The following is a 71873-nucleotide window of genomic DNA, read 5'->3' on the forward strand; positions in this document are numbered from 1 at the left end:
AAATGCAGAGAAAGATATAATTGATCAGAGACAGTTCAAATGACTTGAAATGCAAGAAAAGAATAATGGAGCTAGTATTTTTAGGTCAAAAATTAGGGTATAACAGTTAACTGTCGAGAAAAACATTAATGCAGACAGCAGGTTCTGCATAAATGCTAAGCATTTCCAAGCCATTTAAAGGCCAGTTTTTACCTGTAATTAAACCAGAGCATTTCCAAAGGCAATTCAAATCATACAACATTGAAACTCGGTTATAAACAAGAAAAATATAATATCTTTTACAATTGTCCATAATTAAGTCAAACCGACATTTGGTTCAAACTACACAAAAGTTTGAAATTCATCAAAACGGAACATAGTGTCCATAATCAAACAACACATTACAACTCATTACACATCATTAAATTAAATCCCTACTTACATTCATCACAATTGCATATGGAACGAACATACATATATAATACATTATTTTCCACCATATTCCGAAACATAAATCCGACGTCGCTATCGTCTTTAACAAGCCAAGGCATATAGCTTGCCGTTTTCCATGCGTATTCATCTCTATCTTCTCCTAGGTCTATGCATGGCATTTGACCGAACAAGTGACGTGTATATTGATTTTCACCAAGATGCTCAAAGTAAGTGTTAAGTTGTGCCTTCAAATCATCAAGAGAGTCCGTCGGCGTTATCATAACCTTAACCGTCTTTTTAAACGCGGAGTACCTAACACGCCCTTCAATTTTTGCAACCACAGACATGTTTCACTTGACAAAAGCTTTAAGAAAAAAAATCATAGATTAAAACAAAATTAAATGGAATGTAATAACGAATAAATCAAATGCGTAAACATTAATAAGCTATAAATAAGTATTGCACTAGTTTCAAGTAAATAAAAGTCATATTATCATATATATCAATATAAATTACATAATGTTACTTATATATTGGCCACAAAAAATTGGCGTTACAATTTCGACCCCAAAATATACGTCGGTGTAATTTCTACCAAAAAAAACAGGACTAACACCGACAAAAAAATCACTCGTTAAAGGGCAAGTGATTGGAGAAGATCAAGTGACATAGAATCTTCCTCATCTTCCGCAATAACTTCAAATTGATGCTTTGGTTTTTCGGGAGTGTCCAACAAAATAGGCGCCACTTTGTTTGACTCCTTTTGTGGTTTCGGCGGTTTGTTTCCACTTTCAATAGTCATGAGCTTTCGGAACAACTCATGTTGATCCAAATACTCATCTTCCCAAGTCACCGCATCTTGTTTCTTGTGATTGTGCCACTCCGTAGATGATGGAGGTAGTGGACAACCATTCTTCAAGTAAATAAGCACAAAATGATTGGGAATTACCCCAAGGCACATGATGGGAGTTTTTTGCTTACCCGACGGTGGTGGCCCTCTTAGTGGGAAAAAAGATTCCGAGTTACCAACTTCAAGATTTGTCAACACGACCACACACCTTTTCTAAACATTAGCAACAATGTGTCCCATATCCGGAAAAGTCAACCACTTATCAACAAGATGTGCACAACTTTTTGTATTTGTGGGAGGATGTAAGCCATTTAAAATGTAGTTATAACGATCCTCACCCGCAAATACTTCAACATAATCATCTCTATGATCTTTCAATTCTTGAATAAGATGTGTACGAATCATGAGATGATTTTGTTCGGTAAAGCCCATGAACTCGGCTATAGCCCGGAATCCGCAATGTCCATCGCCAATAACATCGACCACTTTTTCAATAAATGGAAGCATGAACCGTGGCATATAATCAATAGGCCTCATAACCGGGATAGCCTTAGGCTTTGGATACCGAGAAGGTGGTGGAAGTGGGGAAATTGGTGCTTTACCAAGACGAGCACCTTTTTTCCTTTTATATGATGATGTTGTTGGTGATGGCGACGGTTGACTTTCCGGATTTTGGGAATCAACAACCTCCCAAGAAGAAGGGATCCGACTACAACCACAACCACAAATTTCCTTGTCCATGCACAACAGTTTCGCATGCACATGGTAGGTCGTAAGATGTCCTTTAAACACAACCACAAATTTCCTTGTCCATGCACAACGTTTCCCTACAACGTGACTCTTCCATAGCAATGTTGTCCAAAGCATATCTAGACACATGATCACCTAAGCCGGAGCACAAAGTGACATCTTTGAATCTATGTTCCAACACGGTAACGCTCTGACCAAAGGTTGTTTGTATCGCAGTGAATTGAAGCAACAACATGTCATGTATTTTCTCCCAACAAGTACCCAAATCACCCACATTATTGTCCAAATATTTCTTCACCAAAGCATGAGCTGATTCTACCCTATTGGTGGATCTACAACCAAGATGCAACACACGGTCTGTCCATGCCCTCACTATTTTCTCCTTCACTTCATTCAAGGTGGTCATGGCATAGGCTAGGAAAGGTGGGAAATCACTACAAGCATCTTGGAACTCCACTAATGCATTTGCATATAACTCTTGAGTGGGCGATTCAATCTCCTTGACAACATCGCGATTACTCACCTCTTTCCCATCGTTTTTTCCCAAAGGATATTTACAATCTAAGACGCAACTTTGTTTAACATTTGCTTGCACATGAAAGTAACAATTTATTGCATAACTTTTCGGGAAAACAATTCCAACCGTTTTCATCAAAGACCCATCCATGTCAGTAACAATCACCTTAGGCATATTCATCTTTGACGTAAGAAGTTTACGCAACATTTTTAAAACCCAAACAAAGTTTTCCTCTTTCTCATGCATCAAGAATCCAAACACAACCGAATATGTTAAATCGGTCGAAGTTACCCCAACTACCTCAAACATTGGCATCTTATACATGTTGGTTTTGTAGGTGGAGTAAATAACCAAAACCGTTGGAAAATTGTTAAACAACTTAACGGATGTTGGATGAGCCCAAAAGATATCTTCGATTGTAGTACTTTCACTTTGTGTTCTTGAGTAATAAGTATAGTTGTGCTCCTCCAACTTCGAGATTAGATATTGCAACGGCTTCTTGTCACCTCTATCTGCCTTCCATATTTTTTGACGTTCATTGTACACTTGCTTCACATTTGTCATGCAATGTGTTCTTTTGTTCTTCAAGTGTATCAAAATATTTCTTAGAAGCATCTTGCTCTTGGTCAAGTCACGTACAATCTTCTTGTCGTCCTCCTTTAATCTACCGGCAAGAATGTGTCCTTCTAAAGCCGGCTCCATCGCATGGTTGTGAACTCCGTTAAGAATGTTCAATCCTCATTTATTTGTTTGCGGACTTTGATATCCACTAATCATGAACAAGCACCCGCATTTTCTTGAGCCCGTTGTCGCATGCTTCGGTTTTTTTTTAGGCACTTTATGAGCTTCACTCCTTTCACACACTAGGCGCAACATTGGATGGATCAAGCTTGATCTTTGTGTAACAATTGTAAATCCCGCCTTATTTGCTTGACAACGTACCCACCCAAGCAATTCTTCTCTATCTTTCCACTTAACGTCGTCCGAAAAAAACCTAGCCGTGTCAACTTCGTGGGCTTGAAGTGGGAGGACACCGGGGCTAACATATTTAGAAGCTTCAACATGGACGGAAGCTACATCAATGTTTGGTTTGGCTTCAACCTTAGGTGGTTTGACATCTCCGGAAATTTGGACTAAATTTCGTTTCGTCTCTCCCGGAACATCTTCCGCGTTCTCGACCATTACTATAATTAAACAACACAAAAATATGAATTAACAACTAACTAATGCATAAACATCAATGCCATAATGAACTAAAACAAAAAAAAAACAAAGAAAAAAATTTGAAAAAATGGCAGTAGCTGCCATTTTTTCGTTGTGGAAATTTTTCCCAAGTATTCCTCGGTAGTTAACTACCGAGGTATTCCTCGGTAGTAAGCTACCGAGGTTTTCCTCGGCAGTAAACTACCGAGAATCCCCATGACAGGGTTCTACGTAACTGACGTAGAAACCCATTACATAACCAAAAAATCAACCGAAAAAAATGCACAATACCTGTTTTTTTACGTCAAAAGTGTGTTGATACATCCTATGCTTGATGCTTGAATCATTTTGGAGCAAGATTTGATAAAAAAAAAAAATTAGGATTTAGGGGGGATTGGATGAAGTTTATGGAAGTTGATGAGAAAATAGTGTGTAGGGAGAGCAGGTGACTGTTTCATCTGATGAAACATATTTTCTCGGCAGTTAACTACCGAGGAAATCCTCGGCAGTTAACTGCAGCCGGATTTTGAATTCCTCGACAGTTAACTATCAAGTGGGCAAAACCGTTTTTTACATGTGTGCCACAACCTTAAACAATGTGTCAACGGCAATTTTCAAAAAGAAGAGAGTATCAATCAGTGCCCGTTTGGTTCAGCTTTGAATATAATTGATTCTGAGAGAATTGATTCTGATAGAATTGATTCTGACAGAATTGATTCTGAGAGAATTGATTTATGTTTGGATACAATTATGTAGAATTGATTAAACAAAATGATTTATGTTTGGATGCAATTATGTAGAATTGCTTTTGAATGTATAATTACTAAAATAGACATAGCTAAAGGAGAATTGATAAAGAATGAGAATTGATAAAGGGCAATAAAGTAAAATAACGTGTTGTAATAATAAAATATACAAACCTATACACGTTGTTCAAGGAGAATTGATTCTAGAAAAGCTAGAAGCTAGGATTTGTAGCTTCATGGAGAATTGCTTTTGGAGGACAAAAGCAATTCTGAAAAGCTGAACCAAACACGTTGTTTTTGGCTAGAATTGCTTTTGGCACTGTAGAGAATTGATTTTGGGCTAGAATTGCTTCTCAGAAGCCAAACCAAATAGGCCCTCAATCATTGTCTAGATAAATAAAGATGCACGTGCAAATTTTGGACTCAAGTAAAATCTGCCTTCAAAGTTACAATATCACTTTTTTGATGAGTGGTTGTTTTTCATCCAAATGCAAGGAATGGATTTGAATTTCAGATTTGTAGCCCCCATGAAATCCACTTTGAATCATCTTCAAGAAATTGAAGAAGAAAAAAAAAATTTAAGGAAATGAAAATAAAATATATTAAAGTATGAAACTAATTATTTCAAACTTGCCTGTGCATGAATATATTATTGCATGGATAAAATCCTTTATTTTTTTTTTCTTTTGAAAATTTTGATTTGAAATCACTCTGCTGGTTGAACTACCTCCTGCCACCTATTTCCTTTGTCTACTTCTTTAGAACTGCAAGTTCTATGAACTTACCAGAAAATCTTTGTTGCAAAAAAGTTTAATAAAAGCATGAGTTGTCATCTTTTGACCTAAAAACCAGATTAGGCAAATTAATAATACTTAACTTTAATTTTTGAAAAAGAATAATCATAAACAGATATGGATTTGATATCAATCCATTGTGCATGTATTTTATTATTTTATTTGTGGTGTAAGCTTCCTTTTCTTTTCAATAATGGATAAGACAAGGCTATTTACTATCTTTTATTGTCGGTTAGGATGTCTCATATTTCTCAATTGTTCTGTACATGAGATCGAGTATAGTAGACAAATTATCATGCACTAATTTATAATGTTCCTTTCTATACCTTTTTCTAATTGAACTTAATCCAAAACAGTCATTTTTAATCTTATATATGGACATCCCAACAGTCACAATTTCTTTCTTAAAAAAGGATATTGTCAAACCAGCTAGCAAAAAAGTCCAATGAGTTTGTCGTTTAGTTGATTGTGCATACTGCATAGCATACCAAAACCCAGACCCATTTATTTTGCAAACACATTTTCAGTATTTGAGTGTGTGTTTGATTCACAACGCTGTAAATAAAAAGGGTATTTTGGCATGGATAAAAAGTTGTGTTGTTTTTCGATTTAGAAACGTATCTTTTAAAAGAGAATTTACTACGAAAGGATTATCAGGTTGAGTCACGAAAGAATTATCTTTTAAAAGAGAATTTTCCACGAAAGTTACTCTCTTTACATTTCATGACATTATCTAAAACAATGCAAGCTAGACTATCAACCATGTCGTTTCTACGATAAAACAACCCAATTCAAACTGTGCAATTACCTACTAAAAAAGAACCATTTTTTTAAATAATGCTTGAACATGTGGCGACAAGTGCTTGGAGAATGTCAAGTGTCTTTGGTGTCTAAACGGTACTGAAGTGGGATCCTTTTTGAAAACAATGTATTAACATTTTAAAAAAATATTAAAAACACTAGATTTGTTTTTTTTTTTTAAAATTGTAGAAAGAAAATAGTGGAAAAAATATTAGATTAGTTTTCTCTCATGTTTATTGATTGAAATGAATATTGACAACGTGAAAAGTAAACAAATCCTAAATTTTTTGCAAATAATATTATTCAATTTTAACAAATCATATTTCTTAGGATAGATATAAATTTTGAACTAAATTACACTTTTGATCCCATAAATATTATTTTTAGGTTTCTCTTTTGATCCCTTAACATTTTTTTTTCATTTTTTTTGACCCCTTAAGTTATAAGTGTCCGACACTTTGGTCTCTTATATATATATATATATATATATATATATATATATATATATATATATATATATATATATATATATATATATTGTTTCATTTTTCTCTCTTTTTTTACGCACATTAGACACTTTAAATATTTTGGTCCCTTTAGTTACCAACATTAGACGATAAAAGAGATGACTAAAGTGTCTAGCATTCGTAATTTAAGAGAGTGAAATATCTTATGTTTATAATTTACGAGGCCAATATATGCAACATACAAAATTTAACGGATTCAAATGGAATGTAAAAAACTTAAGTGATCTAAGTGTTTGACATTTATAAATTAATAGACCAAAATGGAACGAAAAAAAAAAAAAAACCAAAGTGAAACTTCAAAATAACTTAAACGACTGAAAGAATCATTTAGCCCTAATTTTAATGTGACTAAACATCTTTGATAAAACCCCTAAAAAAACATCTTGATAAAAATAATGTTAGAATTAGATTGTTAATTAAAATAAGTTGCAAATTTATTACAGTGTGTGTATCTGTAAGATACTAGTATGAAAACCCTAAACTCATTGAGAGTGAATTTATTGTGAATGCAAAAACTTTAATTAAAGTGGGTTAAAGAAAAACTAGACAAGTAAAGTTTAAGTCATTGTCAACATCCTTCTGTCAAATATTAATCTAAAACCAATCAGCTTAACTGTGTCGTGATTCATTTAATCAACCTTTTTTTTCTCCCACTTAATGTATGGTCACATAATCTCACATAGAATGTCTGTGATTGATTCCAATAAAAACAAAAGATAAAGCAAACTCCCCTTAGAAAGAAAAAAAGATAAAGCAAAAGCAGTAAAATAAAATGTATTTCAAAAATATAAATTTTACTCATAACCCTCCAAATGCATGAACTACCCAAAATACTATTTATTTTAACAATTCGGGAAAAAATCTTTCAAAAAACACATACCCCATATGACCCAAGATCCTATTATCAAGAGGAAGTGTTTTTCAGATAAACTATGGAGTGTGCAGAGATAACATTATGAGAACCGACATCACAACTATGCTGACATTTTAGATTCTCAACAATCAGTGGCGGAGGCAGGATTGTTATAAAGTCTGGGCAAAAAAAATTTGCAACACATTTATAGGGGTTTACATAAGAAATTGCAAGCAAATAATTAAAAATCTATAGAAATTGCCAATTTATGAGGGTTTATATAAGAAATTTAGGGAGATTTACATAAGAAATTGAAAAAAAAATTTGGGTCGGAGCCCGGACAAGTGTCTGGGCTCGCTGGACCTTAGAACCGCCACTGTCAACAATCATTTACAATACACTCTTAAATCTTATTAAGAATAGAAAAGAAAAAGAAATACACTCTAATGTTTTGAATTTTAAAACATCGGCTCAAAATCTTAAAGAGTAGTTAATTATCGTTCACTGTCGAGTGAACTACAATTAACTACAATAAGCCAATTACAAGGTGTGGTAGTGGAAAAATTACAAAAAATGCTATGAACGCATGGTACTTAAGTGCCTTTGAAAGAGCGGTTAATTGTCATTCACTATCGACGACAATTAACTACCCTTGAGGATATTTAGGAAATCTCGGGGGTGGCTGAGAGAAAATTTGGAAGCCCATATGCCATGAAAGTCCATGATGAACAGAAAATATCCGTTTGTCGAAGGGTATTTCCGTCAATCTCTCGAAAATTCAAATTCCGCTAAGAAAAAGAGTATAGTATAGAGTAGAAGTCTAGCAGATCCCGCTCCAAAGTTTGAACAACAGAAAAGCAAATGGAAAAAATCTGCGTTGCCGTTAGAGTTCGTCCTCTCGTTTCTTCAGATTCCGTCAATGGAAGCTTCTGGAAGGTCCACGATAACCGCATTTCTCTTCACAAGATCCATGGAACTCCTCTCTCTAACTCTTCCTATGCTTTCGGTATTCAATTTTCACTATCATTATCAATTTCGTCTTCTTCCTAAATTCTATCTTATATTTTACACCTTCGATTTTGTTTTCTTTTTCTTTTTCTTTTTCAGATCATGTATTCGATGAATCTAGCTCGAATTCAAGTGTTTATGAGATTCTCACTAAGGATATCATTCTCGCTGCTCTCAATGGCTTCAATGGTATCCAAATTCAATTCAAATTGTTTTTAATTAATTTCATTTCGGTTTGATTTCTTTATTACGCATATGTTCTATTTTTTTATTTTAATTTTTAATTATCGATTGAATGTTTAATCTAGCTTAGCTTAAGTTGTAGTTAGCTCAATAGTGCTAAATGTAAATTCACTAGCTCATGAAAAATTGAATTCAGTAAAGATAGTTTTGGTGATAAATGATGAACTTGGATTCTCTCTCGTTTGTGCAGTCGGTTCTTAATTGAGGTCGGTGATTCCACAGTTTTTCAAATACTGACCTCAATTTTGGATCGACAGCATAAATGAGAGGATTTGAGGTGGTCAATGATGTATGGAATTGGATTTCTGCAGTAATTGTGTCACACAATTACCAACATCTATCTAAGTCAATGACGGAGATTGAGCAAACCATTAAATTCATCTCTGACTTTGGAGAGCACTCTCAAATAGGTCTGTAACATTATGAACATTTCAAAAGATCCTTGACTCTATAAAAATTTAGTCATGTTAGTCCTTCTGACAATATGTTAGGGATTAAATTGATAGTAAGTGGTTAAATATAGAGACAAAATTAATAGTAAGTTGTTAAAATATATGGACCTTATTGAAGTTAGTGGTTAAATATAGGGACCAACTTGACAGTTTAATAGATTCAAGGATCACTTTGAAATATTCATAATCTCAGTGACCTATTTGGGAGGCTCTACAAAGTCAGCGACTAAGTTGGTGGTTTACTTGATTGGGATTTTAAAAAATTAATTAAGTGAATATGTAATCTAAACAGTATGATCTCAAATTAACTAATGTTAGAGACTTTTACTTTAGAAATCGTAAATGTGTAACTGCATTCATATATGTGTGTGTTTTAAATTAGGGTTGTGTTAACTGGTGCTCGCGGGGCACTAGTTAAGGTATCTAAAAAAGGAAAAATTAAATAAAAAAAGATACTTTTTTGACTTTTGAAGCCTTGATTACACAATTTTCAATACAAAAGCTTTTACATTTGCTTCCTTAACTAGTGCCCCGGGGCACCTGTTAACATTTTCCTTTAAATTAAACTAAAAAACCGTTATATTAATTGTGTTAGGGATGTAATAACCGTTACTTTGAGTTAGACTTGGATATAAAAGTGAATTGATTAAGATTATGACAATAATTATATGATATGGTCAGGGACTGCATTTGCTTATGGGCAGACAAGCAGTGGGAAGACGTTCACGATGAATGGTTGTGAGACTGACCCGGGAGTGATTCCTCGGGCAGTCAAAGATATATTTTCAAAAATTGAGACGGTATGGGCAGTTCTTTTTAACTTTGATGAAGATTCATGTTACTGTTATTACAATTACAATGCTTATACCTTGCTTGTTTGTTTCTCAGATGACTGAACGAGAGTTTTTAATTCGAGTTTCATACATGGAGATTTATAACGAAGAGATTAATGACCTTCTTGTTGTTGAAAATCAGAAATTGCAAATTCATGAGAGTCTGGAGGTTGGTTACTTGTCACTTAACTTTGCTTTTTCTTTTGTGGTTAATGTTGGTGTATGTGAGTGAAATATATGTAACAATATGCTTGATAAAAAAACAAATATCCTGTAAAATTGTGCTGATTTTATTATTTGTTTTCCAGCGGGGAGTATTTGTTGCAGGGATCCGAGAAGAAATTGTCAATAATGCTGAACAAGTTCTAGATCTCCTTAAAGTAGGGGAAGGTTTGTAGTTATAGTACTGCATTCTTATTTTTATTTTTAAATTTGAAGTTAAAATAAACATACTGCTATATCAAAGTTGAAAATTGTTATTATTTTACAGTGAATAGGCACTTTGGTGAGACAAATATGAATGTAAGGAGTAGCAGATCACATACAATATTTAGAATGGTATTCCTCATTTCTTTTCAAAATTGGTGATACATATTCTTTTTACATCATAATATTGGTTTGTGCATAAAGATGGTCCTAATCTAATGCTTTTTAATCAAATATGAAGGTGATTGAAAGCAAAGGGAAGGATTCTGATTCTTCCGATGATAGTTCAATAAGTGACATTGTTCGAGTTTCAGTCTTGGTGTGTACTATTTCTTATCCTTCCATTTTTCTTTAAATATATAAATTTCTTACTAGAAAATTGCATACATATAATATAGTTGAATTTGTGGAATTAGAATTTAGTAGATCTTGCTGGCTCTGAAAGGATTGCAAAGACTGGAGCTGATGGAGTACGTTTGAAAGAAGGAAAATACATTAACAAAAGCTTGATGATTCTAGGAAATGTTATTAATAAATTAAGTGAGGGCTCAAAAAATAGGTATATTTTTTTGTTGGCTCTGCTTTGTGTACATTATTTTAATTTTAGTTTTATAACTTTAGAAAATAATAATGTTGGACATGTTTCATTTTATGGTAGAGGACATATCCCATATCGTGATAGTAAATTAACACGTATACTCCAACCTGCTCTTGGTGGAAATGCCAAAACATCCATTATTTGCACCGTAGCACCAGAAGAGGTAGAGGCTGTGGTTTCAGTTTTGTGTCTCTTTAACTTGTTTGGTGATTAATACATGATTTCACAACTCCAACAATTTTCAAATCATTTAGGTTCACATTGAAGAAACAAAGGGAACTCTTCAGTTTGCTAGTAGAGCCAAACGCATCACCAATTGTGTTCAAGTGAATGAGGTCTGTATTTTATGCACTTGAAATTTACTGTTACCCTGTTTAATATTCTTTTTGCTCCTATTATGTTTAACAGTGCTTAATGTTTTCCCCATTTGATTTTCCCAAATTGTTCCTAGCATCAGTTGATTTACTTGAATAATTATTTTGTGTAACTAAACTATCTATTGGAGAAGAAAATCGTGGAAGAATTAGGATAATCATATTAGGAAGCTTACTCGGGGGAAGGAAATGGATTAAGCCTGACCTTTTCTCTACATTTTACTTGTTTTTGCCTGGAAATAGTTAGCATAGGTTTTTCAGTAATAAACCTTCAATTTTATACCAGCTATATGCCTAGATAGTTTTCCTGTATTTGCATTTTGGTACTTACTTATTTCTTGATTGTTGGAATTCTGCAGATTCTAACAGATGCAGCCTTGTTAAAGCGGCAACAGCTAGAGATAGAAGAGCTACGTAAGAAACTTCAGGTAATCGTCTTCTAATGAATTTTTATTTACGCTCATGTCAGAGAATCTTACATGAATATTTCCTATTCAGGGATCTCATGCTGGGGTGCTCGAGCAAGAGGTTCTTAAACTCAGGAACGATTTACTCAAGGTAGGTTTTATTTTTCTATTTTATATGCATTCTGCAGACTTAGCAATTAAATGAAATCTATTTTATGTCGTTGTTAATTATGTATTCACATTCCACAATTTAGTATGAAATGGAGCGTGGTAAGCTTGAAATGGAACTGGAAGAGGAGAGGAAATCGCGTAATCAATGGATTAGCGAGCAACAGATGAAAATTGAAAATTCCAGTACTACATCATTCTCAGTCTCAGATTGTGGGACGAACGACAATCAGGTACATCTCATAAGAAATGAAATAATAAAGCCTGTAAATGTTAAATACTTTCTAATTCTAATACAATGGCAAATCTGCACAACTTTGTTATTTATCATGGTCATATTTGTTCCTCCGGACAATTCATACTTTTCCTTTTTGTGCTGCTTTTCAGACTTTCACTTGAGTTGCTTTTCTTTCCCACTCTTTGCTTCCTGACATTTTTGCTCCATTTTGTTCCAATTATGCTCATGTATGTTAGGGACCTAGATATTTGAGGCGAGGATTAATTGAAGAGTACAGTGACATTAATAGTACATCTCAAGGAGATATATTTAAATCTCCCTGTTTAAAGACAGCCAGTGCTTTTGTTGTCAAGCGATCAAGAAATTCAACATTGCCAGATAGTAGTCCTCCTCTTCCAGAAGCTTTCAGCAATGTGGCTGACGAAGATATGTGGTTGAAAATGAACAATGGCTACGTTGCGGACCTTGATTCTCTTCAAATTACTCCCACTCGAAATATTCAATCATTCCCACTAAGTGATACAACTCCTGTAAGTTCATATCTTTATTTCTATTTTTTAAAAGGAAATTTCTTTTTATGTCTTTCTTTTGCATTTTTTTGGCATTCATATTTGATCCACTACTTCCCCAAAAGGGACAATGTTAAAAGTAGAGGAAGAATAGCAATATATACAGCATCAACATGTTCTCCATAACTAAGAATACAAGATATAAAAGGGAAACCGTTGACATTGTTGATGAAATTTTTTTCCCCTACAATTGGTTTATGAATTTTACGATATTTCCTCTATTGTTGAGCAATTCTTGTTGGTTTCACCAGTTTCAAAAAATAATATTTGACCAATACACGTACCGAAGATGATTATGTATATAGATTTTATGAGAACTAGAATTTGTGCAAACCATGTTTTTGTTTAAAAGCGGAGTATTTAATATAGCATTGTGTGGCTAATGCATTGGTTTTAAGTAATACCATATTTCTCTTTTTATGTGTATGTGTACTGTTTTTTATAGTTTCTTTTTTGATTTGGCTGATGTTTGTCAGGGTTGTATAAGTCAAACTGCAAAGTATGAACGAGAGGTTCAAGATTTGAGAAGACAACTAGAGCTTGCAAATGAAAAGATAAATGAACTGGAGGTTAGTATACAATATACTATCATTCATACTTTAGTAAAAATGAGCTTTGACATGTATGAAATTGTTAGTAAGCCAGAAGATCATCAAACGAAGCTGTTTAACTTGATAGGTGTGCCCTCTTCTATAATATTTCCAATTTGGTTAGTCAACATACTGAATCCATTTGATGTAGCTGATATAGATATATACAACATCATTTATGTAGAGTTAAACATACATATACTATACTATCTTGAGCTTGTGTCATATGAGAACTCAATAGATTCCAATCTTTCTCCCATTTCCTTTATGGCCTTGATGCTATGTACTACAAGCTTTTGTCTTCTTCGCTCTCTTTTATAAAATGGTCTTTGTACTGTCCATGACTCTGTTGATGCATATTAATCCAGAGAAAGAATTCAGAGGAAGTACCGTCAAGCAAGCAATTAATAGGCGAGATCCCAGACAATCAACAAGAAACACCGCTAATTCAAGAATTGCCCATGAGGTTATCAGAATCTGTGGAAAACTACAAAGATAGCTTTGAGGAGGTTTTATCAGTAATGCAGGTTGAATGAGTGTACCATGTCAGTTTTATTTGCCATAATCATTCCAAGAAACAGCCAATTAATTGTTTTTTCTGTGTCCTAAATAGAGATTTGCATTGGATGGAAAAGTCTCAACTGATAAGATGCTTTCAACCATGAGTGAAATTGGTGCAAATCTATTTGAAACTTTGGAAGGTCACTTTTCCACTGGGAACTATGCTGCAATCCAGGAACAACAAAAAGAGTTTCGTGAGAGGATGAATAATTTAATTACATCACTGGAGTTATCAGAAAGCTCAATAACAGGAAATCAAAAGAGAACTCCTTTGTGCAGCTGTGAACACAAGGTAGTTGTCTGGCCACACATATCAAGATATCAATCATCAATCATAGTTCTATTGTTTGTCTTATTTTTAGGATATCTTATGTCTTTTTTCAAAACATTGTTGCCATTAATCCCACATAGTAACTAAAGCCTTGATTGGCATTTGTTCAATAGCTGAAAGTGAACAAGCAATTAAAAAATTATAGATATAGTATGTGTGTCACATCAGGATTGTAATAATTTATAAGAAAAACTGAGTTATACGAGATCTCTCATGGTCTCCTTGTATTACCTTCACTTTAAATTATACAAAAGCTTGAATCATATTATGGCTGATTTATTTATAGATGCAATTATTTTCCTTATAGCACCCTTCAAATGAAGGGAATGATATTCAACTTTACTTGAAAAAAGGTTAGAGAGGTTAGAATTGCATAACTTTACAGTACCCCCCAAAGTGAAATGAGTGAATGTGGGGAAAGTTGAGGAATTTCTGTTAGATAGGAAATTAGGAACAAACAATCAGGGAAATCACTTGATAGACTAGTAGATTTGTCTATTGATTCTCTTTAGCTTTTTGTAGAATCAAATGCAACTAAAGAGAATATATGATTGAATTGTTTAGAGCAGTGTCGTTAAATAGTGTCTACAGCGGCACTATAGCTCAGCAAAATTTGAACAAACTGCTATTGTTCGAAATTGTCAAATAGCAGCTATAGTGGTGCTATAGCACTGTTGCGTAGCGGAATTTAACCAAACCGCTATTTTCTGCGATCTGCAATTGACATTACTGATTTAGAGACCAAAAGGCAAGATAAAAAAGTTGCATATAAATTAGAAGTGTGTAGGATAAATTTCACTAGAAATGCACAGATCTGTGCACTCAGTTTTCTAAAGAGTGCCACCATAGGTAAAAAGATAGAATTGCATTGTAGCATAAGTTTTAAGACAAAACATAGTAAGGCTGTTCTGAATTATCCTAAACTGACTTTTTGTTACAAAAGGGCTCTGGTTTGGGAGCAGAAACGGAATCTGATTACTCAAAGGATGCTTTAACTGAAAGATACGAAAGCCTCGAAAGGGAGTTACAACTTTTGAAGATCGAAAGAGACTCTTTGCTAGAGAAGTTCTCTGAATCGTCTGATAAACTTGCAATTGTGTCAAGCCAAAGGGAAAATGCTTTGAAAGATTTAAACATTGAAGTACAGAGAAGGAAAAATCTAGAAGGGGAGGTTAAGCAATTTACTGCAGCTTTTGTCTGTCGTCAGAAGTCACTTATTTCCTTGCGTGGCGATCTTAAGACCAAAATTGAGAAATGGAGAGCTCATACACCAATTTCAGTGCCAAAGTCTTTTGGGTGTCAAGACTAAATATGTTGTAAACCATGAACATCTTAGTGTCCTTTGCTAACATCTAATTGTCTTCTGATCATGTATTATTATCTTTATTTATTACACAATTATTCTACGTTTGAATGAATTCTAGCCTCATTAGTTATAGAGTTCGTGCTTATTTCACTAAAGTGCACATATATTATCGCCTATCATCTTCACTTATACAAGTTATACTAATAGCAGACTTGACCACTACCTGAATGCCATAATTTATAAACAAGATAAGATAAACACTTGTGCAAAACCTGTGATGAAAACTGTAATTGGTATTATTATATTCAAAGTTTTAAATCACCGTTGTGGTTGTAATTCTTAACGCTGCATAAACTAGTGCTGCTACAATGTGATGGTATAATCTGGGAGGAGGTAGGATTAAGTGCTAGTGGGGCAAACGTTTTCAGTTTTGCTATTTGATAAACGTATTTTTTTAGCTCACCTGTGTAGAAACAACATGTTAGTGTGTATGTGCGCATGCGTGTGAAGGAGAAAGAAATTTGGGAACATGTTACGAGCCTATGATGTGTGTTTGTTAGTGTTGCTGCTGAATGGTCTAATGGATTGGAACAAGGCATTGTGAAACCATGTTATAAACCAGACATACTCTATGTATAACTGCATGATCTAATTTCTCCGGATAGGACAAAAAAGAGGACAAATCTTCTGTATCAGAGTTTAAAGTTGTTGCACTCTCAACGCCAGATTCAAACTAAAGACTTCTAGTTAAACCTGTTGAATTATGTGTTTAATGTATTGTTGAAACTTTTTGGATAATATCCAGATGACCATAAAAGTATAGTTGATTTATTAAGTTGGAATTGAATGCAAATGAAAAACTTAGTAGGGGGGACCCTGGAGCCTCTCACCTAGCTCAGCCCCTAGCTATAGCGGAGACATAAAATCCCTTGTTCTAGTTGCAAAGTGAAAACCCACTTTTATTTTTTTATTTTTTTTAAATTCGATCCAACTTAAGGTCCGACTAATTTGAGAGGTTCAATCTCACTGTCTATTTGTGGAGTCACATTTAAAGCCAGAATAAAGCTTGAGCAAACCGTTTAATTGATGATCCAAAGTGAATATGCTTTTCAATTAGTATGTTATTGGAACACACCAAATGGACATAGAATTATGAACTTCTTCCTATTTTCTGACAACAAAATTACTTTTCATCAAACATAGAATTTCTTCCTCCTTATAGTCTTCAAGTAAAAAAAAAAAAAAAAAAAGATAAAGTATTTTTTTACAACATAATATTTCCAAATAACAAATAAAATTAATACATTTGTATTTTAACTAATAAGATATTTTAATAATTTTATTCATTTTCCAATAAGCATAGATATTTGCAAGTACGAATATCATTAAATTGTCTCCGCGTCCATTTACTAACACATAACGTCAAAAATTTTGTTTATTTTATTCACAGATATCTATTAAACTATCCACCCATGTCCTTCACAGATTTTATCTACGGATATTACACGTGTGAATTATGTTGTTGTCCTAATTTAAAAGAAAATAATACTCTCTCCGTCCCGTAATAGATGACCTATTTGAAAATATGCAATTTTGACCTAACTTACTTTGACCGTATTTTTCTACTAATATACAAAGATAAATAATACTTCATCTGTCCCATAATACATGACACAGTTGACCCTATTACGCATGTCAATGCATAATTTTGAGCTTAAATATCTTGAATAATATATTGGAAAAAATTATGAAAATTTGATATTTTGAAAATACTCATCGAGACGGATGTAACGACATCTTGTATGATATTATTTATCTTTGTATATTAGTAGAAAAATATGGTCAAAGTAAGTTAGGTCAAAATCGTACATTTTCAAATGGGTCATCTATTGCGGGACGGAGGGAGTATCATATAAGATGTCTTTAGATTCGTCTCGATGAGTATTTCTAATATATTATTCAAGATATTTAAGCTCAAAGTTATACATTGGCATCGTAATAAGGTCAACTGTGTCAAATATTATGGGACGGATGGAGTATCATGTTTCTTTTATTTGAGGGAAATATCATGTTTCTATATATTTAAAAAATAATGTCGAATAAGCAAACCCTACAGCAAAATATGCTAGCTTTCATATTGTGCACGCATCACACATGTTGAAGTATTGTCTAGTGTCGATGACCCATATAAAGCAAAGTGACAATAATCATAGGTTATGGTAGAGGGAAAGGTCTATGATTAGGTTAATGTATGTAGGCAAATAATACAAAATTAGTGGCTGTATCTATCTTCAAAGTTGATACTCCCTCTGTTCCTTTTTAATTGTCACATTTTGACTTTTTACACAAACCAAGACAACAAATACTTTTACTACTTTTGATACAACAATTTATTTTTTTCCTATAATAACCTTAATCATTTAATACTTCATTTCATATATTTCTCTCTCTGCAATAAATATATAGGGGTAATATAGGTAAAACCACATTTAATAATACTTTGAACTTTGAAAACGACAGTTATTTAGAAACAAAAATTTTATGCAAAAGTGACAATTATAAAGGAACGGAGGGAGTACCATTTGTTCCTGGTACCCCTTTTTATCAAACAAAGTCCACGTGTGATTTTTGAACTTTTTCGTAATAAATAACCAAACCCATATTAATACGCAATTGAAATTAAAGCAATGATAGGAACATATTAAAATTCTAACATTTTTTTTTTTTTCAAAAAAGTATTAATGTTAGTAGAGTTTAATTTTCATGTACCCTCGTTATAAAATAAAAAATAAAAATTGTACTGTCAACACATCACAACCAATATATATGTAATTTTAGAAGTATGATTATAATATATTTTTGATAATTTAATTGTTGTGACTTGTGATTGATCAACTGCATAAAATTTGTTTACACTGATGGTTTTTATAAATTGGTTTTGCATTGTTACATGAATTTTACGTCCATCCGGAAAAATTTAAAACTCTACTATCTTTTATATATGACCCAATAAAAATCATATTTTTTTGTTCTTGTGAAAAAGGTAAATTTCATCATATAATAGTTTATATTATAGAGTGCTTTTTCATTTATTACATTATTATTCCCGACCATAAGTCATAACTGTTTGATTAAAAATGACATTTGTTTGTTGGTACAAGTTTAAAAATGTCATTTTACATATTTTGAAAAATTGAAAGGTCACATGGGATGTTGAGAAACAAAAATAGAATTAACTTTCAACTTTGAAAGCTGTTTTTTTGTTTATCACTAATCAATAAAAATCTCATTTTTTGTATATTTAGTGGAAGACTAAGACAAGATACATGTGTAGCAACTAGATAGTTTTGTTTAATTTTCATGGCATGAATTTTTCATTGAAGTAAAATCTTAGATCAACCAATCAAAATTGTGAAAGCAGATAGGAAAGGTACATAGATTATTTGGGTTGGTCCCATATTATTTATTGAACATGAGAGTTAAAATAAAATTCAACAACCCGACTGTACAATTGTACAATTGGCTGACAACCAAATCTAAACTAACTCACAACTCGCACATGAAGAAATTAAACCATCTTTCAAATAAATATAATTAATTTGGTGTTTGAAATTATAGGTTTATATCATTATAGTCCCCTATGTAAAATGCTTGTAAGATTTGCTATTCAGTTAATATTTTTAGGGACAATAATGATATTAAATTGGTATATCAAAAATGAATTTGAAATTGAGTAGTTTCAATAATATATTTAATAGTAGATCCAGAAAGACGATCAAACTTGATTAATATTTCGTAATTTCGTATGTCATTTTAAATTTTTTTTATGAATCAGATATTCTTTGCGTGTAATGTGCGGCGAAACTTTACTTCAAAAGATTTGACGTTGTTCCTTTCACATGGTTGAATTCAAACTCAGGACCTCTTATAAATCTAAAAAAGAGACTAAAAGACTAATCAAGTTAATCCGATCCTGCAAATTTAAGTAGAGTGTAGAGATATTTACTTCTGGATTTCTTTTATACACACACACTTAGATGCATCCTTATGTACTTTTGTATGGTTCTTTACATAAAATTCATTTTTTGTGCTTGTAACAAATTTTAAGAAAATTATAGATCGTTTTCTTCTTCTTATATTATGAGTATTTTAATAAACAAAATATTATAAGTATTGTATAAAAAGAACCACACGAAAAACATCTAAGAAAATGCACTTGAGTTTTCTTCTTCTTATATTATCTCTACATTGATAAGTAATATACAATTAGTCTTCCGATATATAGGTATTAGGTAGTAAAAAACCTCTTCGTTCAAAATATCCATTAGCAGTTCCTATATATTATACTGCTCAAGACATGAAAACTATAAGACCTATGTTTTACATAAGGTAGGAACTACGGTAAAAAAAAAATAAGAAGATAATTTGGGAACTAGGAAGCCAACAACTTAATTTAAAATATAGCCTTGCATCATACAAATATCAAAATGAATTTAATAACGATGTAACGACAGTAACATCTAATCAAGCCTTACCATCTACCATACTTATTTGGTAAACCACCATAATAGTAAAATAAAAGAAAAAGGTTGCATTGAGTAGTTAATATTTAAACTATAAGATGGGTGTTTTTTCAATTTTTAGAGTTTGTATCCTATCAAAAATGAGGTCATAAATTTCCAAAGCATCCTTTATGGCTGCTTTCAGATATGTTGTCCTATATCTATCATCTATTTTAACTACTACATCTTCTATTTGGAACTCCTAACCCTTCAACATAGTTTCATCAATTCAAATGGCTACACACTTAGCCAAACCCCAAAAAAGACTAGGAGAATTTCTAAATGAGAAACAAGAACCTTTCATGCTAGAGCTATATCTTCTAGAAAGAGGGTACTCAAAAAGTTTGAGCTTAAACAAAAAGAGAAAGAGAAAGGTTTTATTACCATTTTCCAAAGCTCTAATATCTATAGTTAACAAGCTAGCTTTCCAAAGCCAAAGTAATACTCTACCAAGTACTAGGGAAAATGAACAAAGAAAAAAACATGCAGGTTGCAATGTTGAGTTTTCATCAGCTAGTAGCTCTACTATGCCCAATTCTTGCTCAAATGCTGATGAAGAAGGAACATCCATATCATCAAATAGAGATCATCACTTATTTTCTTCTCATATTCACCAAACTTGCAAGGAATGTACTATGAGGTAAGACCTAAAATTTTACACATTTAGTTGATTAACTTCAAATGTACCATTGTTAGAAAGATATATTAATTAGTTGTGTTGCTCTTGCTAGCCATAGGTGGCAGAAGCAAAGATGCATGGAAGGTAGGCCTCAATCACTTGCAAAGATACCTCTAAGTAGAGCTCCTAATGGTAAGTTCTTCATTTTTAAACTTTGTTGAACTATTTATATGAAATTTAAAATATTGGAAAACCAACTCAAAATATGAAAAGTAGGGATCAATTTGCAGAATTTTACAATTTAGGGAATAATTTAACAAAATTGAAAAGGTTGTATGGACCAATTTGCAAAAAAAGGGACTAATTAGCAAAATTTGAAAGAATTATAATGATCAATTTGAGACTCAAATTGTAGAGAGTAGAAAAGAATTTCAAATTCTAATTTTTTTAGGTAGTATTGAAATTCCTTAAATTTGACTTTGATGAAATACTTCATTTTTTTTATTTTGTGAAGTGAATAAGTTTTATGAAATACATCATAAAACCTCTTCATCTAAAATTACCTCGAAATTTATCAATCAAACAATAGAATTTACATAGAATAATTTAAGGCTAAAATATGGTTTTGGTTCCTGCAAATATGCCTCGTTTTGGCTTTAGTCCCTGTAAAAAAAATTTGTTGTTTTTGGTCCCTGCAAATATGTCTCGTTTTGGTTTTGGTCCTTGGCCCCACTTTTGTGATGATTTGCACACGTGGCACATGATGACTGAACTCATTTATTAAAAAAATAGTCCCTGCAAAATCTTTTGATTTTTAGAAAGGTCCCTGCAAAATATTTTACTTTTGAAAATAGTCCCTGGAGGGACTATTTTCAAAAACAAAATATTTTGCAGGGACCAAAAACAACAAAAAAAATTTACAGGAACCAAAACCAAAACGAAGCATATTTGCAGGGACCAAAACCATATTTTAACCATAATTTAAATTACCCACTAAAATTAAATTATCTTTAAAAAAAGTCTTATCCAAACACACAAGAATTGTTGGCTTTTGTTCTTAGAACATAGAAAACTTTGTTTTTAGTTGTAGTTGTTTCAATTTTAGTGGCGGTATTTTGGTATTATTTTTTGAATACTCCTTATTTTAAAGACTAAAATCTAATGATCACATATTATATAGACTGATTCCAACATATACAAATATCTGAAACTAAATCTAAAACGACAAAGGATAAAAAAAAAATATTTTTGATTTTTCAGTCACAAATTCCGAAATAATACTCACAAGGGCCGCTTTATATTATAATGTAATATCATTTTAAAATTTTATATAGTCATATTACTTAAACAAATGAAACTTAAAATTGTTTATCAACTTAGAATAACATTGCAACAAAAAAAAAATACTGAATAACATTACGAACCTGTCAAAAAAATATATACATAGGTACTTTTTTTTTGAAGGAATATACATAGCTACTTAACTTTATGATAATTCCCTGATACTAATATATCTATATCTTCTATATACAACATATATGAAGAGGATGCGTAGGTTTTAGTTCGGTTTTTCTTTCGATTTTACCTTTTATTTAAACACTTAAATTAAGAGTTTATTTTAATTTTATTTGACAAAAATATTTGATCATCGTATATGCCAAAATTGATATCTGTAGCGCATGGACAAGCACCTTAATACTCATCTTTTCACTAGTAATCATTAATTTAATATATGCTTATGGTGAAGAAGTGTTTTTAGTCATGGTTGTAGTTTTACAACTTTTTTTTATTGTGTTTTATTCACTTCAATCGATTCTTATAAAAAAAGTGAAGGGAGGAAATATCAATAGCACTATAGGTATATAGGAAAAAGAGATAAAAATAGGGTGGCCATGGTCTGCCTCAGAATAGGAGTATGCATATCGACTTTAATGTTCATACATGAATAAGTATTACACACAAAAATTTATGTTATCAACAAATTACAACTAATCATATGTGAGTCTTTAGAAGTAGCTATTGTTCAAGTTAACTATTATTTTATGATTGAATAAGGACGCAATAGTGTTTTTGTGCTAATGAAACAGTGAATGAGGGAAAGCAACAGAGAATAAATATGCCTAAGAAAATCACAGATGACTCGATATTATCAGATACCATATTAAATTTACTTGGTGTGTCAATAAAGAAAGAGGACTGTACAAATGAGTTGCATGAGTATCTTCCCCAGCCTCATGTTTCCCAGGTATTAAAATCCAAAAGGGTATCACACAAGATAAAGAAGCTGCTATTTGATTGTGTTAGAGATATTACCATAACCTTTCCAACAAAAGAGGACAGAAAGCAAGTTTGCAGACAATCCATGGGGCCTATAGAGCTTGAGAAGCTCACTTGTCAGGGGACAAGAGAAAGGGGACAACATAGTGAAGATGGTTTAATGTCGTTATTGACTATTGATTACTTGGATTCAATTATGGAATGGAGCAAATTCGAAGCTCAAGTCAAAGACATTAGTTATGAGATCACCGATTCAATTTTGGATATTATGAACCATGAAATTGTATCAGAAATGATTATTGGAACTTTGGCACCGCCTTAATTTCTAAATTTGAAATCTTACCATTATGCTCTTTAGATGTTTGTCTTGCTGGATTACATATGTAAATATTTATGCATCTAAAAGCAGAGTTGACATTAGCTTTCAGTCATACGTATCGCTTATGTAAATGTCTTTTATCCATGCCAACAACCAATCATCATAGGAGCCATCAAATAACAAATCTAATAGTTATATTCAACACATTTTAATCTTTAAATTCATCATGCACGATTATACAAGTTAATTGCTTGCAACAACGAAGATGTGATGAGCAAACACATTTTTCGTTTCTAAATTCGGGGCACTGATTTTTTTTAGGCAAAGCATTAGCAATATCGCAAGAGAAAAGTTTGTCAGTAGCGTAGATCGAATCTTACATGATACTTTTTTGGTATCCCAACTCATCTATTGAGCTACTCTTTCGAGGACAAATGAGTGAATGACGTTGTAAATAAATTTTAGTTCTTTCAGTCAAATGGCATTAGTCTCACAAAATCCGTATTTGCCAGAACATTATATGCAAATATTGAGTGCATAAATTTAAGATTATGATGTCAATGAAATTTGAAGATTTGTGGCCTGCATTACTCTTGGTATAAAGAGTGTACATAGAATTGATAAATCTATAACGAGAATCAAAAAATTTCATTTTTACACAATCCTAAATTCACAGGCGTGTACATGAAAAGTAGAAGGATTGTTGGACAGTGAAAGTCAATATTCTCCAAAAGATGCAGGTGAAGTTCTTTATCTAATCATTGCAAAAAGGTTAGGGACAAAGTACTAAACCTCTGCATCATCGCCAAGCTCCCCATCTTCAAGCTCCTCATTCCATCCAGTTCTCCTGGAACCGTCCCCGTGGTCCCTCTTGTGTCTTTTATGCCTACCTTCATTGTCTGACTCAGGAGAGTTTGCATGCTGCAAGAAATTAGTTATGTCAGATACCTATTCTAAATTGTAAAACTTCTAAACAATATTTTTACTAAAAAAAGATGCAGAAACTTCCATTCCATACCTTCCTAGACTTCTTGCGGTCACTTCCATGTCTTCGCGATTTTCTAGACTCTTCCTTCTCATCTTTTTCAGAATCCACATCCTCCATACTGCTCTGATGCCTTCTTCGATGTTTTCTCTCTTTATCCTTTTCTTTTTTCTTCTCCTCTCTATAACCATGGCTGTCAGTCATGTCTTGATTATCACTATCTGATTCATCTTTCTTATGTCGTTCTTTTGATTTTTCTTTCTCACGTTCTCTTTCCTTCTCTTTTTTCTCCTTCTCTTTACGTTTTTCTTTCTCTTCTCTTTCTTTCTCCTTTTTGGCCTGCAAAAATTATTTATAAAATCAGATATTGACCCCAGATAAGGTAAACCAAATGCAGGGAAATATTCCTGGTCATGCACGCTACACAACCTGTACAGGAACCTAATCTCTAAGCTACACTAGACAACAAGTTACAATGCATGCCAACTCATTCACCCCACTGAGTTTGTTTTGGAATAGATACATAGTAAGAAGTATGATCCTGAAAGGAAACATAATATCAACAACAAAAACTAAAAACAACTAAAAAAATATACAGATTTGCATGTAAAAACTAACTAATCCATTTCACTAATCCATTGCAATTGGCAATAAAACTAAAAAATTGCAGCAGATTAAACCAGGTTGTGAACAAAACCAAAAGGTGAAACAAACAAAGTATGCACCTTTTCTTCTTCACGCTTACGTTCCTTCTCTTTAGCTTTTTCCTTCAAGTATGTAATGTATTCCTCAAAAATTTCTTTACTATAGCTTTCATCTCCAATTGAACTATATAAGGAAGTGCAGAGCAGAAAACATCAATCAACAAATTTTAGATCATGGAGACATTACGAGATACAACTGCTTCATAGAATAAAAACAAAATAACAAATATACATGTATTCTTGTGTGTCCTCAAAAAGTGCCTTGCATTCCTCCCATGTTGAAGAAGTAATAATATCCTACAGAAATATATTTTATTATGCTTAATAGCGAACCATTTAGCCAAAAACTGTGAAATATGAATCAGATCATGGTAGAGTCTTCATCTACCTTGAGTGTATATAATAAGTTAGTAAAGTCATCAGCAAGGCGTTGGCGTTTCTTAGCTTCTTTCTCCTCCTTCTCCTTAGCTCTCTCTAATAACTCTTCAAATAAAAGCTTTAAAAGGAAAAACAAAGTATCAAATTCTGATAATCCATTTTGCAAAGAAATAAACAATATTAAATAGGCCAACTGGCTGACAACCTCTTCAAAGAGATGTTTCTTCCAACATGCACAAGAGATTCCATGTTTTTGAAGTCAATCCATGACATTATAAGGAGACAAATACAACGATTGATAGAATGAGAAAATAACTACTCCCTCCGTCACAAAATAACTGAGCCATTTGCAATAAAATATTGTCCCAAAATAACTGACTCATTTCACTTTTCAATGCAATATTAATTACTTTTTTCCAATTATACACTATAACTAATACTACTCTTATCATTCCCAATTTAACACTTGACAAGGACACTCAAAAGCATTTTTCTCTCTCTTTCACTTGTACATTTTTCTTAATATGTGTGAAATGAACAAAAGGCTCACATATTATGGGACAGAGGGAGTATCGCATTGAAGTTTCAAACACAACAATCATAACTAACTATTGATTAAATGTTCTATAATAGATTTAACTTTACATCACCATCATGTAAAATATGCCTTAACAATTATAATAATGCACTTATTCTTCTCTTCTTCTTTCTTGGCATATATTATCTGAACTAAATAAATGGCAGAGTTCAATTTTTTGTTACTGTGAAAGCTAATTAGAGATGTCAAAACTAGTAATAATTGCCCTGCATTGTTTTGCCTTCTAATAAATGTCAAGAAAACAAGAGTGAAATTGATATTGAGCTCTTCGGTCACAAGTACATCTACACTAAAAAAATAAAGAAGTTTATGTTTCAGGAGCCAAAAAAGGAATTGAAATGGACAGATAACAACCGAAATTCATTACCTTCAAATTGATCTCCGATATTGTTTTGCAAGTAGCTTCTTCTGATACAGCAGACTTGAAGTCCTCAAATACTGATGTAGTCGCTACGGTGATCTACTCGAATGGAAAGGGAGGCTGGGGTTAGCGGAGTTTGTCTTTAAACATAAGCTACAGATAAAACACAAGGAAGATCTTTCTGAGGCCTACCTTGCCCGACTTAAGTATATCTTTTATGAGTGTCTTGTCTTCATGATACTATCAACAAGTCATGTTAAAAATAGAAATCAAAAGCCATTATAACTTAATTATATCACTAGAGGAGAATCTGATACTAAATATCTAGCACATCACTAAATCAGACCAGATCACACAAGAAATATTCAATCAAGATATGAATGCAAGATACAACAGCAGACTTGTTTTCTTGTAATTCTAAATAAGTTGAAACCAAGTCAACTAACAGTGATAAATTAAATGCAAATATGTGGAATTGCTTTCTTGCTGTTTTTCTATTAAGCATCTCATCATGATTCAGAAGAAAATAGGACAAAGCCAGAACAGGATGTCACTCCAAAGAGAGAGTGTGTTGGTTGATGAAAGGTTGTTCCGAAAAGCAGTAAACCAACAACTTACTTACATAGAGCATAATGATATCATTCTAGATTTCAGCTGTGATAGACATGTATAACAAACTCATTCACAATATTAAGGGAATGACTTGCAGCAGAATTTTGATTACCTGCTTTTCAAGATTTTCAAAGACATCCTCAAATAAATCTTTTGGAGTAGAACCGGATGTATTTGATGCAACAGCTTGATATTGAGGCAACTCTTTCACCTACAAAATAGAGAGCATAAAAAACGACTCCTTCCATATTTTGCCAGCTTTCATTGTGACCAACTAAATATCACTGTGACCAACTAAATCTCTTACTACCTTCAAGCAATAATCTCGCCACTGTGTTTTAGCAGTAAGAACTCCATCAGCAATATGTTCTTCTAGCAACTTGCGAAATGCATCACGGTTTTTCCTTTCACCCCGACGGACTCGTTCCTATATCATACCCATTAAAATGAATACACAAGCAAAATTTGAGTTGAAAAACATCGGATAATCATACATTTATGTTCTACCTTCTGTATCCTTTTTTGTTCCTCTTCCTCCTTCTCCAAGTCACGAATATAGTCCTGCCAAAGTTAGTATCAGTACATAGAACCCTCATACATGACTATTGAGTTTTAGGTGAAACTCAACCCACAAAATTGACTTGTAAGTTGAGAATTGCCTTTTATAAGCTCTAAATAGGCAATATCTCTAGCCAATGTTGGATTTGAATATTTTCCAATAACAAACAACTCGGTATTAAATAACCGCCTATGAAGCACGGACTCGGACACGGACACGGCAATATATATTTTACATGCTAATAAAATAAAAAATTTATGATCACAATTTAACTCTAAAATGAAAAGCAAAATTTATGTTTATTTAAACTCAACACTTTGTGTAACAAAATGATGAAATCATGTTCAACTCACTCCACATTGAGAAAATCAACCACTAAAAAATACATAAAGTTGGACATATATTATAAAAATGTTACTACTATAAACGTGTGGTGTGGTGGTCCTATGATAAAAGTTCATATTATTATTATACTTCATCAAGGACAAGGACAAAACGTGTGATGTTAAAAGTTCATAGTATTATATTATATTAATTCAGAAAGGACAAAGTCACAAAACGTGTGGTGGTGGTCATGTTTTTGGACAAAACACAAAGCAGCAAGGCAGAGGAACAGAAAAGGCGATGGCGAGTACAATAAAAGCCATGAAATTAGAACCAAGAAGAAGGGAAGGAAGCAGACGGCGGCGCCGGAAAAAGTGCGGTGGTGGAAAATGGAGCAGCGAAAACACTACCTTTCTCTACTGATTCTCTAATTCTCATTCTTTTTCTTCTTTTTTTCTGTGATTGGCCGCGTCGGTTTACACCAGAGCAATGTCGGATCCGTGTCCAACCAAATGTTTTTTTTGTTTTTGTTGGATACGGCAATATCCGCGTCTGACGCGAATCGTACGTGTGCCGTAAGCGCGTCCGTGTCGGAACCGCGTCGGACACGGCGGATCTCAGCCGCGTCTGTGCATCATAGATAACCGCTATAGCGCTGCTATACCGCTATTACACATCGGGATTTGGAGCAACCGCAAAGAAAGCTGATACACTATTGCAAGTCCGCTACCACTGCAATAGTGGTGACTTTTTGCATATTTGTGATAGTGGTTATTGCTTACATATTGGAAGTTATTGTTTTTTATGCTTTTTCCATAATGATAACATTAAATTTTTAAAAACATCAAGTCGGTGATGAGATTGGGTCTTATATAACCCCTAAAATCCACAACCCAGATAAGGTAACCTCTCGTCACTAAACTACCTCTGCCTCTCCATCTTCTCTCATCACTTCATACTTCACTTCATATTTTATAGAGTTCTAAACCACTTTTAATTAATGTTTCTGGCTTTCTCCAACAATGCATCATGCTTTATTAGTTGTTTGAACTATTGAGATTGAGTTTTATGTCAGTCACTTTTTAAATTTCTGGTTATGTAGTTTTTATTTGTGTGCAACATGCTTTATTTTATATATAATTATTTATTTCAACCGCTGTGCAGCTTCCACTATTTCTCATGTTCATTTTGTTGATGATCCGCTATTTTCTGCAATCCGCTATTAATAACACTGGAACAACTAAAAGAACTTATTTACCTGGAAAACAAGCAAGCGGTCAATTTTTTCAAGTAGTGAGTATCTATCATCATCCTCTAGCCGATCCTGAATTTTTCGCCAATGACTATTCACCTAAAATGAAATGGAAATAATAAGAAAAGGTTCAAGAACAGAGCAACAACTACAACAGAAGCGCACCTCTTCAGAAAGAAAAAAAAAATTAAATGTACCTTCACAAAATCACAGGACTCCAGAAATTTCCTATATTCTGCTAAATTCCGCCGGTGTTCCTCAGCAGCATTTTCCTTTTCCTAAAGTTTACACAAAGGATAATAGTAAGAATGGACATGTTGACGCATTACCAATTGCAAAATTTAGCTATTTAACTTTAATGAGAAACTTGAATTAAAATCAGCCAATGCTCATTATTAGGTTTTAATCTAAACAGGGATTTTCCACCCCAATATGTGGTGCCAGGCTGCCCTGATGTTCACTCTTTTGGAATAAACTCAAACAGTAACCCAGATCAAATAGTAAGTGGTCAGCCATTAACATTATAAGCAGCCACCATAGAAACTTCGAGGAATAGATGGATGATCCAGAATTAAAAACTAACTAGCTAACACACTGATATCACAAAATCAGTGTCGAACTCATCAGCCGTCCACAAAAACCAGTAAATAGTTTTGGACAGTAAGTTGAAGCTCAAAAAAGTAGTATGATTCTTCTCCCTGCACATTCACACCCCGACCCAAATGCATAAATTGAATGGGGGTAGAATTTAGATCTTGAGCTATCTATAGTACTTTAGACAACTTCCCAACATTCAAAAATTGAAAGAATAATGGCAATCAAGCTACCCTAGGTGCGACCTGGACTACAAAACAATAAGGACGTGAATTATGCCGTGTAACATCAGAGAAGCTACTCCTTTTGCCATTATGATTTACTGCTTATTTTATTTTGGCCATGAACTTGGATTTTGGTTTACATTTATGGCTTATGATTGGGCCATCAGATTAATCTAGCTATACAAATGAGACATATATATATATATATATATATATATATATATATATATATATATATATATATATTATAACTTCAACTATAGTTGAGCAAGTTGAGCTCATTGTTGTTGACTTGCTGCTCGATGGGGAAGACAGTAGAAACACCTAGACATTGAATTTTAGCCTAAATAATGTACATTATTATTTGCTTGCAAAATTGCAATGTTATTAAAGAACTTTATGTTTCGATAAAGTTTACATTATAAATTCAACTTTTCAATTGTGAACAATGTACTTCAAGTACTCGACACAAATTTAGTAGGTTGCCCATTGCTAGCTGAGAATTATAATCTCCATCCATGGGAACAATCAAGCCTCGTATCAACATTTGATGAAATGTACCTATATGGCCACACTGAAATAGCTAATATTCCGTCCATCTATACCCACTAAAATCTAACCTAAAAGTAAAGGTTCGCTAATAGACTTCGGCAGCTTTTGAAGACGTAATATAAATTAGGGAAAAAAGAACAAAGATTAGAGAAAAAATTGAGCTTATTCTGAATAAACTGGTTCTGTTATTACATAAATGGAATAACTGACTGCATCAGTTCATTATATTTATATTTATAGTTAGTAAAGCTGGGCGGACAACTAACTTTGTAACTAACTTAGTGGCAGTAAAACTGACCCAGCAAGTCAGCATAAGACCAGTATAAAGACAAGTTGGTCCTACATATAGCTATACTATATTCATCACTCACCAACTCCCAACCGAAATTTGAATACCCGTTAATCCTATTTGACCCTCAATAGAAAAACAAAAACTGGAAGAAAACTCAAAATGATCCACAACAAAATTATGGTTCCCATCATTCTTGCTGGTAAAGATCCCCCAGACCTATCAAGCTAATCAAAGTGGCTTATCAAAGATGTTGCAGAAGAGGAGAATTATGAAAATTAATGTGAGAAAAATATGAAAAATTATTGATCATTAGTATTATCCTGCAATGTGACGGAAAATTAAATTAGCCACAAGATTGCACACGAAGTCGTGGATCTTGGAAAATAGAAATCAAATGGAAGGCTCCCTTCCTTCATTGATAAATATGTGAACAAATTACAAAAATCACAACTCCCTTGAAACACTTTTTTTTATATAATTCCTTGAAACACATTTACTTACAGCAAAAAAAAAATGGTTTTTCAAAATAAGATAGTCAAGCTAAATACTGTTTGGACAAACATTTTAATAAATATTTCAGTCAAGCCAATGCGATACTTCAACTCCTCCCTTCATTATATTCAAGTATTTTACAAACCAAAATGTAAATGCTACAATGAGACTATAAGAGCTAACAGGCTCCCCACCTGCCCCCACCAACAAAATAAAAATAAGATTCTTCCCCAAATTGATAAGTATTGTAAGAATATTAACATATTACTCAAGAAAAAGGTTTATGGAGCTTCCTTGGGTACCAACAATAGACCTAAATGATATGCCATGCTCAAAAAGGTTCATGTGTAAAAACATAGTAACATAGTATCACCTTTCTCTCAAGTTCCACCATGTAGCTTTCAAATAAATCTTCCCGATCTCTTACTCTTTCAACAGCATTGAATCGTTCATCATTTTCAAGCATACTTATAGCTTTGCTGATTCAGTAAATGGTTGAGAAATTTCAAGATGGATCAGTTCAGCCTAACACAAACAAGAAAACACAACATTAATCAGACATGCAAAATTATACCTCCATCTTGTGGATGATGTTAGCTCCTTGCACTCCTGAAAAAAGAATGTTTGTAATGAGTAACTAGTGAAGGCAATAATTATTTTGCAATGAGTAACTAGTAAATGCACAAATTTATGTGGTATTCTGTTCAACATACTTCTAACATCTTTGTGAATTCTTCGCGGGCTTTTTTCTGCTTTATACGCCTTTCTTCAGCCTCTAGCTTCTTCCTTTGACCCAAATACTGAATGGATGATAAAATTGATTCAATATCAAAAGCCAGATAAAACGGTATGCGGCTGAAATAGTTCACTTTATGCAAAATGAAGGATATGATGTAAGGTCGGATATGCATAGTCCCATATGAGGCCTGACTCTCACCTCGTTGAAAGCTTGTTTTCGCTCACCAAGTGTTTTCAGGGCATTATATCTTTTATCATTGATGATTTCTCTCATTGCCTAAATTACGATTCAAATATGACAATTAGCATTTGAAACACAACAATGAATGGAAAAACTGAAGGTGCCTCGTCTTACCTGTTCCCACGTCCAATCAGAATGAACATTCACAGATTCCAAAAGCGCTTTAAATGCATTTTTTGCTTCCTAAAAGAGTAAAATAAAGCGGTAATAAAGATGAAGGAGAAGAATAATATAATAACATATGGACCTACCAAGTTTTTTAATAGAGGAGATTATCCATGACATAAAGAATACTTACCAGCTTATTTGCATATACCAAAGTTTCACCATCATTGGTTTTCTCCTCTGAAGGAGTCACATTAGTTTGTCCAACCACAGGAACTCCTTTTTTGGCTTCCTACAAGAGTTGCAAGGTAATTTGAATAATACGCAACCAATTAAAGCCTTATCCATGGCTGCATGGTTCAAATAAGCATATAATATCCTAAAACAGATTTTACTAATATGCAAGTAGAATAGAAAAGATTCTTGATTGGACAAGATATAAAGGATTACGCTAGTATTATATGATTGAACCAAGATTGCAAAAGAGAACAATAATGGATTAAGATACTACAATTAGAACTTTATTCTAGTATTTATTTTTTCTTATTCATCAATTGAATTGGTTTCAAAGGCGTGCATGAATGTTTATGTTAGGATATATACACAGCAGGTATCTCCAAATAGGCCATACTTTTAGAATGATACAATTCCAATAACTCTAAATGATAAAAGCAAAAGAAAAAATACCTCCATATCTTGAAGAGGTGCTCCATTGACAGAAGTAGAATCGTGAGTTACTTGATTTTCAACACTGTACCGGGAAATTTTAAATTAGCAAGTCAGCATTGAAAACTACAACCAGATATAAGAGAGAAATGAAGTCATCAGAAAACAATTAACTAGCAGAACATAATTTTATACATGGATGGAATTTTTGAATCAAGTGAGTTGGCTACTACTCCTAAGCTTCCTGCAACTGCTGTAGGTGCAGTGCTCACAGTTACAACAGTGCTTGGTTCGACTCCTATGGTGCTTGAAGTAACGACAGAATGGGAAACAGAGACCACTGATAATCCAGAAACTGGTCGTTGATTATCAGTGGCAACAACTGGTGTAACAGAAGATGGGCTTGAAGCAAGACCATTAGGTCTCAAAGTGTTGGAGCTAGCTGCATTAGCTGGTGGAGTTGATGTTGCAGCAGAGGAGGCAGCAGCATTGGATGTATCACTTGTTTCTGACACCATTCCCTGGCTAATAGTTTTATGTGCCTGCTCACGGGCCAACTGAACGGAAATTTTACAAATAGGTAAGAAATTGTCGGCCAAATAATGGAAAACAGTTACAAACATCGTTCATTAACCATATACCTTGAGTTCTTCTGGTATTGTCCATACTGATTGCTGAGTAACCTTGTTGTAATAATACCTGCAGCAAGTCACAGTCAAAACTTAAAACAATTGATTTAATTAATGACACGGGAAGGGTACATAAAAAAGATATGATACATTTTGTAAATAATATTATACAATAATTAGACATAACGTACTTTCTTCCCTCTGAAGAAGTGAACTCTTTCCAAACAGTTGATGCATCAGCCCTCTGTCACATCCAGGAGAATTAGTGTGTTTTGAAAATGCAAGAAGCAAACCACCCATGAAAGATTATTATATCAAGGTAATAATTAACCGCAAGCTAATAAAGAAAAGATACTATGCCTAGAGAGTTAATTAATGATATACTATAGTATTGCCAAAACTAACAAGAATAATACAACAAACAATAATTTAAAAATCCGCGTGCATAAATATTTAAACACTGCATTCATAAGAGGGGTGAAGCAAAAAAGAAACTAATAGGTGGGAAAATGCCATTAAAAAAAATTGGGTAAATGAAAATAAACATATAGTGATGCACAACAGCACACCGTATATCTTACACACACACACCCAATTAGATCACCCTATAAAATTACTAAAGGAACGGGAATGGAAGGAGTCAACCATCAATTAATGGCATTGCAGAACCAATCTCACATTTTAGGTTAAAAAACAAAAATTATAAATAGCAAACTGTTGCCTGACTTGAGAAAGTGCAACCCCAGCCTTCACAGTGACCATATAGAGCAGTTGTTAAAATTTCTCCTGACTTGGGATGATATCTACAAATCAGTGGAAGTACATGCACATAAAAGAATATTCACACCATAAACCTTTCATGATCATTGGAAACGTAGTAGAAATGGTCAAAATCCATACTAGATACCAGTTGGATTGAACGCAACATTTCAAAGCATGTCCAACAGATGATAAAAAATGACATCAGATTACAGCAACAGCATGAAATTTTACCTCAAGAGGTGACATCAACTCCAAAGGTTTTTCCCAACTAGATTGCCTTGTACTCTTGTTGTAGTAATATCTGATTCAATTCAGTAAATAACAAAAACGTCATTACACTTCAAAATAATGCAAATTGTGAAAGCAGTAGATTATTAAATCATCAACAATAATTGAAAAACCGTACAAGGTATTTTTGTTTTTTCTAGGAAAACAAGATATAATTATATTAACCAATACCTTCTCCCATCACCAGCAGTATGCTCTTGCCAATCAGATGCAGAGTTGTTGCTAGTGGTATTAGTTGCCTAAAATTTGTCAGAACAAAAAACAATAATTATTTCATCTCAAATATATGAGCGAAGGTAATATAAAACACAATTATATCATCACAATTCAATAAATTTAATTCATTATATTGGTAAAAACTCAATTCTCACATAAGGCCTGAAAAAAGTTTCTGAAGAGTGGCAACCCTCACCTTTAAGCCGGTTTTGTAAGGAAGAGTAGGTCAAATATAAAAGCTTAATACATTGAATCACATATAATATAAAGTATTACAAAAAACAAATTAATGACCTATTGAGATTCAATTAGCTACTCTTGTGGAATTTGCCTCAAACGACATGACTACCTTAACAACAAAGTCACCAATTCTTTTACAGTCACATTCTACCAAAATATATGTGTGACAACTAAATAATCTTTCCTCACACCCCTTGGGCAAAACAAATAATTGAAAAAATAACTTTACATAACCTCTAATTGATACTAAGAGCTTGTCAAAATTGCTTGTATACTAGTTTCTGGTGAGATCACTAAGGAAACTCGATATACTGGTATAATAATCATCCACGAGTTGGGAGAACCCACAACACTTAGTTGAGTTGGCCAACCTGCAGCTGCATACCTGATAATCTAACTTCATTGTCCTCTCTGTGTTGAATCAATTCTCTCAATCTCAATCCTCTGTCAATTTCTGTTCTTCGTCATCTCACAACAATGGTTCGATTGCAATTATACTAAGAATTTCTCTGTTCTCACTGTGCTCAACCCCAGGACAAGGTGCGATCGCATCTAAGTAGGATAATGGTGAGATTACCATGAAAAATCGCAAGAACATGGAATCCATTTTTATTTAAGCCAGAAACATGCAATGAAGCTGGGGGTTCACAAAAAAACTACGGATGCTCACCTAACTGAACCCTAATTTTTCCTATCTGCTCACTCCCTCACTCAGGCAACATCTGTAGGCTGTAGCAGAGACCGACCCTCTCTTTGTGCAACGCAACCTATGAAACTCAAGCTCTCACGCACCTATCCCTATCCTCACAAGCTGCAACTCTCTTTTCACCAAATTTAGTCCTCCTCTGACCCAAACATGCCTAACCAATCTATCCCTTTTCCTTCAAATACCCTCCGATCTCACATTCAAAACTCCTCCTCCCTATTGACTCGTAATGATTCATTCACTGACCCTCCGGAGCCCTCCCTCAAGTTTTAGTTAGTGCAGTGTGAAATCATTTCATTTTTTAATTCTCTTTTTTTTTTACCCAAAACTCAAAATAGGGCTATTTTGGGATTTTATTAAAATATAACTTCTCTGCTACATCTTGGGCCTTTACGTTCTAGTTTCTTTCTGTTATTTTTCCTCACAATTATTATCACATATAGTACTGAAATTGAGATTAAAAAGGAAATATCTTTCAATAAACATACAATAAATAACTATAAAATAAATATTTAAATTTGTAATTGAACAATAGAGATATTACTATAATAATACTGAAATTGAGATTACATAAGGAAATATCTAGGGAAAATTGCACAAACCTCCCTTGAGGTTTGTTAAAATGTCACTCACACCCCCTCTAATTTTTAACATGACATTAACCCCCCCCCCCTACTTAATTTTAACTAGACAATAACCTCCCCTACTTAAATTTCAATGTGATTAACACCTCTTTACTAGCTTAACACTGCTTGCCTCTGTAAACAGACCAAGTTCCCTGCCACTTCCTTTCTTCCAAATCTGAATCACCATCTTGGCCGTTCTATTGGAATATATTCATTCCATGATCAAATCAAGTAGCATTATAATTTAAAAGTTATGAAAAGAAGGAACTCCAGCATTTAAAACACATTACTTCATAGCAAACAAACTTGAATATATTTACAGTTTGTATAAACAAGAGCTGTTTAAATGTAAAAGTATGGGAACAACACTTACAGCATCATTTGATGCAGTACCAGATGATTGAACTCCAGCCGGCTGTACAGACGTTACAGCTGCAGCACTCTGAGGTACTGAGGACGACCAAGGTTGTCCGGCAGGAGGTGCATGCATTTGAGGCGGATGCTGGTATTGGGGCAATGCCTGACCATAAGATGGTGTGAACTGAAAAATTGTAAAGGATGGGTTAAAGGTAATACATGATTCAGAGACAAACTAGTAATCTACAACGGGAGGAAAAACTTCAAAAAGTAAGGCAACCCGTACAGTGTATAGAGATTGAGGAGGTGCTCCAGAAACAGGCAAGCCATGCATATGATTGTTTATGTGAGGAACAGCTTGCTGTGCATGTTGTGGAACAGATGTCAGTGGCCTGTTTGTTTGAATATATGGCATAGGTATACCCTGTGATGATGTAACAGGATGACCGGGCTGAATTTGTCTTGGAGCCAACTGTTGCATTTGTTGAGAATACTGCAATTGCTGACCTTGAATAGCAGGCATCCCGACATTAGATGAAGGAACGGCATGCCCTGCATGTCCGAATTGTTGTGAAGTCATGGGAACAAATGGTGGCCCTTGCTGCGCATGAATGACTGGCCGAAACTGCAGATAAAAAGATGTGAGTGATTGCACAAACACATTTCTTAGTATTACAATATTGTTACTGTTTCAATATTTATTTTATGTTTGATAGTGGTTATGAAATAGGGAAAAAAACAGTCAGTCCACAATTCATAGATAAGACAAAGATTGGAGGATATATATATATGATTCAAACTACACATTGCATCGTGCATTATTATTTAACAGAAATGAATGTTGATAATCTGACAAGAGAAGTGGAATAAACTGAATTAGCAGCACATAATATGATGCCATTCAGCAGATTAATTAGATACGGAATATAAAGAATAAACTGTTAATTTGATCCCTGAACTGTCACTCTCTCTCCAAATTGGCATCTAAATTATACAAACCTACAACACACACAGTCAGTCACTAAATTACTCTGCATCTTAAAATAGAATAGATGCCAAGTGCAGAATATAAGAAATAAACCCTCAATTTGGTCCCGTGAAATATCACTCTCTCCGAATTAGTCCCTATACTATAGAAACCAATTAAACGATCACCAAAAAAAATATGTATAAGTCATAAGCTATTTCCATAACCTATCTTGAAGAGCTTATCAAAACAGTGGCGGAGCCAGGGGTGGCAAGGGGGAGCCACCGCCACCCTATCTTAAAAAAAAAAAAAAAGAAAGAAAGTTTTATACCCTGGAATCCCTTGACGTGTGGTATGGTCGGAATCGTTGTAAGGATCGTCGTCGAAAATCGTGAAAAGTATGAAATCGTTCAAGTCCGCCGCTTCTGTTGTTCTTGCTGTTCAGAGTTGTTGTTTGCGGGTCAGATCTCTACAACCAGTTTTCTTAAAACGATGATGTGATTAAATCCCTAAAATACAACACGTGAAAGGCACATGGCTTATGTTCCTTTTTTTTTTTCTTCTCTTTTTTGTCGTTTTACCTTTTGATTTTGTTTTAAATGCTGAGGATTTTTGTTTTTTGTATGTGACTCCTTCCACTACTAATAGTTTTAATTTATAACCTACAAATTGAAAAAAATTATTATGTAACTTCCAGTTAATTTGTGTAGTTTTTTCCACTACTCATTGTTTTATATTGATAACCTCCAAATTAAACAAATTTAGTGCATGCTTTTATCTTAGACATAACAATATCAACCATTTAACTTTATGTGAATATGCTTATCATAATTATTATTTTCTCATTTCTAAAAATATTTTAAGTATGTATTCTAATCAAACCCGTACGGGTTATATACCTAGTTTTAGTTTATTTTGATGGCGGCCACCCCAAACTTTTCCGTCTGGCTCCGCCACTGTATGAAAATAAGCTAAAAACAACTTAAGAACATGTCATAACCTATTTTCATAAGTTCTCCCAAAGAGTCTCACAAGTAGTACTTCTATTAGTCGATAAGCACAAATAAGTCAATCCAAACAGCCATAAATTGACAATATAAGCTACTAGTAATTCCCGATATCAAAATTTAGTGTCAACATTATTAAAATGATTACACAATAAATCAAAGCAAGTTACTAAGACACGATTATTGCATGAAATTATAGGAATTGAGAAAGAATTAGGCTAATATCTGAATAGAAGAAAGTTGTTGAGGATTATTCGCCATTACAAATAATTCCTGAAATGAACACAATCGCGGAATCGATTATCGTCGTAGATGTAAATCGCGTCCTCGAGCGAGCGAAGCGAAGAAGAGAAGAGTTGCTTACTTCTTCAAGTCCGACAGCGTATTCCGACGAGATTTTGGGTTGAGTTTGAAGCAATTCCAATCTAACTTGGTTTTCTGATACAATAAGGGTTTTGATTTGATGGACTTTTCTTTGTTTTAGGGTTTTAATTTTTATTTTTTTTTACGGTGAGAAAAAAATTATACCATGTTTAATCTACCTTTGCTTTGAAAGTAGATTGACCGGGGTTGAGTATGGGATGACCCACCATGACGATGTTTATTTCATAAGTTAGATAAACACACACATTTGGAAGAGGAAAAAAATGTTTTAGCCCGTTTTAATACAAGTCTTAATAGAAAATAGAAATACAGTAGTATTTACAAAAATTACGGGTATTGATTAAGAAAAATACTATAGTAATAGATTTATTTGACAAGACTGTAACTACTAAATTGTCTTTTGTATGTAAATGTGTTTAATGTTGATTTTTTATAGAGATTACCAAAAATAGACCCGTAATAGATTTATTTGAAAAGCCTGTAACTACTAAATTTAGCCGACCCCACTTAGTTGGATAAGGCTTGGTTGTTGTTGTTCCTTAACTACTAAACTGTCTTTTGTATGTAAATGTGTTTAATGTTGATTTTTATAGAGATTAACAAGAATAGATCCGTCATAGTAAATCAATTTTACAACTTCAACCAATTAGAATCAGTAATTTTGACACATGAGCACAAGTGAATTAAAAATTAAAAAAATCTCTATTAACTGCTTTTGTTCACGTTCCATTGTTTTCGATTTTGATTGATCCATTTTGTTCTTTGTCACTTATTTGTACTCTTGTTTTTATTGCTCGTGTTCTTCATTGTTAACTCATGTTTGAATAACTGAGAATGAAACCATTCAAAAGCATTTCTCATGTTCTTAATTCTTATTAGGTGTACTTGATATAAGAGATTGTTTAGAGAATGATTATCATGTTATAACTGCTCATGTTCTTATCAGGTCTCATGTTAGTCGTTTATATTCAAACATATAATGAAACCAAGGGAAGAAGTGAGACGATTCTTAGTTAACTTGAAGATTGAATAACAATGAATCAATAGTCGTTGAAGAAATTTCACGAGAAATTTCTTAATTAAATTGTAGTTTGAATAACATTGAAAACCAAGTTTGAAAGGGTGAAAGGAGGCAGTAACATAAGGTTAGAACATAGATGATTACATAGAACAAAATCATGGGATCAATCAAAACAAACAATGGTGGAACGGTGGACAAAAGTAGTTAGTAGAGATTTTATTATGATTTTTCCGTTTTAAATTCACTTGTGTTTATGTGTCAAAATTATTAGTTTTAATTGTTTGACGTTGTTATATTGAATGATTTGTAAGACCTTCCTTATTGCGAATGATAAATTAAAACTTTATTAGTACCTATATTATTATTTTTATAGTGATAGTGAATAATTTAAACTAGGATGCTTATACTCACCCTAAAAAAAAAAAAATTGTATACTTTGTCGCGAGCATCCATTTTATTAATTCTTGAATCTCTTGTAACTCTGGCATGAGATAGTAGTGTAGAAAACTCGCGATTTTAAATGTGTATATTTCAACTCATTGTTTATTTCTTCTCGCGTCTTTTGCTTGAATGTGACCCTTGAAGTTGCCCCTTTTTCGACCATATATTCTTCTAAAAAAGTTTGTGTTTGGAATTGATTGGTCCTTGTCGTCCTCTATTCTCATTTTTCCTTCCCCTCTTATGTTGTTATCAATTTGAGAGACTAAGAGATAAGAGTACTGAAAACAAAAGTTAGTTAAATAAATAAAGTATGGTCATTGAGCAAGTTCAAGACAAATAAGATATGAAATGATTACAACTTGCACAAGGCCGTCCAATATGTTTAAGGTTTACCACATTACTTCTTTGCTAAACAAAATACATTGTCATTCAACTAATGCTAGTTTGTACAATTGGTTTTGGTCTCTCTTCACCTGTCACTATAAACAATAATAGATGCACTAATCGTTTACAACTATGCGTATCTAATAATGAAATCAAGTCATAATTGGTAACATGATAAGGGTGGTGAATAGTTGAAAGAGGAGAACGAAATTGAACCAAACTTGAAGATGATGAAGAAGACTAAGAAGTTGTCGTTGAACGAAAATTCAATCGAATCTGAGGCTCTCGACATCTAGGGTTGAAAAGTCGATGAAAATAGAAAGAAAAAAATGAAAGTTGTTGAAAATTATGAGATTGCCACCGTGTTTTCACCATTTTCATTTTTAATTATTGGGAATGAAAACACAAAATAATTTATTTTTGTTTCTTAAAATGGGCTATTTATTGAAAATGTTTTTAATGAAAGAAAAAAAATTCAAAAGCACAAGTAAACACACTTTTAACCTAGTTTTCTATAGAAATGGAAACAAGAAACAAACAAAGTTAACAGACCCCTACAACATCTTTGCGGAAATCCTTCCATTCATATCATCCATTATGGATAAGTGTATTATCATAATCTTGATCGAACTTAATATTATGGGAAAAAACTTGTTTGTCGAATACATATCAATCGTGTTTCAATTTCTCATAATATTTAACAGCAAAATTTGGATCAACCTCAGCATATCCTTACATTAACACATTAGATTGAAAAAGGTTTATATATCAAACAAAAAAAAAAACTTGTACTGATATTATAGCAAATAACATTTATAAATTTTTACGGTTAATAACATTTTATTAGAAAATAATCAAAATAAACAAACCAAATGTAAAATAAAATAGGTATGAAATATATTAAAATTTTCAAACCTAGCTAGTTAAACAAAAAATTTCAATCAAATTTTGTAACAAACTTAGTTTCAAGTCTTTACAATGATATCATTATGTCAAAAGTTGTGGTTTTCGCTTGTTTTTCTTGTATTTATGTCAAAAGGATAGATAGATAGACGTGTCTGCATGAACCCTTTTATAGAGAGAAATCTATTAAATCATTTTGTAACTTTTTTTTTTGAACAAGAAAATCATTTTGTAAATTGATTCGAAACATACAACTACTTTAAATACAAGATGAAATAATAATTCGAGAAAAATTAAATCAACTTGAATGTTGAACCTACTAATAATACACATCAGTTTAACTGTGGTATTATTATAAAAAGAAAATTTTAACTAATATAAAATACTTTCAAAGTACAATTTAAATTAAATAAAACAGAATAAATTATAATATTTAACTAAAGAAATTTATCTTTTAATTGTTAATCCATTATTTTGGATACGCTTATCATATGCACCTTTTATAAAAAAAAATATAAAACATAAAAAAATTCATTTTCTTAAAGCTTAAAACCCTTTATTTTGGATAATCTTATGATACACACTTTTTATAAACAAATAAAAAATAAAAAAAATATAGTTTTTTTTAAAGATTAAAACCTTTAAGATATATAATCAAACATTCATTACATAGAAGGACTTAAATTTTCACCAAGTGAAAGAACAATTAATTATATATAATTTTTTTTAAAAGAATCCCCCGGTTATGAACACCTCCAACTTCTTTTAGGTATATATGTATATGTGTTAACACCATATTTCATTTCAGCTAATCATATCATCAAAATATATTATTTCTTAGATTCGTTTAGGAAATGAAGTATTGAAAGGAAAATTTATGGTTTCAACACATTATTTTATTATTAGCATTGCAGTGAGAAATAGTTTGCAGTGATTTTAGACAAGGTCCAACAAACACAACTACCCCAATAGTAATATAAGACAAAAATTGTTAATTTTGAATAACTAGATTTAAGGCTTTATGACTTTCTATCTTTCGATACAACGAAAAAATACTACACTAAATACAACTTGATAGTCTTGACATGTTTTGTTTATCCCACCCGACACCCTATATATCACTAAACATAATTGGAGGTTAAATATAATTACAAATACTTGCTTTTATACTTTTTCACCCAAGTATATTATGTTTTTTATGTTAAAAGAACTTTTGTTATGAAGTGCTTAAAAGGATATACAAGGAAGGCTCTATGTTGAATGTTGGGTAAAACTCAAAAGTGAATACTTTCATATCTTAGTTTTTTTCAATTTTAGGTTCAATAATATTAATATATAAATTACTGTAAAATAACTTCAAGTATTATTCAAAGTAAAATACCGTTAAACAATAGTTGCAAAAAAGCTTTTATGTTTTGGTTGTCCGTTTTGTTTGAAATGGACGATGTTATGTATAATATAAAATCGGATATAAATCTTTATGGGAAATATTAACATGCTTCCTTCTTAAGGCAGGGGTAGAGAATGCGTTATGAGAAAAAATTATCTCTCCCGCCACACCCATTGACTATAATTGGATCCATAAGAGGCAAATTGAAGGTGAGAAGCTATACCGCTTAAAAGGAGTACCGCAGCTACAACCGCAATAGCAGCCGGGTCAAATATCTTTGCAGCCCCATGATTTTGGGGATGAAACCACTTTGGAGCACCGCAATTTAATGACAAATTTTGTGTTCAACAGGACATGTGTGCAAAGTTTGGTATCTCTGCTACTTACCTCACCCATATGACCAACATGTGGGATGTTGCGCAACGCTTTAGGAAGCGATACTCCGGTCCACCACCTGCCCCACAACTTGGTAAATTCCAACCAAAACCAATGCCTCAACCAGAAATTGGTTCAACAACCTACATTCCCAAATTTTGGCACTGGTTTGATTTGAGTAACATTGACTTAGAGGCAGAGTTCAATCATGAAGCAATTAATTCTCTTGTCTTGTTTTTCCTTTAATTCTATAGTTAATTGTTTTAGTTTATTATTTCAGTTTTGAGTCAAGTCTTTCTTGGGTCAAGTCTAAATTTATCTATGAAAAAAATATTTTATTTTATTTTTTCTTCTTTTCTTTTGAGCAAAGTTTACTTAAGTTATGCAAGTGTCGATGATGTTGTCCCCTTGTCACTGTTTGCTACTCGTTTGTAACAATGCTTATTGAAGTTGCATGATTTTTTTTAACCTTTCCGTTTCAAAAATTTAAAATTGTGTTTGTCTCAGAGTACTGTCTTTAAGGCAAAAGGGCTAGCTTACTTCTCAAGTTTAAGAGCATGACTATGGGGCTTGCTGCGGAAGATACTCATCAGAATCACCACTACTTTTCTCTATAGCATAACTGGTGAGAAATTTGAGCCAAATACTTTCCATTTTTTTACCATACTTCTTTCATATGTGAATATCCATGTTTCAATGTTATTTTCCCCGAGTTTGCATTGGTTCTCTACATCATATTGGTCGTATTTTCATACACACGAGGCACTTGTTTGGTACTCTGAGCCTTTTCAAGCCACCCTTATTATTATGACTACCCTTTGCTAAATCCTTTGAGCCTCCATGCAAATTTCTTTGTTGTTTTCGTGACAAACCTTGTAACAAGTTTTAAACTCAACATGTCATATCTGTTTAATTTTTAGGAGTTAGATAAAATCATAGGTTTGGTGAGAAATTCCTTGACTTTAGTTTGAAACTAAGTTTGAGTTGCTCTTTGGAATTATCAACGTTGTAATAAGTTTGAGGTGGGGTACTAGTAAAACTTTATAGAAAAAACAAAGAAAAAAAATGGCAGGCTTAACAATAAAAAGTGGTCTACACAAAAAAAATAGAAAAATAAGAGCCAAGGAATAAAAAAAAATTGGTTTCTTCAAAAAATAATTAGAAAATTAATAAGCAGTTTTACTAGTTCCCATGTTGTTTTAGTAAAGAGATTGAAGGTTGGAAATATTTTAATGCTTAAGGATTCATAACGTGTATCTAACTCCAATTCTTTTGTTTAGCCTACTTTCCCAAATTTATCCACCCTTAACCCAAACCACGTTATAACCTTGAAAGACCTCTAAAGTGTGTATACTTGACTTTGCATGATTGTTTAGAATTTTTTTCAAGTTCATAGGAAAATGCATTGAAAATGCCATAACTAGCCCCACTGGCTTTGAGAATTGGCGAGGAAGAAAATAGGGAATAAGGTGTAGTTGAAAGAATAAGTTATCTTCTCTAAGTCTACCCCGCTTGAGCGAAAGTGGTAAGCTAGTCAACGTCTGAGGTGAGACGAACAAGGATCTGAGCACCCTCTCGAAAAGGTATGTAAATTTTTAAAATTTGTGCAAACTTTGACTTTTAACTATTCTGTTACTTGAGGACAATCAACAATGTAAGTTTGAGGTTGTGATTACTCATAATTTTCATATTAATATATGTTAGTTGTAGACTTTGTTTTAATTGATTTTCATATTTTTTTAATTAGGTTTGGTCTTTTTATAGTAAAAATCACCATCATTTGATATTTAGAGAAAAAAGACAAACTAATTTAAAACTAAAAAAATCAATTAAAACAAAGTCTACAACTAACAAATATTAATATGAAAATGATGAGTAATCATTAATCATAACTGGAGGTTAGATATAATTGTAAATACTTGCTTTTATAGTTTTTCACCCAAGTATATTATTTTTTGAGGTTAAAAGAACTTTTGTTATGAAGTTTTTCATCGAGTTTAACTTTAACCAAATGGTAACAAATTCATGGCCTATCTACGGGAGTAAAGATCTTTTCCATTTCTTAAAAAATTAGACATCTCTATTACTATAGTTTTGGTGTATAAATGTCTAACTAATGTCCCATATTTTAGAAATATGTGCATTTATATCATGTATTTACAAAACTATAATAATGGACATTGCTATTTACTTTAAAAAATGGAGAAGATCTCAACTCTATACCGAATTTACAACTACTGATACCTTCTACATGACAACCACCATCTTAACTATTAAAAAAAAATGGCTAAATTAGAAAAAACTAAAAACACGGGCCTGATAAGATCTTGAAATTTCTTCATCATCTCTATTAAACATTCTCGTTGAAATAACAATAACATAAGTTTATTCTACGTCACAACAATTAAAAGGACGATGCTTAAACTAGAGCAATAAGAGAGTGCAATAACATGTATGAGAAATGTTATGAATACTCTCTTTCTAACGCTTTCGCTAACACTCACTCTCACATTGGAAAAAATTCACGTGGGTCTCACAACTTTATGTATGATCAATTTAGAATGTGAGGTACCCTTAACATGTATTATTATTATACATCACCTCTTTTTAAGCCAAAATTTGTACATGTATAAATGAAGGTAGGGTTATGATTCTTACTTATATATAAACACATGTCAAATTAAATAATTTGAACCATATATATATATATTAATTAAAATTATATAGTCCGAATGGGATAAAACCGAAAGTTTGGAGGGTGTGCGTGAAGAACGGAAAGTTGAAAAATAAAACTCTCTTAAATATTATCTCTTTATTCACTTTGAAAATGATTATAGAAAGAAAAATGGTATATACAACAAATTATTTATCATGAATCCATAATGAAAGGTATGCCACTTAGACCGTTTGTTTTTGTAATTCCATCCTTTTCCCTATCCTTCATTGTATTCCGCTCAACCATGATTATAATTGGTTGATTTCATTTTCAGAATGCTTTCTTGACTCATTTTTTTCTTCTTCTAGATATAGCAGTTCTCTTATAGAAAAATATTAAGGGGATTGAATTGGGAATTTTTTTTTTTCCATTATTTTAAATTGGTAGATCAAAATTCAAAGTATGTAAAACCAAAAAAATGAATATGCAGATTGGAGTCAGTAAACTAATTGAAGTTAACAAATTCAACTATACACGTTTTACAAATAGATTTCAAAAATCAAATAGTTTACTAGTACGGATGAGGATAAGAATTTGATGTTCAAAATTTTGATTATCAATTTAACAACAATGAATGAAAATGGTATAGCTAGCTAGAGGCATAACAAGTATCATTTGTTCGATCATATATTAAACATCAATTGTGTGAGAGTCTAACATCTTCTTACTGATTTGATTCTTACTTTATTATATACACCTCGAACATAACACTAGAGTTTGACTGGTCCCAATAAAACACAAGTTCATGAAAGTAAAATATATATGTAATTAAACAGAGATATCAATCTCAATCTATGTTCTGTGGAGAATGAGAGATCCTAACCAAATTATTATCACGAACATTGCAAGATCTCTTACATGAGAAAAAAGACATGTTTTTCACTAACCTTGATTCACAAAAACTACTACTACCAGCTCTACTAATCTTTTTGTCCCTCTTACCACTTTTCTGACTTTTGGTACACTCTTTGTAAGCTGCTAAGAAAGGATCATCATCTTGAACCCAAATACCCTTCTTGGAAGAAGTTCTATAATAAGGAGGTTGAAAAGCACAAGGAGGAAGTGGAATTTGAAAATCATGAATAAGATTTCTAGGAGTAGTTGCTCCTTCAAGTAAAGAAATTGGAGGAGGTGGCAACTTAGGCAAAAATTCATCCTCTCTTTGGATTAAATTTTCACCATGAGCACTAACACTTTCTTTGGGGATACCTGGCTTCTTTTCCCATGAGAATGATATCTTTCTTGTTAGTGGTTGACTCATGATTCTATGAGAGTTTTAGTTAATAGTATAAATGCAAGACATATAATGTATGATGAGGATTCTACTAGCTAGCTAGGTCTTTACATATATATATTTGTTCCACCTTGTAATAATTCCAAATTCAATGACATGATTTCTTAATATTGGACAAGCATATAAAACATAAGCATAGAAAATTTGTTTTGCGTGTTGGAATAATTTCTTGAAAGAAGACAAACGAGTTTGGAAATTTGAGGCCATCTTATAATGGTTGACTTGGTCATTTGCCATTTGTATCAATTGGAAGAAGGCAATGATGTGGAGGTAGAATATATAAGACAAAACTTATAATGGTTGACTTGGTAATGGTATATTAGAGATCCTCACCTCAAGTCCTCAACCACATAACCACTATCTTCACTTCACACGATGGTTGGGCCAAACTGATATCTCGTTTGCAATTAATAAGTAATATAAGTTTGGGTAAAAAAAAAAGGTAATATAAGAAAAAATAACACACTATAGTCTCTCAAATAATAATAAACCAGTCAATTAACCCCTAAAAAAACAGTCAATTAAGTGGTTAATGAATTTCAATTTGAGGTAAATCATTTAAGAGAATCATAGTTTAAATCGTCACTAAAGTAGTTATATTGACCAACCTTTAATTATCTACCGATCAAACTCTAAATTACTCGAACTCATTTTCTTTAAAAATTGATGAACTAACACATAAAATAAGCTCTCATAATAGTTAAAACCAAATAGCATTAATCAGATTTTGTTTCGTTATCGTTTGATTTGTATTCAAAAGCAAATTATTATTGTTTGTAAGACATAGCTCAACTGACAACACAACACTGATATTGTTAGACCGAATATTCCACGTAGATTTGCTCAAACGTGCGGTGAGAGAAAAGCTAAAAAATCCAGGTTCACAAAATCAAGGCAAACAAAGCATTGGGACGCGAGAATGTAGTTGCTAACGCCAAACCAAACACTGCATTAGATGATCTTTATCACTTCTTCCACATAAAAAAAAAATGAAGACAAAATATTGTTTCTTAAAAATCAAACCCAGGTTCTAGCTCACCATACAAAAATGCTTAATAGTTATTGTCTTTTTCAATCAAAGTTATAAGAGCAAAATATCTACCACCATTTACTACTATTGATTAAATTCTCTTGAGAAACGTTTTGAACACAGAAACATAAATTCTTTCTCCAACTAGATTTCTCCGATACATAAGAGCAGGAATTTGAATCTTTAACCACATTCTTATTAATCAAACCAACCACATATTATTATTTCATGTCGTTTTCATAGTGAAGTTTTTTCAAACTATTTACCTCTATTAATTTGTATCGTATACACAATAGAGAAGCCACCAGTATGCATTTTTTTATGCATTTAATTAGCTGTATCAAAATTTAAAATACATACATAAATAATTAAATATCGTCAACTCAAAGCAGGCCGTATTTTTGTGAATGAGAAAATAGGGACATTCTGTTTGAACTAGTGTCGTTCATACAAGGCTGCAGAAAATTACTGGTCAGTTACTATGTTCTTTCTTCCTTGTTTTATTTTGACCAGTCATTACATAATGTTTACAAATAACTAGTATAATATATGATATACTTAATTAGAAAACTGCCATTTGATGCATAAATACATACAGATGCACCCAAAATTAAACAAAATACAAAAAATAAAAGCATACAATTCAAGGTCAATTTCAAGATATTATTTGTTTAACCTTGTATTTTTTTTTTTGTTGAAGAATTCTTTTTATTAATTCCCTTAACCTCATTCACATCTTCATATGTATGTTTAACAGTAAAGGAGAAACACTATTTTTTTCAACTCTTTTCTCTAGCATTAACTATCTTATTAAAGTCCCTAAAAAAAAACTACTATCTTATTAGAGGAAATCAATTTTAGATCCACATTTTAAAAATGGATGCAACATAAAATTGTGAGACCCACGTGAATTTCACCTAACGAAAAAGTGAGTGTTCAAAATAGAGTGTCGTTACCACTTTTCTTAAAAGCAACATGCAGTTTAAGTGCAATAATTGATCTTGATTGTCAATTTGAGATCGACCGTCTCACCTTACACTTTCATCAAAATTATCTTTAAATAATTCTCACATTCGATTTGAGATTAAATGACAAAATCATTAAACATGTCACACATTTACTGTGTGGAATCCAAATTCCACATATTCTAGGCATAGACACCTTTATGACTAATAACATCATTAGAGTACTTACAAGAAAGGATATGCATATACTTCCTTAAGCTAGGCCAATTAAATCTATTGATCTTTTGATCCCTACTTGGCCCTTGAACAATAAAGGGACTTTTTGTGCATTTCTTGTAAGCTTCAACAAAAGGGTCATCTTCCTCTTGAATTCTACTCTCCATCTTGAAAGAACTAATTCTAATACTTTGAATTGCACATAAACAGGAATTTGCTCTTCTTCCTCCACTCTTAATCTACGGTGAACATTTTTAGATAATGAACATGGAGGAGGTTGAAGCACTAATTTAGTAGCATGATTTGTGTCATAATTATGATTACTGACTTTGGCAAGACCGGGCTTGTATTCCCATGAGAAAGGAACATTTACATTTTCTTCATAATAAATATCATTGTAGGTATAGTTGTTGTGGATTTGGAAATTGGTATGTTTCATGGTTGCAATATCAAAATTAATACTCTCTTCAAGGTTCTTATAATATAGTGTATAATATATCATGAAATTCATGATGCATTTCGTGATTATTGATTAAGAAACGGGTAATCCAAATTATGGTAAAGGATAGCTTGTAGATTAATGTATTATTGTTTATTAGGAGAGGACAAATAACATGTTACATGTACGAGTATATGCAATTTCTCATATGTTCCTTTCATGAATATCATGATCATATATTATATATAATTATTGGAACTTGGAAGCGTAGGAAAAGGGACCCTAGATGTAGATCATGACCGGCATGAGTGAAATATGCCACAAACCTAGGTAGAATTACATTTCGTGACGTGTGTGTATATGGATGTATACTTTGGCGTGTAACGTTGATTATTATTTTTTTGGGTAAATGAATTTGGAGATGAGTGATTTATGGTTAAAACTGTATCAAATTGTTAACCATACACCCATTTTGTACAAGGTTGAGGGCTTTAAGGGGATTAGCTTCTAATTAAACAGAGTTATCGTGTTCCAATTTCAGCTTCACATGCAAGCTGAAGCTAGTTTGAAATTGGGAGGAAGATTCACTTGTTCACAAGGATTTGTACACTCCATTTAAGGGCGTACATATTCAAGAAAAAGTAAATAATTAAAAATACATATCATTTAAAAATAATTAAATGATATGTATTTTTAAGTCGGTGTGTCGGAATATGTTGCGATCAAGTGAGTATTTTTTGGAATTGGATGGCTCAAAGCTCTATTGCTTTTATTATTTTTTTTACGAAGAAATATTCTTCTACGAAATTCGTAAATACTACATGAAATTTGTGATAAAGTCCAATACTCACCACTTTTCACATCTCTACTTTTGCACAATGTTACGGTCACATTTTCAAATGGGAAAGTTTTTCCTTAAAAAATTAGCCTATTATTAAGTGAGATAATCTCGTATTTATAAATCGTACTTCTTAGGGTGATGGTCCCTAATGGTACATATGTTTTATAACAATTGAAAATTTTTGGTGGCTTCAGCTCGATGACATTGTTTGACAATTGCTGTGTTTGGAGTGGCGTTTAGTTAGGAAATACCACTTCCCAATGCATTTCTAACTCAAGAATTTAAAAGTTACTAGAGGTAGCTTTTGGCCTGCCGCGCGTCTGGATAAAAGAAAACGCTTTAACAAACACATCAAATATCAATTTCTGAGTTTACAATGGATAATCTTTAGTAGTTTATTAGTTCATATGTATAAAAACTTGCCACCATAAGATTACCTAAAAATATTCAAATGTCCCCTTTTAGAATTTCCTCCTCTAAGTTAGAGATTCCATAAGTATTGTTTTTAACAAGGTGAGGGTGCAAACAAGATATGTTGGACTGCTAGTATACTCAAGCATTATCCTTCAACAATCAATCAACGAAGGGTGGAGATCAGAGAGTGATTTGTTTAGTCACAAGGCAAATTTCTCAATGATCGCAACAAAATTTTCACCCTTCTCTCCCAACTTCCATGTGTTATAAAATGGCATTTGCATTACAAGAAAGGTACACAACCTATTCCAAAAAACCTCTCACTCACCTCAACCCAAGTCTGATTTGAGCGTTTGAGCAGGTGCGACACCACTCGTTGAAGAGCCTCATTATACTCGCACCAAAAAATTAGTATTTGACAAAAACAAATTAGTTCTATTTGATCTAGGAGAAGCGAATAGAAAAATTTGATGCTTAAAAGGGCCAATCATCGGTCAAATTAAACCATAATATGAACGAAAATGTCTTAAAAATCATCGTAAAGACATTCCTATTTTTAAAGAACGAATTCTTTCTTATTTTTCATTTTTTTTGGACCAAATAGGTCGAAGTGATTTTTGTCATGCACCAATTGAATTATCCAAGAACTATGAACAATTTTTTTTGCTAACCCAATTTAATTAGAGTTTTATTACAATTGAAATACACCCCAAGATATCTCTACAATTTAATATCTTGTAGACTCGTTATGAAACTAATTTTCAAGTCAGCAACAAAACATTCAATTTTTTTATGCAGTATTGCACTACCTCTTGAATAAACAACTTCCGAAATTGCTCAAATCTTTTTTTTTTTTTTTTTCATGAGAATTATGTTACCAAGTCTCCCAACACCATGCTTATAGAGAATTTCTTTAATGTGGTAATTTTTAACAGCTCTAAAAGTAGTAAATATGATAATGAATTTGTTTACAGAATCAGATCATGTTTATTTAATGACATTATGCATCGAACAACCAATTATACCAAAACTTTTCAAGGGTCCACCCACCCAAAACATGAAATGAAAATGATCCTTTATCAAATGCATTAAACAACCCTTTTTTTTTAAAATTAAAAATGAACATCCACAGACATGAGAATTGAACCTTGAAAACAAGGAATCAAAAAATCACTATCATTATTAATTAAGTTTCAAAAAGGACAACACAAATTGTGTTGGTAGGTTGCATTAGCATTAATTTTCACTACCCTTTTTTCCATGTGCACACCGTGAGTCCCACGAATTATATCAAAGTCTCAAATATTAATATTTACGGCAACAACGTCATGCAAACAATCAAAGAGTGAGTCCCCACCTTAAACAAACCATCTCAAAAACAAAAAACAAAAATCTAAGTCCACACTCCAACCAACATCACTTTACTGTTTTTTCATACAACAACAACAACAAACTTTGCCAAATCACTCCCAACAAACATCACATGAAACATAATAAACAAAAGTCAACCAAACCATTTGCCTAACATATCCAAATCATGTTGGCATTGGTATGGTATAGTAGTAATTAACAACTATAATAACAGAAAACATAAATAAATAAACCATATATGTAATGTAATATCATCATATATAAAAAAAAATAAAAAAAAACTCAATAAATTAAAGTCAAGAACAAGAACAAAGTTCTTTTTCTTCTTCTTCTTCTTCATCTTGTTCCTCTAAGGAGTAAAGGAAGTATTATTACCAAGAGTTGATCCTAGAAGATCATTGCACAAACTAGCTCCTTCTTGAGTTGTTTTATTGTTTTCTGCCCTTGGACTACTACCGGCGCTACTATTCGAAAGTGATCCGAATGCAGTCTTTTGAAGGACTCCGGTTGGCGATGATCCAATTGGAGGACTATTGTGATTGTCCCAACCATCAGTCATGAGATTTAGGGCGGACGAATTGTTGTTGCCTCTGCCATAGTGATCATCATTTGCATTGTAGGTAATAGTATTACTAAGATGAAGAACCTCTCCAAGTGGACCACCCATTGAACTCTCCCAAGTTATTGGAATCCAATTAGCTTGCTTTGTAGTATTAGTGTTTGATGATTCATTGTTGTTATTGAGAGCACTACTTCCAACACCTAACCCCATTTGAATAGGGTCTATTTCTCTTGATAGCCTAAGAGGTGAAAGTGTGAGTTTTTCATTGGTTGCGGAGGACGTGAACGACATGAAGTCCGAGGAAGTCATCGGTGTTGAAATTGATAGTTGTGTCCTATCAGACTGCATGTCGAGCTCCGGCCAAGAAAAACCACCTGAGCGGTTATGATGTTGGTGATCTGAGTGAGTTTTGGGAAAGTCGTCGATAAAATGCCTAAGGGATTGCTGAGAGCCTGCATCTCGGTTTGTAGGGTTTTGTGAAGATGAACCGAAGGTTCGGGTTCCCAGCAAAGTGGAGGTTTTCTGTGAAGGGTTCAGAAGGGAATCGGAAGTGACAAACCCGAATTCATTGTTTCTCGAGGACTCATCATATGAAATGTGCTGCTTTTGAATCATGAAAGATTGATTTTCCTTTGGTTTCAACTCTAGAGTGGGTGGCAGCATTGGTAGTGCAGGACCATCCTGCATCCTCTCACTAGTGTTGTTATTCTCTTTGTTATTCATGAACATCCTGCAAACAAGAAACAAAAAAAAACTTTCAAACACAATATAGAAAAAGCACATTTCCTGAATTTATCCCTTATACACAAAAGTAACAAAATTTAAAATGCAAAAAAATAGTTTTGAACACAATCACTAATCTAATCACATTCCGTTGGTACATTTCTTGCAATAATGACTTTGAAACAGTGTAGTCCCTAAATGAATAACGGAATATAATGACCACGATGTTCAGTCACAATTCTTGATATTGTAGAGAATCACAATCAATTACGGTTGATGCAGCCTCAACAGCCGTCATAGAGACATAAAATACATGATGCCACGGCTCAGATCATAGTCGCAGGCTTTGAAAAACCCTCGTGACACTCTAATTTGTTTTTTTAAAAAAATATTAAGTAATTAAAAATAGTAGAGTAATTAGATGTTACCTACATATTGATTAGTACTATAGGTATTTTTCTTATTTGAAAAAGTTATTTTTAACAAAATCAAGGAGTAAACAATAACTATAAAACTGTAAAACACTAGTTTTCTGACCTGTTGATGGTGTTGGCAGCAGAAGAAGCATTATCTTGTCCAATAAGGTTGTTCATATTCTTGGAATGTTCCTGGTGTGCAAAGCTAAGAGTGTTGGAAACAGTGTTGCCACCAGGAACAACAATAGATGAAGAAGGAGAAGCAGCAGCAGAATTGATCTGCTTTGATGAACCACTTGGAGTAATGGTTGAAGTAGTAGTAGCAGCTGTATTTGTGGTTCCACCAGTGGTGAGAGCCTGGCCAGATTGGCCTTCCACAGGCTTTCTTGAACGATGGCGTCCTCTGTTCATATGCCTTTCGCAGTACTTTTGATCAACAACGGCATCTCTTGAGCATCGCCATTTCTTTCCATCTGTTCTCCTACACCTTCCTGGTTCCGGATCGGTGTTGTTCGAGTATCCCAGATGGAATCCTCCCCATCCCACTGCATCAATCAAAAACATATTACTCACTCCACCACCTCACATGACATGTTTTCAACCAATGATGAGTTGATGACATCAAGTAGTTGAAAATTAACAATCAAGGTCAATCATTTAAAAAAAGCAAAACATAGAAACAAACAAAACACTAATCACTTTTCCATATTACTACTCCACCTCACATGACATGTTTTCAACCAACGATCAATTTGTTTTTTCAAAGACAAACAAAACACATATCACTTTTCCACATTGACTTTTGAATGATTCATATGTGAATTGTTACGCTGTGGAAGACTAATCCCTTCAAACACAAATTTGATTCGGCCTTATTTTCTAATATAATGCAAAGGGCATTTTGATCCTTGAACGTGTGACACGCTATCACTATAGTCCTTAAATTAACCAAAATTACAAAAAACATCCTTGAATGTATCTCTTGTCAAGTTGTAGATCAGTTTAGTCTTGGAATATGTTTCTTATAGTTTAGTGCAGGTCTTTGTATGTGTCCTCCATTAGCCCCTTTTTGCAATTTTGGTACATTTAGGGACTACAGTGACAAAATCTCACACATTCAATTTAAGGACCAAAATGATTGGAAAAAAAAATAATCTAAAATTTTGACATCTTTAACATTAAAAGACAAATCAGAGACAAATTTCATTTTATTTGTCTCTAATTAAAAAAAAATCCAATAATGTTTATCTTTGTTAGTATTAATTAGGCAAGGAAAAAGGGAACTAACTGCACATACATGCATTTGGTCTGAGGAGAGCAGTTGAGAAGCTAGATAAGCCAGCAGAATCAAGGGCTTTTCTGATAGGCATAAGCAAATGATGAGGTACAGCAACATTTGCAGTGATGTACTTATAGATCAAAGCCTGATGTTCCAACTCCATCCATTGAGAAGGTGTGAATGGTCCTCCATGCATGCTTCCAGAACTATAACCTGTTCAAACAGTATTCAACAAACATCAAGGTAAAGTCAAAAAAGGTAACAAAAAAAAAAATCAGAACTTAAAACCAAAACACAAAAAAAGTTGATTCAGTTCAGAACTCAAAAAGAGCACACAACAAAAAAAAGGCTATAGTCTGAAGAAAAAAAAAATTAATAATTTTTTTCTGAGTTTGAAGAAATAATAACAGTCAAGTCAACTTTTAGATTTTTTTTATTTATTTTCATGTAAGGAGGATGTAGAAAAGGAAAGAACAGATTTTTTAGAGAAAGATGGTACAGAACAGAACCAATCAAAATTTTGTAGCTTTTTTTTCCTACATATTATAGCTCATAAATTTTTCTTCTTTAGTACCCTCTAGTATACTGTGCAAAAACTCACAAAAACCCATCTCCCTAAAACAGGAAGAAGATAAGAATTTTATTATAAATAAATAAAAAAAATACAAAATTTATTTTTTCTCCTATGTTCCTTTTTTCTTGACATGACTTAAAAAAATGAGACCACTCAAAAAATATATTTCCATGAAAAGACCCTCCAACAGTACTGTAGAATCATACCTTATAACTATAACAACCTTATAAATTTTTTAGCTCCCCAAATGGATACCATATAGATTCATAAATACATACAAAAATATCCAAATCCAAAATATATCAATTTTTTAATTTATATATTTTGATAGATAAAAAAAACAACCTAAAAAAAAATGTTGTACCTGTATTTCTGTTGTAACTAGACATAGGATGGTAAGAAGCAGCATAAGACAATGCAGCATTTTGGGTAGTTTTGTCAAGTAAAAAAGATTCAGATTTTGAAGTAGGAGTTGAAAAACTAAGCATTTGTTGTTGACCATCAGAAGAAAAAAGTGTAGTAGTAGCATTAGATCTCAAAAGTGAAGAAGAGTTTCTTTGTTGATCAGTTTTTGCAAGTTTGAAACTTCTTAACTCATCTTCAGTACATGTTCCAGATCTCTCTTGTTTAAGTAAACCAGATCCATTGTTGTTGTACCATTTATTTTTTGACTCAGGATCTGAACTAACCAAACCTTCTAAACTCACTCCACCAAGATCCATTTAGAAACAAAAAAAAAAAAAGGACAGAATAAAAACAAAAACTAGACAAGGTTTAAGGTAAGGAAATGAAGTATCTTATGGTATAGCATGACAAGAGAAATAGTACAGAAGAACCCTTTGGAAAAAGGAAGGCACGTCTCATGAGAGAGAGAGAGAGAGAGAGAGAGGATATATGTGTATGTGTTTGTGACAACTTAACTTAAAGCTAAGGTGAAACAAGAAACCAGAATGGTTTTGTTTTGTTTTGGTTTTTTTTTGGGAGTTGATGTCTTTGCAAAGATAAAATAATTGGAGAGATATATAATATAGGAAAGAGGTTGGGGGGGAGAGAAGGAAACTGACTGGACTTGGTTTTCATCTCATACGTATGTATCTATGCTAGCTAATATTATAAGCTTTTTATCAAATTTCATGACAAAAAATATTAGATATTTTTAGGCAAATTATTAAAGTATAATTTTATTTATAGATTGTTGTATAATATGAAAATTCACAATGCGTGAACAAAAATGTTTTCTCCATTCGATATTTGAATGAAACAATCTTTTATTAGATTAAATAATTTTTAGGCAAACAAGGTTTTGTGATATATTGACAAAGTTCTCACTCAAGGATACAGCTAATAACACTTGAGATGATGATATTGTTGGCGACGATGTCGTTGTCAACAATATCCTCACCAACCGTTTTGATCCCTCTATTTGTATTTATTTATGGAATCGGTCATAATATCTTAAAATCATTTAATTTTGATCACTCCATGTTTTTGTGCTTAAGAAGTGATGAAAATGAAGTTGAAACCGAAATTTTAATGAGTTTTCTTATAATTTTATGAGTATTGATTGCTCCACATCTTCAAGTCGTATGTCATATCATTTAAAATGCATTAAATCGTCATTTTTAAGTACAAAAATCAGGGGTAACACTTCGGTGACTTCAAGTTCGGTGACTCCGCCTCTACCTCTCTCATTGAAATAATCTATTTTAATCACCCTCTCATCTAAAATACACTAAATTCACCAAAGTCACCAAAATGCAAAGGCACTCAAGTATTTCCCAAATATGAGATAGAGGAACTAAAATTTTAAAATTTTAAGAAAGGAAGACCAATTTCTTGAACAAGTGAAAATAAGAAGACTAAAATTGTAATCAAGTCTAAATAATAAAATCATATAATAATTTAAATCCAGGTGACAATAATATGCAACAAGTACTTACTATTTTTGGTATTAACCCTTCTATTTCTAGGAAAAACGAACTCAAGTTCATCTTTTTTTTTGTGAGGGCCGGTATTTGAACCCCGGACCTTGCATATATTATACATTATCCCTACCAACTGAGACAAGCTCACGATGACAAACTCAAGTTCATTTAAATGTAGATGAAAGAGGTTCGACCAAGATATAAGTAAAGTTTCAACAATAATTATTCCACACAATAGTCAAACTCAAGTTTTTTTTTTTGAACAAGCCAAAATGCAATATAATAAATCAAAGTGAGTGATTCATCTCGCACAAAGCGTGCAAAGAGAAACACCCAAAAGTCTGAACAAGATAGTCACAGATCTCTCATACTAGAGCTGCTCGAAATTACAAGGAAGAAAAAAATAGACACTAATTACAACATTAGACCCATACAAGATAAATGATGCCTCCACCAGTCATGATAGCTGAACGTGAAAGTAATGAGATTTGCCTGCAACCACTGTAAAGATAACATTTTTACCTTGTCTGTTAACTGATTTGGAACCAATGCCTTGTGATTAAAAGCTCTGTTATTTATTTCCTTCCAAATGATCCAGACAGACGCGGGCCATATCAATTTGAGGAACGGATATGTAAATCCCGGTAACCCGAAAAAGTGAGCAAACTGAAGAAAATGTTCGTTGATCGCTTATGGAGCAACGAAATTGATGTCTAACCAATGAAATATATAATACCAGACGTTGCAAAATGTAGTGCAACCAAAAAACAAATGACCTGCAGTCTTCTCACAACCACACCCTCCGACACATCTGTTGTCGTCATGCTGAAGTACACGACACCGTAGAAGATTATCTTTCGTCGATAGACGGTTACGGAGTAGTCTCCACGCAAAAAATGATACCTTTAACGGGACATTCTTATGTCAAACATCATCGAACAATCCCCTTGCAATAGGTTCGTCAATTGTTGTTAGAAAATTATAAGTTCCACGGAATAACCATTAACGGGATCAAGAAGCCACCGCCACCTGTCAGGTAAATGATCCTGCAAAACAATGTCATGTAACAAGGCAGAACATTCCCTAACACACTCTTCCTCCCAAGCAAATAGACTCCTCCTCCACACCCAACCCCCCCCCCCCCAAGCCTCGCCATATCCTCTACTGTCGCCCATTTCTCTATGGTTAAATCAAAGAGGCGAGGAAACCTCACTCGCAGAGGGACACCTCCCACCCAATTATCCGTCCAAAACTCAAGTTGTTTTAAACAATTCATCCTTAATGAAACTCAATAACTATTTGAACTCAATTGTTTGATTACAAGTGTTTATAACAGAGCTCGCATTAATAGACAAAAATGATTATATATCTTTTTAAAAAATTATATTATAATATATGTTGATATTTTTTAAGGATTGTAATTATGATATGATATCCTCCTCAAAAAATATATATTGATATCATGTAGTATATTAAATTAGGGAAATGTTAACTTGTGCCTTCAAGGCACAGGTTAATGAGTCAAATGTAGAAACTTTTTGTTGGAATTCGTGTATTGTATTTAATTTGTTAACTTTAATTAGTTGAATGCACAAATATTAATAAAATATTTCTATTTTAGGATTGTTTAACGTAATTATGATATGATATCCTCCTCAAAAAATATATATTGATATCATGTAGTATATTAAATTAGGGAAATGTTAACTTGTGCCTTCAAGGCACAGGTTAATGAGTCAAATGTAGAAACTTTTTGTTGGAATTCGTGTATTGCATTTAATTTGTTAACTTTAATTAGTTGAATGCACAAATATTAATAAAATATTTCTATTTTAGGATTGTTTAACATGTGCCTTAGGGCACAAATTAACAAGACCCATTAAATTATGGTAGCTTTGTTTTTGAGTTACGGTCTACTCTAGTGTTTTCTAGGAAAAGTAAATTATTCGTGGAAGCCTATACGCAAATAAAGAGGTGTATAGTTGGATTGAGAGGGACATAAATGTCTTTTAATGTTAGAACCACTTATCACCAGGTTGGACAACCTCCGTTCTCTGTCAATTTCACTACATTTAAAGTTCTTCATTCACGCATTTTTTTTTCTAGTTCTTTCACACATTAAAAAGCTGTATATTTCAAACAAAGATCTTATTGACGAAAGAATTTCAAAATACAAAATATATTTGCAAATTAAAAATTTCAATTTTCAATACAATAATTATATAAAATTTTATAAAAGTTTACTATTTAAAACTTTTAAAATTGTTCCAAAAACACTCTAATATCACTTCTTAGTTCTTAGCATTTCCCTTCAAAAGATCGTAACTTAAACTTTTATGTATCCAAAATCTAAGGATTAACTATGAATTTGTGGTTAGAGCAAGAGAACTAAGAAGTCAAACAAGAGAAGATTGAGAGTTTAGTGCTTACCCTAGACATTTTTTTAAAGATAGTCCTTACCCTAAACATAAAACCTATCTATACAAAACATTTACATTAAGAAAAATATCCACAAATATAAACAAGAAATAATAAGTACGAGATTTTTACATTATACCATTTCTTCCAAGAAGTATAAGTTAATCGGTAAAAGGTGACATCGGGCAAATATGACAGTTTTGGATGGGGAGACAATAACCTTACTTGAGGTCTTTCACTTTGTTGTGCGAATAAATGGGATAGAGTTGTGTTCGAGTCCGACTCATCTACTCTAGTGCAAGCTCTATCGTCTCCGGGCCATGGTGATTCGGAATTCTATGCTATCGTTTCTAGTATTATTTATCAGTTATCTTTATATTTCAACTTCGAGGTGAAATTTGTCAAGAGACAAGCGAACATGGTTGCTCATACTTTAGCTAGGATGATCTGTTCTTGGGGTAGTCACCGTATTTTATATTCTCATCCTTTTTGTATTGAACATTGGTTGATTAATGATAATAGTCAACTTTTCTTCTGTAAAAAAAAAAATTAGTAAGAGGTTAAGGGCTAGGATAGCAAAGAGGCTTTCAATTCCCGCAAAGCAAGTGGGAATTTCCGGATGGAATTGAAAAATTCTGTAATTTTAAAATGATTATTAGTAGTATCAATACTTTATATACCATATATTATAACTAAGTGCTTGTGACAATGCTTTATGGACCATTTGTGGAGGCAAAAATATCCTAATACAATGCATCCCTATGAGAAAATAATTTTAAATCCCAACAAGAGTATACTAAATGGTGTGTTTACATTTAGTGCAATTTTTTTTTTCCGTCCTTCGTGAATCTCTAACATTTTGTTTGACAACAACTAGTAGTAGTCTCTATAATTTTTTCTAACATGTATCAGCTTAGCGAAAATAGTTCGATTTTGTAACCTCTAGATTATGTTCAAATATTCATGTAAAAATTGTAAAATGAACATTAGTCTTTATTGATTATTTGTACAAAACATTAATCTCACAATTATTATGTAGCAACTTTAAAACTTTTAGGGAGAGTTTGTCGTCCATTTGAATACTATAGTGCTCGAGAAATTAATTTCTCCAGTTGCGTGTAGATGATGCCCGATATACACCAAAAATTATCTTTCCTGTTTTTTAGAAAAATGTAGTAGTAGTCTCTATCATATTCAAAATCGATTTCAACGTAATTCTTTTAGTTCTTACCGTAAATTTTTAAATTGTTTTATTTGATGTTAACATAACCAACAAAAACACATACTTATTGCTAATTATGATTAGCAATGTCATGTGTATTTGGTTAGTTGGATACCTTTCTAGTTTCTACACAAATGGTAATATTATTAATTCTACTTTGATGCAGTGATTTATTTTTTAGTTGACCACGTCAACGTCAGATAACTTAAAAACAAATTGCATCACAAATTGATCATTTTCAAAACTTCATGAATCAGTAAAGATTTTTTTTTTTATATGAACTAAAATTTCGTTTTAGAATTCAATATAGGTTGGCTGGTATTGAGTCAGCTAGGGGTTTTCAGAGGGAGACTTCTCATTCTTGCTTTTAAGATTAAAAAAATACCAAAGAGTAGTGGTGGGTTGCATGAACAAAGATGCATCACCACGTGACACATTCACACAAAAAAATTCTACCTTATATGTGTCTTATTCTCATTTAATTTCATACACTTTTTTTTTTTGAAGGATTTAATTTCATACACTTCTCATGCTTGCTTTTGCTCTATCCCCATACACGCATGATAAAGATAGACACCTCTCAAAATCTCTTATAATACTCCCTCCATTCCTTTTTATTTGATGTTTTAGCTCTTAAGTTTTATTTCAAAATATTTGATGTTTTAGAATTGTTGGTATTGTTTGTCCAATTTTACCCTTGTCACAATTAATTACGTTATGACTTTTAATTTATCACAATTGTCAAAAATTGGAGTACTAATTATCAATTGTCCTTACCTAGGTAGTGCTCTCCCTAAGTCTCATTTCAACTACCAATGACACTATTTACAACTACCCGCTAAAAAGATAACATTGGCTAAAACCCAATGACATGCACAACTATAAAAAGAGAACATTGGCTTAAAGCAAGGAGTAATCATGGCAGCCAAAAAAATAAAATAAGGGTATTGTAGTCCAAATCTACAACTATTTTCATTCTTTAATGATTCCTTAATATGTGTGTAATCAGCTAAAACATCAAATAAAAAGGAATGGAGGGAGTATAAGAAAGGAGTGCACGCTGCACCACAGGCCGACATTTGGCAGCTGCTTTGTGTGACAAGTGGTGTAATTCGTGTGCTGACAAGTGGCAAAACTTTTTTCTTTTCAAAAGCTTTTCCCACACTTTCTTCCCTCTTCTAAATTTGAATTTCAAACCTACAATCAAAGTTTTGTTTAATATTATTGTTTCACTCTTCCCAACTATGTTAAATCAGTAGAAACATCTTTCTCTCATTTCATTTTCCCATTGCAAGCTTCTATCTCTTCTATACTCAAATAAGCTTCATTATTCTTTCATTCTTCCATTTTTTTTATTTATTCCTCTACATTTTTGCTGATTCTTATCCAATTAATCTTTGGTTTTGTTTGATTTTTTTTTTCTGTTGCAGGTTACTATTATCAACTCATCTTCGTGGTATGTTTTTAGAGCTTTTTTTCGGTTTTTGTTAAATGGGTTGGTGCTGGCTTTGTTTTCCAGTTTTGTTTTTTATCTTCTTTGCTTGCATAAATAGATTTTACATCAAAGATCATATTTTATAACATGGGTTAGTGCTGATTTTGTTTTTCAGTTTTGATTTTAATCATCTATACTTTAATGAATAGATTTATCTTCAAAGTTCATGTTTTTATAATGTGTTTTAGTGTTGGGTTCTTTTTGATTTTTCCTTCTCATTGGTTATGCTTCCATGAATATATTTATCATCAAAGTTCATATTTTTATAACGTGAAAAAAAAATAATGTGTTTTAGTGTTGGGTTATGTTGATTTTTCGTTTTCATTATTTTTGCTTCCATAAATATATTTATCATCAAAGTTCATAATTTTATAATGTGTCTTAGTGTTGGGTTATGTTTGATTTTTCATTTTTATTATTTTTGCTTCAATGAATATATTTATCATCAAAGTTCATAATTTTATAATGGAGTTTATTGTTTGGGTTCTTTAGCATCAATAATCATGTTTAAAGTGTTGGGTTGTTTTATGAATCACTTTCTTAATAATGGAAAAATTCAAATTTGTAATTGGTTATTTTTTGTATTTTGTTTGTCTTCAATATCATCTTCATAATATGTTTCTGATTAGTTATTTGAAGCAGAGAAAAATGAGATGACCATCAAAGCCACTGATCATAAGTTTAGGTTAGTGTTTATTGGTGGAACAATCATCATAATGTTAACAAACATGAAATACCAAAACCATCCTTCAATTTCAAAGACTTTGATGAGATCAAACAGAGAGGTGTAAGGCCAGATATGCTTATAGGTTAGTTTAAATAATTTATGTGATATGTTTTTGTTGATGTGTTAATCAATTAATTTATTGTTATGTCATTAACAATTTTCATGTGTTGCATAGATGTCATTGGAGCTTTTCATGAGTTAGGTTACACTGAAACTGTGCCTGGGAGTAGGAAAATTCAGATTAACTTCTGGATGAAAGATCTGAAGTACAATTTCATACTCTATTTCAATTTAATGCTAAAATGTCAGTATTTACAAAATCTTATTCATTTTATATTCATTCACTATTTTTTTATATATTTAATCTGCTTTATTATAAATGCATTTTATAGATAAGCATGAACTTGGTGTCTCTAATGCATGGAATGCTACAAAACTCTTCATAAATCCTGAAATTCCAGAAGTGCTTGAATTCTCAAAAGGGTACTTACTACTTACTATGTCAAAACCAATATAGCAATTCTATATGTCATTAACTCCAGATGAGTTATGGTAGTTATTGCGTTGAATGTGTTCAGGTTACCTTTAGACAATGCAACTTTGTCACAGAGTCAACAGTTGAGTTTTCAATCACAACTCTTAACTCAATCTTCATCATCTCTGTCTCAATCAACCTCTACTGAAAGATTCATTGGCATTGCTGTTGTTCAACCACTAAGTGACATTTTGCAACTTCGGGAGGTATGATTAAGAAATATTGCTCTATACTATATCCATTGAAATGATTAATCTCAACTTTATATATTCATCGACACTATATGTGATACGATGTTTAGCATTATATTATATGGTAGTAACTGGTAGTAGTGGATGATATTATATTACTTTAAATCCATGGAATGTATTGACTATTTGTATTTATCATAGACAACTTTGTGTGTAACTGTTGTGAAAATCAATCAAGTGAAACCCTCCAAGAATGGTTGGCATTATATTATACGGTAGTAACTGATAGTAGTGGATGATATTATATTACTTTAAATCCATGGAATGTATTGACTATTTTTATTTATCATAGACAAATGTGTGTGTAACTGTTGTGAAAATCAATCAAGTGAAACCCTCCAAGAATGGTTGGTACTACAAAGCATGCAGTAAATGTTCAAGGGCTGCCAAGGGTGATACTTTACCTCTTTTGTGTTCTAAAAGGTATGAGACAAATGCTATCAATCTGAGGTATGCCTTTAAAAATACAAAATATAGATTGACGTATTCCTTTTAAACAAGATTTTGTTTATCCATATAGTATTAAATTTTTTCAGGTTTAAGTTGGAGGTGGAATTTGAATATAATGATGTCGCAAGTAAGCTTTTTTTTCTTCTTGGCTCGTGAGTGCAATGAATTGCTTGAAACTATGGTTGCTGACCTCAGAGGGTCATGACTGATGTATTTCTATATTCCTTAGTATTCATCATCATCTTCTTAATTTTGAAATCACCTAATTAATACAATATTGACAGCTATCAAAACACTTAATATGAAACATATTTTATCAGTTTATTCTTATATATTATCTGTTATAACTTCATTATTTCATTTAGGCTGGCGTCACGAATCCTTTGGAATATCCAATACTGCTGGACCAACTTGAAAAGAGAGTAGTTGTTTGTAAAGTTAAGTGGCAGCCAACATGGGATAATTGTTCGGTTCAAGCAGTCAAGGAGGATGATGGGGTGATTGAAAAGATCAAAAATTTATTTCCAAAAGATCATGTACGATGTTAATATGAATATAAATCATGAGCTTTTAAATAAACGTACATATCAATTAGTATTCTAATAAGAACATACTTATATCATATTATGTAGGTGGAAGAACTTTTGCAGATTTAAGGTGTTGGAACTGAAGAGCTATTGTTTCCGCCCACTTAATATTTCTGTCACTTGCTATTTTATAATACATAATACATAGCGTGTTCTTTCCATGCCAGATTAATCACATACCCAATGACTCTGAAAGTATTGATGGTCTTGAAACTCTCCCAACTGTGAGTTTATTCACTTTCATTCCTAATATATTAGATACATCTCATAATCATCATATTGTCATATATAATAATATCATAACTTATTGTTGTTGCAGCCAACACTATTTGGATTCTGTGAGAACGAGCTTGATGGCCAGTCTTCCCGTACACCAGGGAAAAGAAGTGCATATTCTCATCTTGGTAAAGACGTCGAAAGCCAAGATACATGCTCAACCAAACAATCTTCAACAAAGTTTAGGAGAAACATCAAGAGTGAAAAGAAAGATTAATATCTGCTCAGTAGTTGATCTTTTGATATATAACATATTTTTAAACACTCAATTGCCATATGTGGCGTTACCTCATATGCTAATTTTGGTTCAGTTAATATCATATGTAGCAATACCAAAACCATCCTTCAATTTCAAAGACTTTGATGAGATCAAACAGAGAGGTGTAAGGCCAGATATGCTTATAGGTTAGTTTAAATAATTTATGTGATATCCTTTTGTTGATGTGTTCATCAATTAATTTATAGTTATGTCATTAACAATTTTCATGTGTTGCATAGATGTCATTGGAGCTTTTCATGAGTTAGGTTACACTGAAACTGTGCCTGGGAGTAGGAAAATTTAGATTAACTTCTGGATGAAAGATCTGAAGTACAATTTCATATTCTATTTCAATTTAATGCTAAAATGTCAGTATTTACAAAATCTTATTCATTTTATATTCATGCACTATTTCTTTATATATTTAATCTGCTTTATTATAAATGCATTTTATAGATAAGCATGAACTTGGTGTCTCTAATGCATGGAATGCTACAAAACTCTTCATAAATACTGAAATTACAGAAGTGCTTGAATTCTCAAAAGGGTACTTACTACTTACTATGTCAAAACCAATATAACAATTCTATATGTCATTAACTCCAGATGAGTTATGGTAGTTATTGCGTTGAATGTGTTCAGGTTACCTTTAGACGATGCAACTTTGTCACAGAGTCAACAGTTGAGTTTTCAATCACAACTCTTAACTCAATCTTCATCATCTCTGTCTCAATCATCCTTTATTGAAAGATTCATTGGCATTGGTGTTGTTCTGCCACTAAGTGACATTTTGCAACTTCGGGAGGTATGATTAAGAAATATTGCTCTATACTATATCCATTGAAATGATTAATCTCAACTTTATATATTCATCGACACTATATGTGATACGATGTTTAGCATTATATTATATGGTAGTAACTGGTAGTAGTGGATGATATTATATTACTTTAAATCCATGGAATGTATTGACTATTTTTATTTATCATAGACAACTTTGTGTGTAACTGTTGTGAAAATCAATCAAGTGAAACCCTCCAAGAATGGTTGGCATTATATTATATGGTAGTAACTGATAGTAGTGGATGATATTATATTACTTTAAATCCATGGAATGTATTGACTATTTTTATTTATCATAGACAAATGTGTGTGTAACTGTTGTGAAAATCAATCAAGTGAAACCCTCCAAGAATGGTTGGTAGTACAAAGCATCCAGTAAATGTTCGAGGGCTGCCAAGGGTGATACTTTACCTCTTTTGTGTTCTAAAAGGTATGAGACAAATGTTATCAATCTGAGGTATGCCTTTAAAAATACAAAATATAGATTGACGTATTCCTTTTAAACAAGATTTTGTTTATCCATATAGTATTAAATTTTTCCAGGTTTAAGTTGGAGGTGGAAGTTGAATATAATGATGTCGCAAGTAACCTGATTAGAGATTAATATCTGCTTAGTAGTTGATCTTTTGCTATGTAACATATGTTTAAACACTCAATTGCCATATGTGGCGTTACCTCATATGCTAATTTTGGTTCAGTTAATATCATATGTAGCAATTCTAAACAATGTTGCTATTTTTGTTAAAATTACTCCCAGCAACTTATATATAACTTCTATGTTAATATTTTTATATCTACCTTTTATATCATTTATTGCTTCTTCTATTAACGATTTTACAACATTGATACTTATCAGGATATATATATGATTTATCATGAATTACTTCCATATATTCAAGTTCAAATAATAAATTATTACAAATGTCTTACTTCCAACTTGCCACACATTTGTATACATATATTTCAGAAAATTCTCTATATATATGTACATTATCACAAAACAATAACTGATGGTTTTTAAAGCATTGATTTATATGTTGATCACATAAATCATATCAAATAAAAAGTTATACTATAACTATGAAATTTATTTTCAGATTGATTAATTCAAATTGTTCTTTTAATTGTTTTTGTATAATATCGAAATACAGTCGATAAACATAAATATTCTTAATATCATATCCATAGTTCACATAATCATAGACCATTAACATATATATATATATATATATATATATATATATATATTTCAATTTCCATTTCGAATTAACCAACTGTGTATATATTTTCGATTTCAATAACGGGAGAATAATACATAACTTAATCTTTGTCCCAACCAATCCAATTATGTCAATTGTTAATTAACAATACTTAACAGAGGTCACCATCTCTTTTAGATGTGCAATGACATTGGAAAGAGTAATGAGACACACTTCCAACATATCAAATCAGCCTATAATGTTTATTTTTATATACAAGAAATAGCTCATAGGCTGATCACACTACAAACTTTAATAGTTGTGTCTAATCCAATTTTCTCCTATACGACCTAATCTTATTATAGCAATGAGTACTTTTCCTAATAGTATATTTTAATCAATAATTATAGTACAATTTTATGGGGGAAATATCAAACTATATACTGTCAATTTTGAAATTTCAAAATTGGAAAAGTCAATTTTATGTGGGAAAGATTCATATGTGCAAGTAGCCAAGTACAACACACCTATTGGTTAGAAAATACAAACACTCCACTTTATTTCATTATCTCTTCAACACACATATGGATTAACAAATTCCACATTAGCGATGATCTTAAATTAAGTCAAGACCAAAATGGTACAACATCAAGGGAAATAAGGAAACAAGTGTTAGAAGGGAAAAAATATGCTCATCATTTAATATTACTAGAGATACTTCAACCAAGAATAGAAGATCCAAAATACGTTGTAGAAGGTGTCACATATAGAATCTTTGAAATAACTCAAATGCACGGGATAAGTTCTCACAAATTATATTAACTCCAATAAAAAAGACAAGCTGTCATTGATAAAATAATTTTTGTTAAGTGGTCATTCATAAAATAATATTTTTCATCGATACGTTATATAATATTCAATGAAGAGTATCTTATTTTATATATATGTAAAAAACATAATATAACTATAACGAATTCCTATTATTTATATCATGACTTTTATTATATAAGGATATTAAACTTTCTTTGACTAAAATGCATTAAAAAAAGTGATAAGTTGTCATTAAAAAAGTTAAATGTCATACATAAGACAAGTTTTTTCAGGTGCAAATATGCTAAACAAGTTGTCACTTATAAAATCTTAAAAATAAATCAAATGCACGAGATAAATTCTCACAAATGAAATTAACTCTGATAAAAGAGACAAGCTGTCACGGATAAAATAATTTTGAAAACCAATTTCAAAATAAAAGTTAATATTTACATATACTCCAAAGCAGAGAAATTTCTAGCATTATATATTTAAATAAAAGAGACAAGCTGTCACAAATGAAAAATAAATTTTATTGAGTGGTCATTGATATATTAATATTTTTCATCGATACATTAAATAGGATTCAACGTAGAGTATTTTTTTCACTAATATATAAAAAACATGATATCACTATCACCATGTTCTTATTATTTAGACCATAACTTTTATATACAATGATGTAAAACTCTCTTTATAATTTATGCATGAAAAAAGTGTTATATATGTTGTCACTAATACAAGTTATCACTTATAAAATCTTAGAAATAACTCAAATGCACGGGATAAGTTGTCACAAATAGAATTAATTCCGATAAAAGACACAAGATGTCGCGGATAAAATCTTTTTGTTGAGTGGTCATTGATATAATAATATTTTTCATCGATATATTATATAATATTCAATGGAAAGTATCTTCTTTTATTGATATATAAAAAAATATGATATCACTATAATGAAGTTCCAATTATTTATACCATAACTTTTATTATACAACGATAATAAACTGTCATTAACTAAAATTCATTAAAAAAGTGATAAATTGTCACTAACAAAGTTAAATTTCATACATAAGACAAGTTTTTTTTATGAGCAAATACGCTCGCGAATCTTTGAAATAACTCAAATACACGGGATAAGTTCTCACGAATTAAGTCAACTCCAATAAAAGAGACAAGCTGGCATTGATAAAATAATTTAAGTGGTCATTCATAAAATAATATTTTTCATCGATACTTTATATAATATTCAATGTAGAGTGTCTTATTTTAAATAAATGTAAAAAAATGATATCACTATAATAAAGTTCCTATTATTTATACCATAACTTTTATTATATAACGATATTAAACTATCTTTAACTAAAATTCATTAAAAAAAGTGATAAGTTGTCACTAATAAAATTAAATGTCATACATAAGACAAGTTTTTTTCCAAGAGCAAATACGCTATAGAAGTTGTCACTAATAAAATCTAAGAAAGAACTCAAATGCACGTGATAAGTTGTCACAAATGAAACTAAGTATGACAAAAGAGAAAAGTTGTCATGGATAAAATAATATTTGTTGAATGGTCATTGATAAATTAATATTTTTCATCGATATATTATATATATTCAATATTGAGTATCTTCTTTTATATATATAAAAAAATACGATATCACTATAATGAATTTCCTATTATTTATACCACTTTTATTATACAACGATATTAAACTCTCTTTAATTAAAATTCATTAAAAAGGTTATAAGTTGTCACTAATAATGTTACATTTCATACAATAGACAAGTTTTTTTAGGAGCAAATACGCTCGATAAGTTGTCACTTATAAAATTTTAGAAATAACTCAAATGCACATGACAAGTTGTCATAAATAAAATTAACTATTATAAAAGAGACATGTTGTCACTTGAAAAATAATTTTTATTGAGTGGTCATTGATATATTAATATTTTTCATCGATACATTAAATAGGATTCAATGTAGATTATTTTTTTCACTGATATATAAAGAAACATGATATCACTATAACAATGTTCTTATTATTTAGACCATAACTTTATATACAATGATATAAAACTTTCTTTATAATTTCTGCATGAAAAAAGTGTTATGTTGTCACTAATACAAGTTATCACTTATAAAATTTTAGAAATAACTCAAATGCACGGGATAAGTTGTCACAAATAGAATTAATTCCGATAAAAGACACAAGATGTCGCGGATAAAATCTTTTTTGTTGAGTGGTCATTGATATAATAATATTTTTCATCGATATATTATATAATATTCAATGGAAAGTATCTTCTTTTATTGATATATAAAAAAA

The 71873-nt window shown here is 32.1% G+C and overlaps 6 protein-coding genes across 25 annotated transcripts; 3 read left to right on the forward strand and 3 right to left on the reverse strand.

Moving 5' to 3' along the window:
• The first annotated feature begins 8274 nt into the window (after nucleotides 1-8274).
• On the forward strand, nucleotides 8275-15706 carry ZCF125 (P-loop containing nucleoside triphosphate hydrolases superfamily protein). Its single transcript, XM_085741083.1, has 18 exons — nucleotides 8275-8458; nucleotides 8560-8649; nucleotides 9837-9955; nucleotides 10044-10157; nucleotides 10297-10378; nucleotides 10479-10546; nucleotides 10656-10733; nucleotides 10831-10973; nucleotides 11073-11175; nucleotides 11267-11347; nucleotides 11746-11814; nucleotides 11885-11944; nucleotides 12048-12194; nucleotides 12436-12729; nucleotides 13245-13337; nucleotides 13727-13885; nucleotides 13972-14211; nucleotides 15194-15706. Exons 1-18 carry the CDS (start codon nucleotides 8314-8316, stop codon nucleotides 15557-15559), a joined length of 2451 nt encoding a protein of 816 aa, XP_085597209.1. The 5' UTR covers nucleotides 8275-8313; the 3' UTR covers nucleotides 15560-15706.
• Nucleotides 15707-20133: 4427 nt separating this feature from the next.
• LOC146952158 (uncharacterized) lies at nucleotides 20134-23424 on the forward strand. 2 transcript variants are annotated; one of them, XM_085758431.1, is made up of 3 exons: nucleotides 20134-20758; nucleotides 20856-20929; nucleotides 22825-23424. In XM_085758431.1, exons 1-3 carry the CDS (start codon nucleotides 20352-20354, stop codon nucleotides 23334-23336), a joined length of 993 nt encoding a protein of 330 aa, XP_085614557.1. In that variant the 5' UTR covers nucleotides 20134-20351; the 3' UTR covers nucleotides 23337-23424. The 2 variants fall into 2 exon arrangements, with proteins under 2 accessions (XP_085614557.1, XP_085614550.1); XM_085758424.1 differs by having other exon boundaries at nucleotides 20199-20758; nucleotides 20850-20929.
• Nucleotides 23425-23849: 425 nt separating this feature from the next.
• PRP40A (pre-mRNA-processing protein 40A) lies at nucleotides 23850-38278 on the reverse strand. Of its 2 annotated transcripts, XM_085758413.1 has the most exons (28): nucleotides 38133-38278; nucleotides 37121-37459; nucleotides 36851-37018; nucleotides 34861-34928; nucleotides 34633-34702; nucleotides 34366-34442; nucleotides 33831-33883; nucleotides 33652-33709; nucleotides 33206-33567; nucleotides 33032-33095; nucleotides 32538-32636; nucleotides 32354-32422; nucleotides 32198-32275; nucleotides 31974-32060; nucleotides 31835-31869; nucleotides 31634-31739; nucleotides 29304-29384; nucleotides 29113-29205; nucleotides 27479-27532; nucleotides 27282-27398; nucleotides 27084-27182; nucleotides 26552-26599; nucleotides 26366-26458; nucleotides 25411-25518; nucleotides 25255-25319; nucleotides 25044-25146; nucleotides 24352-24657; nucleotides 23850-24254 (listed from the first exon to the last, which is right to left on the reverse strand). In XM_085758413.1, the coding sequence occupies exons 6-28, from the start codon at nucleotides 34399-34401 to the stop codon at nucleotides 24120-24122; spliced, it is 2349 nt and encodes a 782-aa protein (XP_085614539.1). In that variant the 5' UTR covers nucleotides 34402-34442; nucleotides 34633-34702; nucleotides 34861-34928; nucleotides 36851-37018; nucleotides 37121-37459; nucleotides 38133-38278; the 3' UTR covers nucleotides 23850-24119. The 2 variants fall into 2 exon arrangements, with proteins under 2 accessions (XP_085614539.1, XP_085614530.1); XM_085758404.1 differs by lacking the exon at nucleotides 34366-34442.
• Nucleotides 38279-47036: 8758 nt separating this feature from the next.
• Nucleotides 47037-47795, reverse strand: LOC146952160 (uncharacterized). Its single transcript, XM_085758394.1, has one exon. The coding sequence runs from the start codon at nucleotides 47681-47683 to the stop codon at nucleotides 47210-47212; it is 474 nt and encodes a 157-aa protein (XP_085614520.1). The 5' UTR covers nucleotides 47684-47795; the 3' UTR covers nucleotides 47037-47209.
• Nucleotides 47796-53026: 5231 nt separating this feature from the next.
• Nucleotides 53027-57541, reverse strand: LOC146952161 (growth-regulating factor 1-like). The gene is made up of 4 exons (XM_085758440.1): nucleotides 56911-57541; nucleotides 55991-56185; nucleotides 54815-55238; nucleotides 53027-54284 (listed from the first exon to the last, which is right to left on the reverse strand). The coding sequence occupies exons 1-4, from the start codon at nucleotides 57266-57268 to the stop codon at nucleotides 53342-53344; spliced, it is 1920 nt and encodes a 639-aa protein (XP_085614566.1). The 5' UTR covers nucleotides 57269-57541; the 3' UTR covers nucleotides 53027-53341.
• Nucleotides 57542-63182: 5641 nt separating this feature from the next.
• LOC146952162 (uncharacterized) lies at nucleotides 63183-68325 on the forward strand. Of its 18 annotated transcripts, XM_085758556.1 has the most exons (17): nucleotides 63187-63567; nucleotides 64236-64415; nucleotides 64509-64637; nucleotides 64726-64816; nucleotides 64912-65074; nucleotides 65412-65542; nucleotides 65656-65696; nucleotides 65935-66105; nucleotides 66202-66226; nucleotides 66324-66380; nucleotides 66476-66560; nucleotides 66760-66837; nucleotides 66931-67021; nucleotides 67148-67238; nucleotides 67334-67496; nucleotides 67834-67964; nucleotides 68078-68325. In XM_085758556.1, exons 2-8 carry the CDS (start codon nucleotides 64406-64408, stop codon nucleotides 65982-65984), a joined length of 615 nt encoding a protein of 204 aa, XP_085614682.1. In that variant the 5' UTR covers nucleotides 63187-63567; nucleotides 64236-64405; the 3' UTR covers nucleotides 65985-66105; nucleotides 66202-66226; nucleotides 66324-66380; nucleotides 66476-66560; nucleotides 66760-66837; nucleotides 66931-67021; nucleotides 67148-67238; nucleotides 67334-67496; nucleotides 67834-67964; nucleotides 68078-68325. The 18 variants fall into 18 exon arrangements, with proteins under 18 accessions (XP_085614643.1, XP_085614682.1, XP_085614656.1 ...); XM_085758517.1 differs by having other exon boundaries at nucleotides 63183-63567; nucleotides 64249-64415; nucleotides 66476-66837; nucleotides 66931-67059; XM_085758457.1 differs by having other exon boundaries at nucleotides 63193-63567; nucleotides 65412-65569; nucleotides 66476-66837; nucleotides 66931-67059.
• The last annotated feature ends 3548 nt before the right edge of the window (nucleotides 68326-71873 follow it).

The sequence above is a fragment of the Medicago sativa genome, chromosome 1, assembly GCF_051527215.1.
Source record: "Medicago sativa cultivar Bolivia chromosome 1, Bolivia_mono, whole genome shotgun sequence".
Lineage (NCBI taxonomy): Eukaryota > Viridiplantae > Streptophyta > Magnoliopsida > Fabales > Fabaceae > Medicago > Medicago sativa.

Bases quoted from the DNA above. Each gene is read 5' to 3' on its own strand.
- ZCF125 (XM_085741083.1), top strand. From the start codon at position 8,314: ATGGAAAAAATCTGCGTTGCCGTTAGAGTTCGTCCTCTCGTTTCTTCA. The intron at 8,459-8,559 runs GTATTCAATTTT...TTTCTTTTTCAG, and splicing joins TAACTCTTCCTATGCTTTCG to ATCATGTATTCGATGAATCT. The intron at 11,176-11,266 runs GTAGAGGCTGTG...CAAATCATTTAG, and splicing joins GCACCGTAGCACCAGAAGAG to GTTCACATTGAAGAAACAAA.
- LOC146952158 (XM_085758424.1), top strand. From the start codon at position 20,352: ATGGCTACACACTTAGCCAAACCCCAAAAAAGACTAGGAGAATTTCTA. The intron at 20,759-20,849 runs GTAAGACCTAAA...TGCTCTTGCTAG, and splicing joins TGCAAGGAATGTACTATGAG to CCATAGGTGGCAGAAGCAAA. The intron at 20,930-22,824 runs GTAAGTTCTTCA...CTAATGAAACAG, and splicing joins TCTAAGTAGAGCTCCTAATG to TGAATGAGGGAAAGCAACAG.
- PRP40A (XM_085758404.1), bottom strand. From the start codon at position 37,414: ATGACTTCACAACAATTCGGACATGCAGGGCATGCCGTTCCTTCATCT. The intron at 37,019-37,120 runs GTACGGGTTGCC...ACAATTTTTCAG, and splicing joins CTCCTCAATCTCTATACACT to TTCACACCATCTTATGGTCA. The intron at 25,320-25,410 runs GTAGATGAAGAC...ATATTTCTGTAG, and splicing joins ACTTATTATATACACTCAAG to GATATTATTACTTCTTCAAC.
- LOC146952160 (XM_085758394.1), bottom strand. From the start codon at position 47,683: ATGAGTCAACCACTAACAAGAAAGATATCATTCTCATGGGAAAAGAAG.
- LOC146952161 (XM_085758440.1), bottom strand. From the start codon at position 57,268: ATGGATCTTGGTGGAGTGAGTTTAGAAGGTTTGGTTAGTTCAGATCCT. The intron at 56,186-56,910 runs GTACAACATTTT...CTGTTTGAACAG, and splicing joins TAGTTACAACAGAAATACAG to GTTATAGTTCTGGAAGCATG. The intron at 54,285-54,814 runs GTCAGAAAACTA...TCTTGTTTGCAG, and splicing joins GCTGCCAACACCATCAACAG to GATGTTCATGAATAACAAAG.
- LOC146952162 (XM_085758457.1), top strand. The intron at 64,817-64,911 runs GTACTTACTACT...GAATGTGTTCAG, and splicing joins GTGCTTGAATTCTCAAAAGG to GTTACCTTTAGACAATGCAA. The intron at 65,570-65,655 runs GTATGCCTTTAA...AAATTTTTTCAG, and splicing joins ACAAATGCTATCAATCTGAG to GTTTAAGTTGGAGGTGGAAT.